Below are 68,148 nucleotides of genomic sequence, written 5' to 3'. Positions count from 1 at the left end.
TCGCAGTGAGAAGTGTGCCGCCGTGGTTCCAATTTCTTCCACCGGTGAGTGTAAGATATTCATTTTCTTTGTTAACTTCCTTCTTTTTCATCGCAATTTCCCTTTTTATTTTAATTTAAACATTAAAGCAAAGCTTTAATTTCTGAACTTGTTAGCTTAAAGGCAAAGTCGCTGTCTGGTGCTTCACTTTGAAGAAAGCTTGAAGCAAGACCGGTGACGCTACGTCGTACCATTCTTCTTCGACTGAGTTCAATTTAATTAGGTATTGTGGGGTTCAATTGGGTCTTTGAATAGGTGGGTTGATTGGTTGTAAAATGATTTGAAAATTGGAATCAAAATTCTCACCTAATGCTTGTGAAATTAAAATTACAAATTTTGCTCAAATCCGTAATTCTCAAGATTTGAAAGTTTTGATTTTGGAACATTGGAAGTTTAGGTATAGTATGTTTAAGGTTTACTTTTGTGAAGGTGGGGAATAGAATCAGTGGAGTCAAAGGTGAAAGGAATGGAATAGATGAACAGAAGTCCCAATTCACCTTTTTTCTTTTCCTTTTTGTTTTATATTGTTTATTAAGGGTTATTAGTTATTACAATATTTTTTTTTTCTGAATTTTTCTTGTACAATACTGAATAAACACAGGGAAAACTTATTGATTCCCCATAAAACATTTTCCTATTGTACTGAATAAAGCAGGAAGTGAAAATGCCCCAAGATATTTTGTGTTTCAACTTGTTTTGATATAGTGTTGGTTGCAGCAGTAAGAACCATAGTTCATTGATGATTTTAGAGGCAATCTGCACAATTAATGAGCAGGATTCTAAGAATGCTGTAAGAATTTGTTCTTTGAATTAGGATGTTATGGCTGAAAGGGGAAGGGTGGGTAAAAACTTAGGGTTATTGAAGCCAAGGATGGTTGTTAATTGCTTGCAGATAAATTTCTTCAAGAAAGGATCTGAATGTAGTTTGGGCACATTATGGGAAATTGATTGATTCTATGCAGTTTCAGAATTACTGTGAAGTCTGTTGCAACGTTATCTTTAATATATATGGTAGCTCTTGAGTTTCATGTTATTTTGATTCTCTATGAATTTAATGTCATTTAAATTTTTTGATTGGTTTTTTACATCATAAAGAAGAATGAGGCTTGCCTTTTGATTGATTATGTTAAAGTGCCTCCTCCAGCTTTGAAGGGTTATGTGGTTCTGGCAACTTCTCTTTCATCTATTTGTCTTGTTATTAGTAATTCACACCACACGAGATAATTGATTCAGTTTCTATCTGAAAGGCAGGCCACTCAAAATGCTCTTCTAATCCCCACTATTCTTGAAATTAGGGTATATATTTAAAAGCTCCCAGTTTTAGGGAGCTAGCGAGGCGGGACTAATGATGGCTGGCGAGGAGAGGAATCTCATCGAGATTTTAGAAGAGAATCACCCTATAGACTTCAACAAATATGTCAGTTACGTTCAGTCCCCACAGTGTGGTGCTATAGCCACTTTTGCTGGCACAACTCGGGATACATTTGATGGCAAACAAGTACTAGAGCTTAGATACGAGGCATACACTCCAATGGCAATACGGTGTATCCAGTCTATGTGCTCCTCTGCTCGATCAACCTGGAATCTCCACGCAATTGCCATTGCCCACTGCCTGGGGCCCGTTGCAGTCGGGGAGACCAGCGTATATGTTGCAACATCAGCTGTTCACCGAGCAGATGCGTTGGATGCGTGCAAATTCCTGATTGATGAGATCAAAGCTTCGGTTCCCATTTGGAAGAAGGAAGTGTATACTAATGGAGAGGTCTGGAAAGAAAACAAAGAGTTCCTGGAGAGAATGCTGGATGCTGAGAATTTGACAGAATCACAGGGCATTAAAGTTGAGGCTCATGATAAAAAGGGGTGTTGCTGTGGGACAAAGGTTAGAATTGATGATAAAACTGCTGATTCCTTCTAGGTGACCCCTACCCATCATATTTAAAAAGAATAAAGATAATAGTTTCTACAATTTCCTTTTATTCTGTTGCAGACTTGCAGGCATGTAAAAAAAAAAAAAAAAAAAAAAAAAAAAAAAATTAGTACTGTTCTATTAAATAAAATAAAAAATAAACTATTTTTACTCCTTATACGCCAGCCTCACCATACATAGCGAGATCTGTTTGGTCTTGTGTGAAACTGTCTCATATGAGTTTTTGTGTAGCAAGATATAGGATTGACAAATGTATTGATGGTCATCCATTCATGTCCAGATTTGTTGTCTTATGTAGAACTGTTTCATACGGGTTTTTGTGTAGCAAGATAGGATCGACAAATGTATTGGTGGTCATCAGATTTGTTGGTCTTGTGTGAAACTCTCTCACACAAGATAGGATCGACAAATGTATCGATGGTCTTCAGATCTGTTGGTCTTATGTGGAATTGTTTCATACGAGTTTTTGTGTAGCAAGATAGGATCGACAAACGTATTGATGGTCATCAGATTTGTTGGGCTTGTGTGAAACTGTCTCACACAAGATAGGATCGACAAATGTATTGATGGTCTTCAGATCTGTTGGTCTTATGTAGAACTGTTTCATACGAGTTTTTGTGTAGCAAACGTATTGACAAACGTATTGATGGTCATCAGATCTGTTGGTCTCGTGCGAAACTGTCTCATATGAATTTTTGTGTAGCAAGATATAATTGATGGCCATCAGATCTGTTGGTCTTGTGTGAAACTGTCTCATATGTGTTTTTGTATAGCAAGATATGATTGACAAAAGTATTGATGGTCGTCCATTCATGTCCCACCCCGTAAGGGAAGCAAGAATGCCCATTTCAATATAGCTTTATAGTAGTTGCAGATGTTGTTTTATTTATTATGTGCATTAATAACTTATGGAAGTGGTGACATTTTGAAACTTTTTGTGTTAGGTAAAAGTAATATTTTTGTACTATTATGGAAGTAAAGACAATCATCATATGGGAAGGATTGATTTTTTCCTTTGTTTGGTTGCTTTAGCGTGAAGGACTCACATGGGAACAGTGTGCAAAATACTGTCATTTTATTATTATTCTAAGTACCTAACAACCAATACTCTGCCATTTTCGTCTCACCCTCAAATTAGGACTCCTATGATGTCTTCAACTAACATAGTTTTCCAAGATTCCCTTCATTTTTATATTCTTTTATGCATTCTCTCGAGAATTAATTTTTTATTTTATAATAATATCATATTGTATTTTAAAAATGTTCTTTATACTGGTATAGGACTTTATACATTGAAACTAATTATGTTAGTGCTGTTTAGGATGAAATATAAAAGGGAAAATTGCACTATGGAGTAATTGTAGAATCCGTCTTTAATTGCTGGTTGTGTTCACTTTTATCTTAAATTATCATTGGTGTTACACTTTTCATCATTTTATTAACTTTAATACTTTATGACTCACTTTTCGTTCTTAAGCTATACTAACGTTGCAAATTTATGTTTTATGAAGTGACGAAAAGTGCAACCCCAATGATAATTTAGGAACGAAAAGTGAGAATGACAAACACTTAGGGACGAAAAGTATATTAAATATATAATTATACTTTAATTCAAGTAGTATTATCATGTAGTTTTGGTGGAGTATGATAGATTGAAATAGAGGATTGCCATAAAAGTACTTTATGTTTCAACCAGAATTCCCATATATTAACCAAATCTAAAGACTCCCACTTTAATTAGCCAATCAATCTGAGAGAGATTCCTTCCTCTCTCTCTCTCTCTCTCTCTCTCTGTTTCTCTCTCTAACATGTCATCGGATAGCTGCAACTCACGCCACTTCTCATGGCTCATGAAATCTTGTTTCCCCAACCCCCAACACCACCACCACCCCCATGGGCCCCATCCCCTTACCCCCACCTCCGCCGCCGCACTTCTCCGCCGGCAAACCACCATTTCTTCCCTTCCCGACGACCTCCTCCTCGAATGCCTCTCACGGGTTCCCCACTCTTTCCTTCCTTCCCTCCCCTTGGTGTGCCGTCGCTGGTCGGAGCTTCTCGACTCCCCCACCTTCCACTCCCTCCGCCGCCGCCACAACCTCCTCCGTGTCACCCTCTTTGCTATTTCCATTTCCGACCACTCTTCGCTCTCCACCGCTAGTCTCTGCTTGAACTATGAATCTGCCTGGAGAGTTTCTTCTTTTCTTCATCACGGCTCGTTTTTGTCTCTCTTCTCTCATTCCCGTTTGGTGGCCATTGGCCGGAGAATTTACGTTATTGGTCGGACGGCGATGCTCCGGTATGACACGTGGACTGGCGCCGCGGTCTCCCTACCCGGACCGGTTGCTTCGAGGAAGAAGTTCGCCACCGCGGTCGTCGCCGGGAAGATATATGTCGCCGGTGGCTGTGCGCGGTCGGAGGCGGTGGAGGAGTATGATCCGGAGAGCGAAACGTGGCGCGTGGTGTCCATGGCGCCGAGGAAACGGTACGGCTGCTTCGGCGCGTCGGTGGACGGAGTGTTTTACGTGATCGGCGGCTTGAGAATCGGCTCATTGGGAAATGAAGGCTTGGTCGTTCCGGGATCACGTGCCAAGGGGTCGGACGCCGCCGCGCACGTGTACGCCAGCTCGATGGATTTGTATGACGTGGCAGCGAGCCAGTGGCTCAGGAGCCGCACCGTCCCTGGCGGCGGCTGCGTGGTGGCGGCTTGCGCCGCAGCCGGCTTCGTTTTCGTGCTCTCGAGCCACGCCGTGGAGCTGTCGTTTTGGAAATTTAACGGCGCGCGTAAATCCAGCGGCTTCGGAGAATGGTACAGGATAAGGGCTCCGCCGCTACCGGCGCAGGTTAGACTTGACAGCACGGTGAGGTTCGGGTGCGTAGCGGTGGGGGAAAAGGTGGTGCTAATCCAAGTAACCGGCTGTATAGACGACCTGCTACGGCGGAGCGGGAGGACGGAGAGGGGATTAAAGGAAGGATTGGTGTTGGTGTACGACTGCGCCACCGGAGATTGGAGTAGAGGGGTGGATTTGCCGGAGGCGATTCGACACGCCGCCTGCGTGTCCGTTGAGTACTAACTTGCGCATGCCGTGACCCGATGCGCCTCTTAAGCCGTTTGGTTGTATGTGAAACTTTTGACCCGTTGATGCTTTTGAGGCATGGGAATTTGCTTAAAGATTAGGGCTATTTTGGGGAGCGAAATTCGGGTCAAGTAATTGGAGAAAATGAAGGTTCTGCCATTGGGGATCGAACCTATGAACTCCTATTTTTTAGAGTCATTTCACGTCTACTAGATTACAAAGTCATTCATAGCAAATATGAAATTTAATTGAGAAGGATAATGAAATATTACAATCTTATTTTATTTTTTAATTCAAAAATTTAATTTAATCTCTTTTCTTAGTAGAGAGGCAAAAAACTAAACCATTGATTGATTTCAAGTTGTATTTTTGGATGTATTTTGGTGACAAACATTTTGCTTAGTGATAATGATGTTTGTATTGATTTTTTAGGAAAACTTTAAAATTATTATAAAAAAAAAGTGATAAAATTTTTATATATAAAATAATTGTATTACTTTTAATATTTACAAACAAAAATGTCAATTTTTTTCTATTTATATTACTAGACATTTTTACTATTTGTCATTGTAAAACTTTCTCAATCTTTTCTACCACATTGTACTATCTTATTTATTTTTGTTGTTAGTTTGTCTTCTTTAGTTGTTACGTTGTTTTCATTCTATTCTGTTTTAGAAAAAAAAATGGTAAAGATTTAAAAAAAAAAAAACAAAAGAAAGTTAAATAGTGTGGATATACATGCTTTCCATTATTGTTTCCTCCATCTATGCTTTTTAATGTTGCCTTTTACTAGGATGGCAATGGGTCGAGATGGGTCAAGGAAAACTACATTTATTCCTGAAACTTATACGTGTTTTAAAACTTATACCTAGAGATGACCATGGTTCCGGTTCGAATCAGAACCGTGACTGTGCAAACCGGAACTGAATCGGAACCGTCCGTACGGTTCCGGTTCCGGTTAAGGTTTGTAAAATCTTGGAACCGAAACCGGCTGTTCCGGTTCCAAATCGAAAAAAATTAAATATTATAGTGTTATTTTTAATTTTTTTTTTTAATAATTCCAGTTAGAACTGGAACCGGAACCTTACTATAAGGTTCCGGTTCCGGTTTCGCCATCCACGGAACCGGAACCGAAACCATGGTCACCCCTACTTATACCCGACTCACTACGTACCATTTATTATCCTATTAAAAAATTAAAATGATATAAATAAAAGAAAAGGAAAAAGGAAAAAGGCTATCGGTGCGTAAAACCTGATTTATTTTTTTTTTTCTTGTGGAACCACTAAAGTCATAAAAAAAAAAAAAAAAACCCAACTTCTTGCCATTTTAATTTCTTTACTCTCTATTCAAACTCACCCCTTTGGTTAAAAACCAAACAACAACAAAAATGCATTGTTACACTTACTACAACACTCCATTTTTTTTAGTATTATTGACTTTATTACAATATAGTATGTGCCCATACATACTTTATCAATTTATTAAAGCACAAAGAGTCAATGTCTCACTGGGATTTGAACTATGACTACAACACTCCCTATTCACCATATTTCCTTTTGCATTTTGTTTCGTTGCCAAATTTGTCACCAATAGATTCCATCAAGGTTGCCTCTACAAAATGCGCTACTCTAAATATCACTGGTACAGGAAGATGATAAGTGTACTTTTAATATAATTTTTTTTTTTTTACGGAGTACTAGACAAAAAAAAATGAATATAATAAAAATTATATCACACCTTTTTAAAATCTAGAGTAGTATTTTTAATGTTTTTTTTCTTTTGAAATCAATCGAGTAGGTATTTGATAGAGATATATGTGCACAATAACTAGTCAATTAGGTATTCTTGTAATGCTATATTAGAAGAGAAAGAAAACATTGATGTTGAGAGTGGGATTTGAACCCACGCCCTTTCGGACCAGAACCTTAATCTGGCGCCTTAGACCAACTCGGCCATCTCAACTTTGTTTTCTAAAACCATAATTAAATTAAAAAAATGCTAATATTAAGACCTAGCCGAGAAAGATGATAAATCTGGCATGATAGGACGGTCAGTCATTAGGTGAAGCAGTTGAGCAGTTCGGTAGAGAAAGTGGAACTGTGGAAGTGCAAAATGGTTAGTCAAGAGAATATGAAGGCATTTATTTCTTTTTTTTTTTTTTTTTTTTTGAACCACTTTACATATACATTCACTTAATAATTTATGTACCTATTTTAAAAATATAAAATACATCATGGCCCTATTTGGTAAATGACTGTTAGCTAATTGTGTTAATGAGAAGGTATAACTAATTGATAACATTAACTGTTACAGCTCGTTTGGTTCGCTGGAAAATATTTGAAGGGAAATGGAATTGAAATTCCATGGAAAATAAATTCCAAGAAAATAGATTCCATTGTTTGGTTGGTGGAAAAGAAATTACTGGGAATATAAATTCCATTGTTTAGTTGAGTTTGGAATGGTAAGGAATAATGTGTTTGGTAAGGAATACTGGGAAAAGTGTTTGGTAAATTAGCTGTTAGCTGATAGCTATTTGGTATAATTTCTTTTCTGAAAAAAGCTGCTTGGAATAACTTTTTGAATTTAGCATTTTGGAGTTGCAAAAAACTAATTAACCAAACACTTATATTGATATTTTAACTAAATCAAACAATTAATAATGGTCAAATAAGCCAAAATTGACCTCTAGGCCAATTTTTAACCAAACAGGGCCAATATGTTAATGGCATGTATATAATAGGTTCATTGTAATAGATAAATAATTTATTGAAAATCTGAGAGGATCGGGTTTAGAACATTAATTGTGACAAAAGATTTTTAATGCAGTTCAAAAAAACCCCTAATTTGCGAAGCACTTCTTGTATGTGGGCTTACCAAGGCAACCCAGAGTCTCAACATAAAACCAAACACAAATCTTGGCTAGTTAAACAAGCCTGCTCAACATTAACTTGAATCTCTTATACAATTAAAAGACACACAAAACATCAAATCTTTGCATATTCAATTGTGTGTTTGCCCTCATGGCCCTTACTGAAGAAATAATTGAAGTAATCAGAGTAAACAACCTGTTTATATAGCGGCTTCTCTCCGCGCTCCACCACTTGTGGCAATGGACCGATAGCTGCATCAGGCGATGGATTGACAAATACGGGCACCGAGATCCTGTTCCTCTTCGAGTTCACAATCACTCGATGCTCAATGCTCTTGTACCTCCCGTTGCTCATTATCTGAAGGATATCCCCGATGTTGATCACGAGTGCCCCCTTCGTTGGTGGTACATGGATCCATCCATCGCCTTGCGGGGCTCGCACATAGAGGCCACCCACGTCGTCTTGTAAGAGGACGGTGATGGATGAGATATCGGCGTGTGGGCCCGCTCCGGCTGTGAGCTCGGGGTTAGGACATTTTGGGTAGTAGATGAGGTTAACCATCAATGTCCCCATTAGCGAAGATTTCTTTGCTTCATCCATTTCGTCTACGTTAAGCCCCTTGAGTAAAATGTCGAGGAGCTTTCTTATTACGGGTTGAACCCACTTCATGTACTCCAAAACTTGATCTCTATAGCAGAGTTGTGAAGTGAAATTAGGTTGCAGAAGTATAGATAGTATATGTTGATTGATGAACAGAAAGGAGCAGAATCATATGTTACAGATTAGAAAGCTATTGCATTATCACTCAATCTGCAGATGGCATACAATTCAACCCTATCCGTTGTTGTCAAGGCGGACATTTTGGGCGAGGTGCCACCCGCCCACCTAGTTGCCTAGGCGATGAGTATAACAAGCCACTAAGAAAGAAAGAAGAATGAAAAAGAAAAAAGAATGGCCACTTGGCCAATAAGAAAGAAGAAGGAAGAAATAAGAAAGAAGGGCAAAGCTGCAACGGTGGTAGAAGGGCGAGGCTGGGAGGAGGGAGAGTTAGCTGCGGTGGCAATTCAGTGGTGGAAGGGCAAGGCTGAGACTAGGGGCGGAGCCAGAATTTTTTTTCAGTGGGAGCAGAACATTACAACAAAAGAGATAGTTTGAAAAAAAATAAAACACTTAAAAGAAGTATAGTCATAAATATTATTGGATATGAGCTAAAAATAAAACATATCAAAACTTTATAAAAATATTCATAAACGCATACTCAGACAGCTGAACTAACTCATTTCTTGTTAACATTTATTTGTTTTATTATACTTATACTAAAACCTGTACTATATATATATATGAGGTAGGGGTAGGGGGAGGGGGGCAGCTGCCCCCATTGTAGCTCCGTCCCTGGCTGAGACGGCGGTGGAAAGGCGAGGCTGGGAGGGTTTTCACTTTTCAATCGACAATTTTTATATTTTTTTTAATAACTCGGGTTAGACTCGGGTTAAGCGTCCCGCCTCACCCATTTCAGGCGAGGCGAGCTCATTAGGCGTCAGCTCTCCACCGACCGTACGCTTTGACAACTATGACCCTATCCCATTGCCGAGGATATGATCAGGTATAGGATACCATTTTCTAAGTTCATACCTGTGCCAAGATGATTAAATCAACCGAACCCAAGTTTACCCTGCATTTCTACCCAAGTTCTGAACAAGCAAGCTACCATTAGTCTAAATCACAAGTAATAATGCTAGATCTCGATTTTGGCTTCAGTATAAAGATGTTTTTCCACCTTCAAAGCTTCGCTGTCTGGCAATCCCCTAACAACCCAAATATTACCCCACAATTAATGGTACTAGTATGTCATAATATTTCTCTCAAATCCTTATGAAGTTATGAAATACGGAGTACCATAATTGTGATCCTAACCAACATCTGCCCATTCCAGTCCAGCCATCTCTAATGAACATATTATGCAAATAATGTTGCTATATTGATTATTACTAGCACAGGACATACTAAATATCAGCAAACATTTCTACAAGTTCACAATAACAAAATTACAAGAAATTGACCAAAAAAACAGTAAAATGAAGAAAATGTACACACACTCCAGTAACAGATAGCAATAAACTAGTACTGTTTATAGGGTTCAAAACTCCCAAAGTCCCAAGTCAGTATTTTTACAAGATTCAAGAATGTAAACAGAAACAAAAAGGGCTTAAATAGATTATTAATCAGAAAATTGAGTGTAATAAGAGAAATGGGTTGCTTACTTGGATACAGAAGGCCATAACTGAGAACTCTCATCCTTGGAATTGTAAATGTGAAAAAGATAATCTTTCCACTCCAAAACCTTCACAGCCAGAGGGCTCAAACTGGTCATCAACTGGACAGTGTGGGTGGGCGAATTCTCCTTGATCCATTTCCTTCTCTCCTCAACTGGGAGCTCAAAGAACCTGTGCCCAGCCGCCTTCACGCCCTCGAGAACCTCAAAGGGGATTCCATGATTGATGATCTGAAAGAACCCCCAATTCTCTGCAGCCTCGCAGATTGATTTGCCGATATTTGGGTCGTCCCAATTGGAGGCATCAATGATGGGTATGGACTCCTCGGAGAGCAAATGGGTTGCGCTTAGCCTTCCTTCGGGGGGTTGAATGAAGGGTTGAGGAAGAGATGAAAGGCCCATTTGGGAGAGGCCTGTGACTCCATTGCCCTTGTTTACCAAGAAATCGATCAGTTCTTGTCGGTCGGAGAATGGAGCTGACATTTCACAACACCTCTATGGTGATTGGTGCCTCCTTGTTCACAATCTGTCTAATGGAATTAGTATAATTTTAATATTTAAAAAAAAATTCACTTTTTTGGTCTATTAACTATTCTACATATATCAAATATCAAATTTGGTTTTTTAATTATTAATAGTTTCAAATTTTAAGTGTATGACTATGTAATTTTTGTCACATTTTGTCATGCCGTTTAATTTTCTGGTCAAATTTCTAGCTAATTATTACCAAAATTTCAACAATAAAAATAATATATTCTAATTAAAATAATATTTTTGGCCAATTATTTCTGAAAAAAAAAATTATTTTTCTCGTTAAAATTTTGGTAATAGTTGGTAAGAAAATTGGACAATTAGACCAAATGTGATACAAGTTACAAAGTCATGCATCTAATTTGAAAATATTAATAGTTAATGACCAAATTTTATAATAATTACATAGTCATGTACTTAATTTAAAAATAGGGGAAATTTCAATTTTGGTCCTATAATTATAGGGGTTTTGTTAATTTCAGTATCTGACTTTTAAAAGTGTCAATTTAGTACATTAACTATGTAAGGTACTAAATTAACACTTTAAAAAGTCAAGGACTAAAATTAACAAGACTCATATAGTCATATGACCAAAATTGAAATTTCCTCTTTAAAAATATTAATAGTTAAATACACAATTTGATACATGAATAATCAAGCGGTCAAATATGAAATTTTTTTACTTTAATATTTTATCCATTTTTGTTCTAGGTGTGATCCAGGGATATTTTCATTTTGGTATTCGATTTTAAATTTGTTTTACTTTTACCTTTCAAATTTAAATAATTTCTTTTATATATAAAACATCGGTTAATTCCAGAAATGTCCATTGACTATCCATGGTCCCTTGACTATTGATATTTACCTGATAATGCTAATTGTCACGTAGAGCGGTAATTAAATAAATACGAGACCAATTAAAGCAAATAAATAACTTCTTATTGATCACGGTGAAGGCCCTAAGTACAATCTACTTGGTTGCTCTGAGTACCGACTGACTGCGGTCGGGATTCTCTAATAACAACCTATCGATCGTCCAAAAGTCCCCCACACTGTTGCTATCGCGGGTATTTATAGCCGCGGAGCCGGAGACATAAATCCGGCCGTCCGGCATGCTTCCCACGTAGCAACCACGTGTCGCCGTCCCGGGTGCCCTGCCTGTCAGTGCGTAGAGCCGCCACGTGTCCCTCGTCAGCTCTCTCACTAAAGGGCTACCGCTCGGTGATCGACACTGCCACTCGGGTAACTCCCGATTTTCACAAAAAACCCGACCTGCTACCTGCAAAGACAAGAAGAAAAAGGACGAAGGCACACCGGTCGGGGTAACGCTTATGATGGTCGGGGTATTCCCTACCAAGAGCCCCCCAGCCCGGGCCTTTTAGACCGTCCGGGAAAAAACGGGACGGGATGAAGAAGCCCAACCGTCAGCCACCAAACCGACCGGCCAGCTGTCATTCTCTCCCTCGCCACGTGTCGACGACTGCCGGCCTTTGCGACTGCAAGGGTCGCCTCGAAGTCAGCAACGGTCACATCGCGCAAGTGGGCTTGTTTCCCGCCTAAACGCTCTCCTATAAATAGGCCCTTGAGGCCCTCATTTGAACTTTCTCCAATCTACTGCATCGATCGGTACCCTCAGAGAGCCCCGAGCGAAGCACTTCAGTGGAGCAGTCGAGCAAAGAACTTCCGAACTTCCTTCGCCAAGCACCTTCAATCGGTAAGTTCTCAGTCCTTAGCTCTTACTTAGTGTTTACATTTGTGCGTAGAGTTGGTAGGTTATAACTAACTGTCCCGAATGTCCCGAGTCCCATACTAACCCCGACCGACCTTTAGGTAGATTGAAATGACAGATTCCGATAGCCAAAACGTCTCGATCGCGGATTACGACGAGGAAGTCGAGCATATCAGCGACGAGGAAGTGGACATCATGTCCTACTCCCCCGAGGTCGTCCAACGACTGGGAACAGCCCCCGAGCGGGCCCCTGAGAAAAGGGAATCATCGAGCTCGTCCGGGACATCGGGGTCCCGTTCAAGTGGGTCGGGGAGTTCAGGTGAAGAAGACGAGGTGACCTCGACGAGCGGACGAGGTTCCCCGACCGAGGGCGTTAGGGAAACGTTGACCGGGGTGATTGGGGAACACCCGGAAACCGACCCTCAAGGGAACGATCAAGAAAACGTTCCCGAGCCAACCGAGGGAGAGGCAGCTGAGCCGGCCGCACCAGCAAACAACGGGTTCGAGTTCTTGAACAGCGAGAACGTCGAACAGCAGATGAGCCGGCTGACCAAGGGAGAAGCAGCTAGGATTGCCGAGAAGCTCGGGGGTCGGGTGGAGTTTGACACAAGTCAGAAGCTCGGGAATGTCATCGACCGGCATCGGGGGAAATGGATCGGGATGCATTACGACTCCCTGATGGCCCCGATCGCGATTCCCTTTCCTCCTCTTCTGACGGCCTTCTTGGGGTACTACCAGGTCATCCCGGCCCAGATCTGCCCCAACTCGCACAGGATTATCGCCTGTTTTCCTCATATCTGCGCTCGACACGAAGTGTCTTGCACGATGGAGCTATTAAACTTCATCTATCAGGTCAAGACTCTCCCGGCCAGCTACGGAGGTGGCTTCCTGATGCTACAGTCCCGAGCAGACATGTGCGCGATCGAAGGGCTGCCCGGGAACAACAAGGGGTGGAAGAACCGAATTTTCTCAATCAAGTATGACCCTTGGATCCTCCCGGTTGAGCAAATTTGGAGCACTCATTACTGGAAACAAGTTCTGCCGGCCGAGACACAGCCGCTCAAGGACGCAGTCGCTCGGATCTCGAGCGAGATCCATGAGTACAATATTTTCCGGACGGCCGAAAGTCTCGAGGCGGCCAAGCTCCCACCCCCCGTGTACGACCTTACAGAGAAGTACTTGCCCGTGCCGATGGGCGTGACGGCCGCGAAAGCGTCCAAACGGAAGAAGAAAGGTCTAACATTAACTGACTTCTCCCGAACATAACTCCCCGAACGATGCCTTACTTCCCGATCTGACTAACCCCCTTCTTTTATTTGCAGCGATGGCAGATTTTGGAGATGATGAAGCCCCTCTTCCCCCGCCTGCCAAGATTTCACTCGGCAAGAAGAAGCCGAAGACCAAACCGGCCGGGCAGAAGGAGGTCCCCCTGGCCCGACCGATTGGCACCTCGACCATCACCACGGCCGAAGGCTTCGTGGTCAACGCGCCGGACGTCTTGATCACCCGGGTGGAGGTCGCCCAAGGGAAGGAGAAGGTTCCCGAGAAGGGCGTGACCGAGAGCGGCGGCCTCAAACGCAAGCGAGAGCAACGGAGCCCGAGTCCTTCGACCGGGCGGAACAAGGACGATTCGTCCATTCTGGCCCGTATTGGCAACGCCGGGCCAACCAAGGAAGATCTGGGGAAGCTAACCCCGGCCCAAGTGGCCGAGAAGATCGGCCACGACCTGGCCGAGGTAAACACTTTCTTCTGTTAAGCCTTTTTATGCAAGTATTCCCGATCGAGCTAACACAGTGGGTCTTGCAGATTTCCCGAGCGGCCCAGCTCCTTCAAGGTCGGGCCATGCTGGCCGACGAGGCCGACCAACACAAGAAGGCCGCCGCCCGACGACTCTAGGAAGTCAAGGACATCCAGGCGGAACTGGAGAAGGTCCAAAAGGACCTTAAGAAGAGCGGGGAGGGTCGGGTCCTGGCCGAGAAGGTCGCACAGCGGGCGATCGGGGAGGCCGCCGAATGGAAGACGGCGGCCGAGAAGGCGACTGGGGAGGTCACGGAGCTGAAGGCCCGGCTGGATAACCCGGACGAGCTAGCTCGGTTCATTTTTCAGGACAGCGAATCGGGCGCGGCATTCCTCAAGGCGGTCCGGAGAACGAAGATCGGGGAAGACCTGATGCTGTCGTTTGGTCAGTGGGCCTTCAAAGCCAGCCAAAGAAAGATGCTCGAGAAGGCCCAGAAGCGAATGGAACAGGCCCTCGAAGGAGACGATCTCCAGCTGGTCTTGTCCGCGCTCCCTCCGGATCTTTCTGACCCTGGTCCATCTCCGTTTGACCCGAAGGAAAGAGCAGCCGAGCCGAGCGGGTCTGCGGCGGCCACCTCGGGCGGGAAGGAGCCTTCCAAGAAAGGCGAGGCCGAGCAGGCGAAGAAGTAGAAGTAGGCTTTACTTCTTTTTGTAAGTGATATTGATCGGGAGCCCGGTCCCGAGTCTGTACTGGGCACTCTTTTGAATAATGAAACTTGTTTTTGCTTAACTTGTTCCACTCGTCTTTACTTGTATTTTCATTTTCAATCACACATACGCCGAACCCCTAATGCCCGACCTCATGGCCTTTTGGCCTAGTCATGCATTACTCGACTTGTTCGACACCCGACCTTGTGGCCTTACGGCCCGGTCGTGCATCCGAGATTTCGACGTCGAGCTGGCCTGCCCGATCAGGTTTACCCGATCTCCTGGCCTTGTCGAAATTTTGAAAATATGTAAGCCTCCACGATCGGGGGTTTTCCCGAGTGACGGACTAACAGCACTCCATCCCAGCCCCCACACTATTGTGCCCTCGAGGCACGATCGGGTGCGATAGTGGATAGAAGTTGGACGGATCGGGGAATTATGCTGGGAGCTCTGACTTTCCCGATCGGTGGCGTGACCCAAATGTCCGCCGAAGAGGAGTGCATTTGACCAGTCGATGGGGGGCCCGGTCGAGATAGCGTGGTGATGACTTGACCTACGTGCAATGAATGGTAAGGAAAATAACCGACCGGTCCGCCGTGTGCAAATGGTCGAGCAATCACCGATCGTATATACATTGAACCTTCCCGCTCGCAGGCGGTTGAATAAATATTTACAACTCAGAAATAAATGACGACTGAGGCCAACTCGCAGGTCGAGCCCCCACTTCGTCTAGAAATTACAAAAAATAGGCTAATGCCTAAACATAACGAGGTGCTCGGAATTCCAAGTCCCCTCGATTACCCGACCTGTTGTTGTCTCCAACCGGTATGTACCCGGCCGTATGACAACGCTGATGATGTACGGCCCTTCCCAATTATGAGCTAGCTTTTCACCTTCTAAAGGTTGACTGGCCTCCCGTCGTCGTAGAACGTAATCTCCCACCTGAAAATAAAGAGGGTTGACCCGGACGTCCTTTGAACTCTTGACTCTCGGCTAGCTCTCTTTTCTTCTCGACCCCATCGAGATCCACTACCATCGAGTGTTCATTGTCCTCCGCATTGTAAGTTCGTTCTCGGTCGGTCGGGATCCATTCCTCGATCGGGAGTCGGGCTTCTGCTCCATAGACAAGTGCGAATGGAGTCTCCAAAGTAGCCTCTCTCGGGGTCGTCCGATAAGTCCATAAAACATATGGCAACTCATCGGCCCAACTACGACCGGCCGAGTGTAGCTTCTTTTTCAGACCCTCCAGAATTGTCCGGTTGGCGTTCTCCACTTGTCCGTTTCCCTGCGGGTAAGCCACCGACGACCGGACGTGGGTAGTCCCGATCGTGGCCAAGAAATTCTGGAAATATTGGCTTACGAATTGGCGGCCGTTGTCACAGATGAGATGCACGGGCACGCCAAAGCGGGAAATCACATTTCGCCAGATGAACCGAGCACACTGCTGAGAGGTGATCGTGGCCAACGGCTCGGCTTCAATCTATTTGGAAAAGTAATCAATGGCGACAATGACAAACTTTATCCGACCGGAGAGCTGAGGGAAGGGTCCCAAGATGTCCACCCCCCACCTAGCGAAGGGAATGTCTAGCTGGAGGGACGGCCAATAATACCCGATCAGCATGATTCGACGAGCTAAGGATCGGCCTCCTTGATGTGAAGAACAAATGCCCGAGTGCAATTCCTTCATTACTAGATCGGCCTCAAATGCGGTCAAACAACGCATAAGAGGGCCTCCAAACGATCGCCTGTAAAGACGACCGTCCAAGACTTGGAACCTCGGGGCTCTAAGCTTGGCCTTCCGAGCACGCTGGGGGTCGTCTGGAAGTCGACCGTGCTCAAGGAACTCCTTTAGATCGGTGATCCAATTGTCTTCTACCGGTTGAATTGGATTGACCGGCAAGCGATGTATGCTGTGCCTCGGGATCACCAGAATCCGAGCGATCTTCGACATGTGTTCCGGGGCGTCTTGGGCCAATTTGGACAAGATGTCCGCATCAGCATTATCCAACCGGGGTATGTGCCGGACGGTATACCCCCGGAACTGGGTGAGCTTCTCCATGGCCAGGTCTCGGTATAGCTGTAATCGTTCTCCGTTCACTTCGTAATCCCCGAGAACCTGCCCGACCACGAGCGCGGAATCCGTTTGAGCTTGAATGTATTCAGCCCCCAAGTCCCGAGCACACTGTAAGCCGTTAATAAAGGCTTCGTATTCGGCTTCATTGTTGGTCGGATGGAACTGATACATAAGGGCAAAATATACCTTGAATCTCTCCGGGCTCGTGACAACCACTCCTCTTCCTGCCCCTTTCTTGCTACTCGACCCATCAGTAACCAGCGACCACCACTCAGCCTCGGGATCCGCAACCTCAGGGGGTCGGGTATCCCGGGAGGTGCACTCGACCAAGAAATCTGCAAGGGCTTGACCTTTGATGGCTGGTCTTGGTCGGTATTCGATCACATACTGGGTCAGCATTAACGCCCACTTGACTAGGCGACTGGACGATGAAGCAGTTCGGAGGACTGGCCCGATCGGCTGATCGGTCAAAACGCGAATCGCTCGACCTTGGAAGTAGGGAGCCAACTTCTTCGCGGTAATGTACAAGGCGTAGACGACCTTCTCTAACCGGGAATACCGGAGCTCGGGACCATGTAGCGCGTGGCTTACATAGTACACCGGTCACTGGACCCCTTCCGGATCGGTTCGGCACAATACTGCACAATACTGCGCTTGTACGATCGGACACGGCGAGGTACACGTCTAGCTCTTCTCCAAGCTCGGGCTTTGAGAGCACGATTGGTGACATGAGGTACTCCTTTAGCTCGTCAAATGCCACTCGGCATTTTTCGTCCCAGATGAACCCATTCACTTTACGCAATACCTTGAAGAAAGGCAAAGCGCGCTCGGCTAATTTAGAGAGGAACCGGCTGAGAGCTGCCAACTGACCGGTCAATTGCTAGACTTCCTGAGCGGTAGAAGGTGGTTGCATGTCCAGAATCACCTTAACTTTGGTCGGGTTGGGCTCGATTCCCCTCTTGGTCATCATGTAGCCGAGGAATTTCCCGGTCTGAACCGCAAATGTGCACTTGGTTGGGTTCAGCCGCAACTGGTACTTCCTCATGATCTGGAAGCACCCCCGGAGGTCCCGAGTGTGGTCGGATCGACCCCGACTCTTGACCAGCATGTCATCAATGTACGCCTCCATCGTTCGGCCTAGTAAATCGGCGAAGAGCATATTAAGCATCCTCTGATAGGTCGCTCCCGCGTTGCGGAGGCCGAACGGCATGACTCGGTAGCAATACAGCCCGTCCGGGGTCACGAAGGCTGTCTTGCTCTCATCTTCATGGTGCATCATTATTTGATGATATCTTTTAAATGCATCCATGAAGCTCATCAACTCGGCCCCGGCCGTCTCGTCGACCATCTGGTGAATACTCGGTAGAGGATACGGGTCGAGCGGACAGGCCTTATTAAGGTCGGTGAAGTCAATGCACATCCTCCAAGCTGGGGCCTTCGGAACAAGGACAATGTTGGCCACCCATTCGAGATAGATTACCGGCCGGATGTGCTCGATCGCCGCCATCTTCTTGACCTCTTCTCTGACAAATTCGCGGCGATCCGAAGAGAGGTGCCGGGTCTTTTGCACGACCGGCTTTGCTGCGGGATCCACTGCTAGCTTGTGACAGATGACCGTTCGGTCGATCCCAGGCATATCTTCGGGCCCCCATGCAAAGATGTCGGCAAACTCCCGGAGTATTGCCAAAACTTTCGCTCGGAGCTTGGGGGTGAGGGCTCGACCAATCCTGATCTTCCTGTCCGGTCGGTCCTCGGACAGGGGAACTTCCTCTATTTCCTCGGAAGGCTCGGGCTGTTCCTTCCGGTCTCTAGACTCCTCCTTGGCAATAGTGTTCACCCGGGAAGACTGACCGGAGTCACGTCTATTGACCGCTCGGGTGTAACACTTCCGGGCGGATTGGACATCCCCACGGACGGCGCCAAAATGAAAATGTTAATTGCCACGTAGAGCGGTAATTAAATAAATACGAGACCAATTAAAGCAAATAAATAACTTCTTATTGATCACGGTGAAGGCCGTAAGTACAATCTACTTGGTTGCTCTGAGTACCGACTAACTGCGGTCGGGATTCTCTAATAACAACCTATCGATCGTCCAAAAGCCCCCCACACTGTTGCTATCGCGGGTATTTATAGCCGCGGAGCCGGAGACATAAATGCGGCCGTCCGGCATGCTTCCCACGTAGCAACCACGTGTCGCCGTCCCGGGTGCCCTGCCTGTCACTGCGTAGAGCCGCCACGTGTCCCTCGTCAGCTCTCTCGCTAAAGGGCTACCGCTCGATGGTCGACACTGCCACTCGGGTAACTCCCGGTCGGACCCCGACCGGGTTCTTTACAAAAAACCCGACCTGCTACCTGCAAAGACAAGAAGAAAAAGGACGAAGGCACACCGGTCGGGGTAACGCTTATGTCGATCGGGGTATTCCCTACCATTACCAATTTCTATAAATGATTCTTTGACTTTGATTTTATTTCAAATTTCGTCATTCAATTAAATATCCATTTAATAAACATTAAAATAAATAATAATGTAAAAATTGGTTTATTGTTGAGATTGACAAATTGAGTTCATAAATTTAATATACTGAGTTCATCATTAGTGGAATGTAAAGAACTAAAAATTTTACACTATTACCCTTAAATTTAATATTTATTAAATTGATACTCCGTATTTAACTAGATGACTAAATTTGGAACAAAATTAATAGTCAAGGAACCATTTATGGTTAAGTTGAAAGTAGAGGATGAAAATTGATCAATAGTTAATGAATCATTTATGATACAGTTGAAAGTCGAAAATAAAAATTGATAAATGTCAATAGTCAATAGATCATTCTTGAAATTAACTCTTTATAAAATATCATCACTCCTAACTTGGGGCTATTTCGATGAAACCTTGATGAAAGTCCACGAAAGGACCAAAGCACAACAAGCCTACTCATCATCCGCCAACCCCCTCCCATGCAAAAGGATTAGGAAGAAAGTTGTGAAACGGTTCATTTAGGAGCATTGTTTTCATCCAACTCGCTTAGTATTCCTTTGTGTTAGAATTAGATAATTAGCGACTTATATAGACAGCTAGCTCAACTAGTTATAGAAGTAAAATTTATCACAAGAATTAAATAATTATTATTGAGTCCATTCTTCTTCAAATGTAGTAGTTGTTTCTCAAACTTTCTTTTTAGAATAAAATTTGAATTCTTTATGATCACTGTATACCACAGAGGCACGGACTATCCTATTATCAAAAGTTAATAAAAAAAAATTCAATAATGCAGCACATGTGTTATCAATTGTTGTTTTCAAAAAAATATGTTATCAATTGTTCAATAATTTTGTAAAAAATGAAAGTGTAATTACCAATTGTTGAAAATTATAACTTAATCTCGTGTAAATCATATGATGTTATATGTTAAAATCAATATAGAAAGGAAGAGAGGAAGAGTATATTGAACACATGAACTCATAATTACATTCTCATTATGTAACCGCTGATATATATACATGCATATTAAGAAAAAAACTGTAAATTAAAAATCATGAAAGCAGAAACCAGGATAATGGTCACAAAACACTTATATTTACAAAATACGATTTTAAAAGTCTTAAAAACACAAATTTATTTAAATGCGTGCATAGTCAATGGAGGCTTTTACGGAAGGACGAGTAGTCATGAAATAATCCCAGTAATCGGAAAACCGAAATGCCTTATATGCTGGCTTCTCTCCGGCATCTAGGGTTTCCGGCAAAGGTCCGACGACGGAATCGAAGCTCGGATTCAGGAACATCGGCACCGAAACCCTAGTCTTGCAGGAATCAATTGCTGCACAGTGCTCAACGCTCTTGTATCGACCATTGCTCATGAATTGAAGTGAGTTCCCTACATTAACCGCCAGTGCTCCTCTCACCGGCTCTACGTGGACCCACTTATCGGAATTCCTCCCTCGGACGTAAAGGCCGCCGGTGTCGTCTTGGAGGAGCATGGTAATGGTGCATATGTCGCAGTGGCGGCGGCAGCCGATGGTGAGATTAGGGTTGGGAGGGCATGGCGGGTAGTAATTCATGGTCACGGCTATCTTGCCCATCAAGACCGGCTCTAGTGTTTCATCTATTGCCTTCACACCCAATCCTCTCACAAGCATTTCTATCAGCCTTCTACCAATTGGTTTTGCCCATTTTGAGAACTCCAAAACTTCGTCCCTGCAAAAATTTCAATTTTAAAGAAAATTTTGGAAAAGTTTTCATGAGCTTCTAATGCGAGAACTTATTATAATAAGCTTTAGTATAAGTGATAAAATATTGAATCTCATAGTGATGGATAGTTATATGCTAGGGACATTATACACAATTTACATACGGAATGTTTACAATTCAAATTATGAACATTTATTATATAAAATTATGAAGATTTAATATGTAAATTGTGAACATTCAATATATAAATTATGTATTTCTGGACTTGGATCTACTTTGTAAGGTGAACCCAGGTCGACAGAATAATTTGCCCATAGGGATCCAATATTAAGAGTTAAACTCAAGTAAAACAAGTATAGCTAGGTATGCCACATGAGTACCTCAAATTAATTTTTGGATGACAAATTGTATAGCATGATCGAACCTATTAATTGCAGTGTGGGAATTACATCTAATGTGATGGGTTTCGATAGCTAGGATTATTTACTCTCTTAGATATTTTATTTATGGCATATTAAGCATTAAAACTATTAATTACCCAAAGTTAATTAAACCAGGATTGAGGGCAAAGTGAGAATTTATGATCCAATTTGAATAATTTTCAAAGGAGCTGAGATAGCTTATAGCTATATGATCAACGAATTGAATAGAATAGATTAATATGATGAAGGCAGCATTAGAGACTTGAAACTGACCTGGTTTCCGGAGGCCAAAACTTGCCATCATCATCACCAGGAATGCATTCATGGTGCACAGAGTCTCTCCACTCCAAAACCTTATTATCGTCATCTCCACCGCCAATGGCGCTGTGAAAAAGCTCCACGGCGCTAGAGGAACTGTTCCCTCTCAAGTATTTCATCTTCTCTACAGCCGGAAGCTCGAAGAAGGCGTGAGCTGCTTCGATGACCTTGTCTAGAACCTGCTGAGGGATTCCGTGATTGATCACCTGAAAGAATCCCCAATTCTTCGCAGCTTCCTGGATTTTCGCCTCTGCCGCCGCCGGATCGGAGAAATCGATGACCGGAATGGAGTCTTCCTCGCTCACTTGCTCGGCCCTGTCAATCCTTTCCTCGAGCGGCTGGACGCATTCGCGAGGCACCGTGGAGACGCCTTTGGCGAGGAGGCCCTTCACTCCGTTGCCGGACTTCATCACGAAATGGAAGACGTCGGATTGGGGTGAAGCCATTGTTTCTTATCCAGTGTTCTGTTTCAATTTGATTGCGTTTGATAGCCATGAACTTAATCACAATTTAAATAGAGATTTGCCATTAGCTCAATAGTATATTTAAGTAGACAATATTTGATAGAAGTGACTAATGTTTAAATTTTGACGACGAATTATACTTAAAATGGACAGATTTCTTGTGTTAACTTAGCTTGGTCTGTTAAATCATTAAGTCGCGGTGATTTACATCATTTTAAATGTTCTGTTAATTGAGGAGCAAGATTCTTTGGGGTTGGAGATTCAATTGTTTCCGGAGAAGAATTTAAATAGAGGAGAAATTATTTTTTATATTTTACTCTCAATGAATATATTCATATATTTATTTTTCTAAAAATTTAAGTGATTAGAAAGTAACAAATCTGTCTCTTAACGTGAAATTTGGGAATGAGTAGAGATGGAGTTAGGACGTGTCCAGAGCTTAACCAGTGGCGACTGTGAGGAGTATAATCCGCCACATCAATTGCCGCATGATGCCAACGATACAAATATGATACTACCGTTATACCGTGCACCAGGGTGCACATAGCAATGTGCACCAGGACGCACATAGCAATGTGCACCTCGCGCCTCCTAAAATGACGTCCTTTTGTTAATTTCAAGTATAAAATTTTGTATATTCTATTATATAATTCTGTACATTCGAAACATGAGAATTTTCAATTATAAAATTCTGTATAATTTGCCAATATGATAGGGATTTTGGCCCAAAGTAGTTGAAAGTGAAAGATCCAACTTGAGTAGGTGGGTTTTCTTGTCAGCAAATCACGGTCCACGTAGTTATCTACAGTCCAAAACAATCTCATTAGATTTTATAAGTTAGAATAATGTATTGTATGTGTTAAAATAATAAACATTATGTGTTAAAACAATGAAACTTTTGGGGTAAAATAATGTACTTTATGAGTTAGAAATTATAATCATATACATTATACTTTCGAATAATGTACATTATGAGTTATAAAAATATATGTTACAATGGATCGCGTGAAAAAAAAAAATTTATGCAAAAAGATGTCATTTTTTGAAAGTGGTTCATGCAATAACTATTGTATCTTGTCACTTATCAAGTGATAATTTCTTTTTGATACATTAAATTTGTTAGTTTACGCTAAATTAATCCTAAACATTTACAATTCATAGGGAATAGTTTAATTAATTACCGTTTCATATAACTGGAGTATAGGGGGATTACGACTTAGAACTCAATGATTGAGAAGTTCTTATGTCCCTCTCACATAGTCATAGTTAGTCCCCCAGATGGATGGCAATATGATATTTATATTGAATAAAGTCTACGAATTGAACGACATAACGGCAAATTATTCCTAGTCGATGCAATCCTTCAAAATGTTAATTATTTCTTAGCTTGACCCGCTGGGCATACAGTTTAGGTTTTTGTAACAAAATGGTTTTTATTCCTATTAATTTTGTAAGTTTTAACTCCAATGTCGTCATTTTTATAAATTTAGTTTTTATTTTATTTATAAAATATTCATTTAATTTAATTTTACCTTAATTAATATCTTTTTCTTCTTCTGGTAAAGTGAACACTAAAACCCATCATTAGAAAAAATATATTTCATAAAAGATGTGTACTCAAACAAATTAAGTAGTGTTTTATACTTAATGGAGTATGGACTCAATGGGCTTAGGGCTTGAGAGGGAAAAGAGAAGATGGGTTGAAGATTGAGCCCACAGAAATTGGCCTTGAAGAAGGAGTGAAGGGAATAAGCATCATGAGCCATGAGCAGGTCCAGAGAAGGATGCGGCCAAGCGAGGGGCCGAGTTCGAGGAGTCGGCGCGGGCAGACGGTCGGCATGGACAGGGATCGGCCCAGTAGGTGACCGTTATCATTAAAGGGTCGCCTTTAATGCATGGTCAACCAGGTCGTTGGAAAGGCCTAGTAACGGCAGCCCAACGACCCTTAGCCTTAATGGGCACCATTAAACCACTTTATTATCCATATTTAAACTAGTGAGGGAAGCTACTTATAAATAGGCCCCCTTTAAGAATGTAAGGGGCAAGCTTCCTGGCAAAGAGTCGCCCGAAAGTGTAAATAAAAGTACCAGATTCATAGTGATTATCTCTCTTTTAGTAGCTTTATATTTACGGTGAATCCACCAACTACGGTTGTGTTGGAACTCTTTGGGCCCAAAAATCCTAAAACCAACATTGGCACCGTCTGTGGGGACGTGACAAAAAGTCGCGTTTACCTCTTTGTCTGAGCGAATTCGGAAAGCGTCCAGTGGAGGAAATTCACAAAGGGACGGAAGGTCGGAAGACATGGCAGGAGAACAAAGTCATGCCTCTGGAAATCACAGTGCATGAAACGCAGGGGTGGATTTACGAGAACAGCTGAGTCAGCGGAGTTCGCGAGGGCAGGAGAATGACTCGGCGCCTCGACCGCCACCACCGCCCATGATGCCACTTACGCCCGCACAGATCGATGCCATCGCTCGGGAAGTAGTAGCACAGACACAAGGGAGAAGGGCCCCGTCAAGCTCTCAGTCGCCCCGCGCGCCACAGCAGGATCAAGTCCAACCTTCAGAACGCGATGGCAGAGGCTAAAGGCACGACAGTTGGCTGGTTCAGTCCGTGCATTCGAGGTTAGGCCCGGACGCCGCTCGACGCCCCGCGCGAGAGCGACTGGGTGAAAAAGCGCCCAGTCGACAGGACATGGGGGTCGCCAAAGAAAGGACAACACGTTCGAGGAAGACCAAGACTCAGAGTCGACGAACCAGGAAGCGGGCAATGGAGGAAGGACCGCAAGCCGAGTCTCAAGAGGGTGAAAGTACTGAGTCCACAAGTAATAAAAAAAAATACGCTATTTTTTAAAAAAATTGTCCAAAACGGACAACCGAGTCAAAAGTTATGCTTTCCCAAAAATTTCACACTTTACAACGCAAAAAAAAATAAAAAAAAATTGAACGCCGGTTTAGCCGGCCGACCGCGGAGGAGGCCGATTCCGGCCTTCCTCGCGGCGACCGGCGGGCGCCTGGGCGCGATTTTTACAACCATAGTGCCACAACATTTGACCCTGCCTGCTGAGTCACTAGATTACCATGATTTTTTCTTTTCATAAACTTTGTCGGCCCCGTGCATAGAGACCTTTGCGAGTTGAGAATTCAACATTTTAGGGGAAGAAGAAAACAAAAAGAATCCGAAATCGAATAAAGGGCAACCCGAAAGGCCGAAAATGTCAAGAAGAAGCGATTCCCCAAACGCGATGTTAACGCCCACTGGCCACGGGATTCGTCGCAGATTGCGATAAGCGAGTGCCCTACGTCCATTTCGCTATTTAACCCCATTCACACACTCTCTCTCTACTCCAGCTCCGACGCAGACACCGTAGAAAGCACACACTTCGCCGCGATTTTTCTTGCAAAGCTATGGCGATGACCGGAAGCGTTTCCGAAGTCAAGGGATTCCAAAACAGCATCGAATTTGATAATCTCGCTCGCTTCGCCATCTCTGAACATAATAAGAAAGCGGTCCGCTCTCTCTCTCTCTCTCTCTCTCTCTCTCTCTCTCAATTTTTAGCTAATTAATTGCGGTCTTCCCGTGAATCTGATGTATCAGTATGATTCTACGTTCGTTAACTCGTAATCATTCCATTTTAATTCATATCCTGAACCAGAGTAATCGTAAACCGAACTCCTGGATCGTTCGTTCAATCTATCTATTTACGGTTCTCTATACATGATTTTGGCGCTTGATTCAGCGTCTGAATCCATTGGATGCTCACTGCCCGTGTGTATAAAGCTATGAACATATGAATTTCTGCTTGAGAATTGAGATATCCCCTCGTTCATGTTAAAAGTCATTATTTCCCTTCTATCTAAGAACTGAAGTTAGAATATGGTGTGAACAGAATGCGAATTTGGAGTTTGGGAAGGTTGTGAATGTGAAACAGCAGGTGGTTGCTGGGACAATGCATTATATTACGCTGGAGGCAGCCCATGGGGGTCAGAAAAAGGTGTATGAAGCTAAGGTGTGGGAGAAGCCATGGGAGAACTTCAAGGAAGTGCAAGAGTTCAATCTCGTTGGTAATGCCTAAACCAATGCCACTGCTAATCAACTTCTCTGTAGTAGTACTTGCAAAAAATAAAGTCTGATCTACTGTTATACTCTCAACACATCCTAAAGCCTGTATGTATGTGCTATGATTATTAATGAATGTTAATTGTGTGTTTATCAAGTATGAGTCTCTTGTTTTCTTTGTGCTTGTATAAACTATCAAGTTGAGTAGGATTCATGGTAAGGTGCCCACACGGGCTTAGTTCAATGGCTCAGTATGCAATATTTGGAAGAAGAGGTTAGAACCTCGGGGTGGCCGTGTGAGGATTATGGTCAAAGTGGACAAATTCCTTGTGTGCATCGGTATTTGGCCCGGTTGGCTGTCTGCTAGTCATTGAGTCACCGTGATTTACATCCTCCCAAATGCTCTGTTGGGCCGGGGTGTGGGGGCCCTTGGGTTGGGGATTCAACCTTTTAGGAGAAGAATTCATGGTAAGGATCTCGGACAGTCCGAGACAAGACAAGTAGGATTTATGGTAGTTCCTTTTAGAGGAGGTATAAGCATACATTCTAAGTTCAAACTTGATGTGTATGAATTGAGGTAAATTCAAATATCACAATACCTAGATCGAGCTATTCACGACCATTTTGGATGAATTGATAATCAAAGTCCAAATTAACAATTATTGTATAGTTAATTTTGTGTGTACACTTAAAAATTAATTTCACATTTATCTACTAATCATGTTAAATATATCTGACTATATATCAGATTATCAAGTATGAGAGAAAGTTATTGTTAGTATGAAATTTATTTTGTAAATTGATGTATTCTTTTATTTTGTATATTGGCATATGCTGGATCACACTATTTTTGTATAAATAGAACTCTTAGAAGTTAGAATTATGGAGCAAAATTATAGGGTGATTGAATCCTTCACAAATAAGATGTCTGAACTAACAGTATTCTCTCAACAAACTTGTAGCAAAATATTCATCACATACATAAAGGAAGGAAGAAAGGAACATAGTGTCCAAATAGCTATATAAAGTGGTTGTGTAAGGTTATTCATACAAGAGTCAGAAAGGAGTATTACTCAGAGAAGTTGCTCCAGTCAAGTTTACAGTACAACCAGTCTTGAAAATTCAAGTTGCTATACAATTTGTGTAGTTGAAGAGATTAGCTCAAATTCTATCTTAGAGTTGTAAATTGTTTTAAAGAGTTGTTTTACAAGGTTAGTATTTAAATAGGTGGTAGACATAGTTTAGTAAATCATTTAACTTTGTAATAGTAAAAATAGAAGGTTGATATATAGTAAAAAGTTTTGGGCGTGGGGTGTTCTTCAACTACGATATCAATATTTTGTGTCTTTATTATTTGTTTGTCTTGAATTTAAATTAGAATAGTGATGGATTTAATTCACCCGGGATGGACCTGAATCAATAAATCCGGATAAGAATGTAATATAGATAATAAATAAATAAACGAAACGATGTCGCAAAGGTCGTGGAGACCGTGATCTGTATTAAATGCTGTGAATAGGCTATTATAATGATTTTTAGGACAAAGTGTATAGAATATATAAAATGTGTCTTAACAAAATGAGGTGGGGGGGGGGGGGGGGGGGTTTATATGAACAAACTCCCCAACCGCTCCCCCTAAACCGGGGGCGGTTAGATCACCACGTTGACCGGGCCCGAACAAGACCGGGTCGAGTCATGTCCATTGAGCTCGGGTAGTACTGAGCTCCCTTACCCGAGCTCATTATGGCCCGAGCTCGGGTAAGGTCGAGCTACCCGACTCGAGCCCACCACCACGTGGCTCGGGTCGGGGCACCTCCGAGGTGCCTTGGGTCAAGGTGTTTTGTGCTGAGGTGTCTCGGGCTCCACCTTGATGCTCCGGGTCCGCGCTGCTACCCCGGGTCGTGTCGTATGTATAATATATATATCCGTCATGAGTCCCCCACTCTCTTCGTTGCGAGAGGAAGTCAACGGTGAGAGTACCCGTACGTCGACCCGAATTCTAGGTGAAAATTTCCCGAGCTCAAAGATTTAGCCGACCTCTTCAAGAATTTTATCGCAAATAAAATTCTTTCCCGCAAAATTTTCTTCAGATGAACTAGAATCCCTACAAAAGTGCAACACTTCCCTATAAAAGCCTTGAAAATCCCCCCACATTAAATCCCACCAAATCAAATCCCAACAAATCTTCCTCACATCACCAAACTTTCTCTCTTCCCAACTCCCTCTTTGAATTTCAAATTTTGGTCAACCCTTTTCCCCCACTTCTTCTTCCCCCCCTCCCCCTCCCCCTCCCCAACACTCTATTTATTCCTCTCCCCCTCCGCAATTTCGGCCACCACCCTCACTCTCACCACCAAAAATCCTCTCAAATTTCTTCCAAGTCACAAGTGCTCTCCCGGGTTTCCAAATCAAGTTTCGGTTTTGTGGTCGATTTCGCGGTTGGTTAGTATTTCCTTGGTTAGTATTTCCTTCTCCTTCTCCTTCCCTTGCCCGATATATATATATATATATATATATATATATATATATATATATATATATATATATATATATATATATATATATTCTTTTTTTTTAAGATTCCGGCTGTGCTCCTCCATCCGCGACCGAGCTGCCGTCGTCGTCCGGCCAGTCGCCTTCGGCGACGGACCCGCCACCGTCCGACCGAGCTACTGCCCCCGTCCGGCCGACCTTACAGGGTGCACGCACGTCCCCCTGTTGTTGTCTTATTTTTCGCATGTCTATAAGCTTTAATCTCAACGTGCTAGATTCCATAAGTGACAGTGAGGTCGGTATAGGTGACCCCAACTCTGCCGACGAATTCCCTTCCCCCGGAAATGAGGATACTGAGCTCCATGCGCTTCCCGGGCCTGGCCATCCTCTCCGAATTGCCGACCCTGACCCGGTAGAGTATACCGACCTGGGGTAGGACACCCCTCGTACCACCTTCGCCGACCTCTCACCTCACCAGTGGGAGAAGGCTAGGAAAACTGTGGAGTCGGGTGCCGAGCTGGCGGAGCCTTTGCCTAGTGACAATGTCACGGAGCCCCCGAGTGGTCACCACTTTGGCATTCACGTCCTGTCTTTGTTGAATGGGTTCCGGTTTCTTCTCCATCCCTTCGTGGTGGACCTACTCAATTTTTATGAGATCGGTCCGGGTCAGTTGGTCCCAAACTCCCACTACGTGGTCTTGGTCTTCCTCCTTAGGTGCCAAGAGATCCATGTCGAGCCATACCTTGATTTGTTCAACTTCCTCTTCCACGTCACCGTCTTTTTTGGTTAAGCAAGTAAAGGCTGGGTGGCCTTCTCGGCTCGCCCACACATGAAAATCTTCCAAGACATTCAATCGTCTAACCACCAATGGAAGTCCTCGTTTGTCTATGACTCCGTGGGCCCCGAGCTACCCTTCGCGTTTTCGTGGAACACCCGGTTTCGGAAGCACGTGACCCCCGGGAAAGTGAGATTATGAGGAGGGATGTTTATGCTTTTCGCCACCCGGGCCCCCATATTTATATAGTACCCATGTTGACCGAGGAGAACATGGTACGTTTAGGCTTCACCCCGAGTACCTTGCTTCCACCCCCGCCCCCGAGCAGCCGTGATGACGCCCCCGACCCCGGCCCAGAGCCCATCTCGGTGGACACGAAGACCGAGGTCGAGGAGGACTCGGGGAGCTTGCTTTCGAGTTTCTTCGTGCTCCCGACCCCGAGGTCGACCCTCGTAGCTCGACCACGATCGCGCCTTCTCATGTGGATTCTCCGGCGTCTTTGTCCGAGAGCGAGCTAGCACTCTCCATCGCCGTTCCTGGAGGTCTATACTCGTCATTCCTTGTTTTTTTTTTTTTTTTTTTTTTTTTGGTTTGAGTAAAAGGTACCTCATATGACTATTTTGTGTGATTGTTGACAGGTGGAGCAGATACCATGGCCAGTCTGGGAGATTTGTTGGAGGAGCTGCGTGAGTCCAAGAGGCGCAGGACCACGGCCCGGGGTACGAGTTGTGCCACCCGAGCTTCCACAGTCGGGCAGCGTGCGAGTCGCGAAGCGGCCCCATCCGGCTCGGGTCCCGTTTCTCTTGGTGCCCCTCGGCCACCCCCACCTCCACCGCGCACGAGTCCCGCGCGCAGCTGCTTGGACGCCGCCCAAGCTCGCGCGGTGCTCCAGCCTGTGACCTTAGCTCCTGGCGCGGAGTTCTTTCGGGTGGAGGATGCTGCTACTCATGCCTTAGAGGTAGAGTCTCTTGTTTGAATTTTGTGTGCCGGGTTTGAGAATACTTGCCTCACCTCTTCCTTTTTCAGGCTGTTCAGCGCTGGGTTGCTCTCGCCGATACTTACGACGCTACCAGGGCGCAGGTGGGCGCGCTTACCCAGGCACTGGAGGCGTCGAGGCGGTCCCACCGCCTCGAGCTAGAGAAAATGCGTGGGGAGCTGGAGAAGACGCGTGGGGAGCTCTCCCGTGTCGTCCTTACTTTTCTGGAGTCCGATGATTTCAAGATCAAGGCGATGTCCTATGCTCGTGATCACAAGGCGGAGCTGGTGGAGGAGTGGCTTGCCTCGGACGAGGGTCGTCACCGGGTGGCCGTCGAGAGCTTGGCGGCTTATGAGATGGGCCGGTTCCGTATGCAAGACAAGATATACACCATCCTTCGTCAGCAGGACAGCTCTTTTGACCCGGTGAATAGAGGTCTGCCGGAGATGGAGTCCAACCCCGAGCTGGCCGCCCTTGACTCCCATGTGTCGTCGGGCGGTAACAACACGCGAGAGGAGCCCTTAGACTTGGCCGCCTTTGATCGGTCCGTTACGGCGAACCCCCTTCCCGCCGGCTCTATCTCTCCCACCTTGGCGGATCTTCAGTTTCCCGGGACATTGGAGGAGTACGCTGCGGAGGTCACTGCTCACGATGTTGCCACTGACGGCCCAGACTTGAATGCCTAGACTTGCTTTGATCTCCTGTTTTGTTCTTCTTTTTGCTATGCGCCGACTTGATGTTTTGATTGCTTAGGTAGCAAAACTTGTTCCTACTTTTGCTATGTACTAAACTCGAATGCTTTTTGGATATTTTGAATGAATAATTGGCTATTTTGTTTTGATAGCTTGGTGTTTCACACCTTTCCTTGTCATGTAATTTTTTTTTTAAGCCCTTGGCGATCGCCGAGGTACTAGGCCTCGGCAGTTGCCGAGGTGCCACTGCGATGCACCTCGGCAGCGTGCCGAGGTGCAAAAAGATAGACCTCGGCACACTGTCGAGGTAATGCTCGGCAGCGTGCCGAGGTGCACAATGATGGGCCTCGGCACATTGCCGAGGTACCACCATGATCCACCTCGGCAATGTGCCGAGGTGCCTAAAACGGGCCTCCATCGGCAGCGTGCCGAGGTGGTACTATGGTGCACCTCGGTATTGTGTCGAGGTACGTTAGGCCTCACTTTTTTTTTTTTTTTTTTTTATTGCCTTGTGTTAGCCTCCTTAGTCAAGTCCCATGAGACTATGCATTCGGGCTCTTCCGTCGGGGTTGGTACGCGAGGTCGGACCTCGTGCCCCTTAGGGTGCGCTAGCCGCTTGAGCCAAGTCCTGTCGGACCAAGCCACCGGGCTCCTCCGTCGGGGTTGGTACGCGAGGTTGGACCTCGTGCCCCCTTAGGGTGCGCGTTAGCCGCTTGGGCATAGTCCTCCTGGACTATGCCACCGAGCTCCTCCGTCGGGTTTGGTATGCGTCGGACCTCGTGCCCCTTAGGGTGTGTTTGGGGAATAAATGGGAAATAAATGGAAACCATACTTTGTAACAAGAAATTTATTTTGCTCTTTGCCATCAATAGATATTATTGGGTGAAGGGAACGGTCTTCCTCCTAAAACAGCAACGTCAAGGCCCACCTCTCACGTGATGGGGCTACTAGTAATATTTCAGCAAATGCTCTGAGTTTCACACTCTAGCTATCATCTACCCTTTGGGGGTCTTGAGCTTGTAGCTACCTGAGCGGATTACAGCTACCACAATGTATAGATCCTCCCAGTTCGCTGCAAGCTTTCCTCCGTATTAGGACTGGCTCGCCTCTCTCCTCCTGAGCACATAATCTCCCACTTGAAAATAGCGGGGTCGGACCCGCCTATCATGGTATGTCTTGGTCTGTCTTTGGTAATTTTCAGCTCGAATCGCTGCCGCCTCACGCCGATCGTCGACCAGGTGAAGGTCGGCTCTATTGTGCTCCTCGTTCGTGTCGGGGTCGTAGTCCTCCTCTAGTCGGGAAGGTATGGCCACCTCTGCTGGAGCTCGAGCTTCGAAACCATAAGCTAAGGAAAAGGGTGTTTCTCCTGTGGCTCTCCGAGGGTGGTGCGATAGCCCATAGGATGGCATCAAGCTCTTCTACCTAGGCTCCCCTCGTTGACTCGAGCTTCTTCTTCAGGCCATCCACTATGGTGCGGTTAACGTTCTCTACCTGCCCATTTGCTTGCGGGTAGCACATGGCCACTCAGCTATGGGTAATGTGCCACTCTGCACAAAACCTCTCGAATTCTTGCCCCTCAAACTGGTGTCCGTTGTCAGTGATGAGCTGCATTGGGACCCCAAAGCGGCACAAAATATTTGTATATACGAACTGCTTGCAACAGGCGCTTGTTATGGTTGCTAGCGGCTCTGCCTCCACACATTTGGTAAAGTAGTCAACCGCAACTATGATGTACTTCCTTTTTCCCAACCCCATGGGCAGAGCTCCGACTAGGTCCACCCCCCCACCTGGAGAAGGGGATGATCGAGCTAATGGAGGTGTAACTCGTGGCGGGTCGGCCAGGACCGACCTGGAAGTGTTGGCAGATCTCGCAGCTCCTGGCGTAGTCGGTGCATTCCTTGGCCATTTTGGGCCAAAAGTACCCCTGCAAGATGGCTGTCCAGGACATGGTGAAGGCCCCCTGATGGGCGGAACAGGTCCCTTCGTGGATCTCCTCCATGACTGACCTGGCCTCGTCTGGGTACAGGCAGCGCAGCAAGGCGCCGTTGTAGGACCTCTTGTAAAGTGTGTCCCCCATGATCACGTACGTGGGGGCTCGTCGTTTCACCAGTTTGGCGTCGACCTCATCGGGAGGTAGTGCACCTGTCTTCTTGTACTCCTTGAGGTGATCCAACCAACAGGGATGTCGGGTCTGTACAGGTAGGACCGGGTAGGCGTCCAGGCTCGACCTCTTGAAATCTTCAATTCGGGCTATTTTTGAAATATGCTCCGGGGACCCTTGGGTGAGCTTGGACAACATGTCGGCATTCGTGTTCTGGTCTCAGGGCACCTGTAGGACCTCGTAATTGATCAACTGCCCCAACAGTTGGAGCACCACGTCCCTGTACCTCCTCATTCTTTCATCACTTGCTTCAAACTCACCTGTGACCTGTCCCACCACGAGCCTAGAGTCACATCGGATTTTGAGCTTCTCGACCCTCAAGTTTAGCGCGAGACGGGGCCCTCCCAGGAGCGCCTCATACTCGGCTTCGTTATTGGATAATTTGAATGCGAAGCGGAGGGCGTAGTAAGCCCGGAACCCTTCGGGGGCTATGAGGACGACTCCTACCCTGAAGCCTTTGGTGCTGGAGAACCCGTCCGTTGAAAGGTTCCACCACTCCTCATCTTCGTCTCGGACTCGCTTCGTGGCTTTCCCGGCGGTACACTCAACTATAAAGTCAACCAGTGCTTGCCCCTTGATAGTGGGTCTGGGCTTGAATTGGATGTCGAACTGGATTAGCCGCATGACTCACCTAACCAACCTGCTGGCCGACCCCGAGGCCCTCAGCACTGCGTGTAACAACCCAACATTTTTTTTTTTATATAAATCCAATTTTAAGAAATTTCAAAATAGCCATTTTCACTCCATTAAAAATTTTTGCGATCAATTGGTGTTTGAATAAATTATTTTGGACTCATTTTAAATTAATACAACACCAAAACTTATTTTATTCCAAAAATCCTAAATTTTCGAGTACTTCGCGTACCAAGTTTTAAATCGAGAAATCAATCTGAGTGAAACCGGGAGAATTCAAAGAAGCTTTAAACAAGTGTTCATCTAGCAAACTTTTTGAGAAATTTCATTTTCAACCCCAAAGTATTTAAAATAGCATTTCTAGCCCTTGGTCCATGATGCTAGGTGGACCATACCACTCCAAGAAACATTGCCTGAGAACATATTCTAGCCAAGTTTTTTACCATTTTGCCCTCAACCAATCATTGGCATTTTTACCTAGGGTTTTGCACCCTATATAAACAACACTATCCATTTGTTATTCCTTGATCTCCATCCTTGCCTCTCCCAAGCTCTTGTATGATAGAAGAAAGAAACATTGCAGTAAGTTTTCAACATTCATTTCCTCCATCCATTTTCCATCCTATCTTAAGGTTTCCTCTTCTCTTAGGCTTCAATCTCTGAGGTTTCTTAGTCTTATCTTGTGTTTGTTGTTTGAGATGTTTATGTGGTGAAGGAGGTAGTGTTTGACTAGAGAGGAGGTAGAAATCCATACAACAAGAAGAGGCAACACGAGGTATAACCCCATGGACTCCCTCTTTGATTTTGGCTCTGTGAAGCCTATTTTATTGAGTAGAAATGATGAGATTTTGTTGTGTTTAAGCTTGGAAGTGATATAGTATTTGTATTTGAAGCGTTGAGAATGTTTTGGATGTTTTGGACATGCTTGGATCAAATTTTTCATATGAAAATATTGTGTGCACCAGATTAGAGCAACGGCCTTAGCCGCGGCCCATCAGGAGGGCTGCCGGGTAGAGCCGGGGCCAACCGGGCCTAGGGCACGGCCCTAGGAGAGGGCCGTTGCCTAGGCCCGGCCAAGTGACAGCTTACTTGGGGCGGCTCATGAGGAGTCCCGCCTCAGGTCCCTGAGTTTCATTCTGCGAGGATTTTGTGCAGTGGTCGGGCCCTTGTGGCTCAGCTACGTGTCGTTTCAGACCAGGTGTCACAGGCCCTTGTGGCTCGGTACCTCGGGACGTCTCGACGCACGTTTTGGTTTTGATTTTGTTGAATTTGGATAAAAATGAGTATGTTATGATGGATTTATTGAAGAAATTGTTACACAGTATAAATTGTTAAGTTCACTCTGTATGAGAAATGCTTGGCTCTGTGATCTGATGTTATTTTTGTATTGAGTAGAGAAGCATGATCACTTGAGAATATGATTTATTATGAAAGCATGACTAAAATGTGATATTTGATCAATGAGATTTGAAGCATATTTTGGTGATAGAAATGTATAGAATTTGCTATGTTGCAAACCGAGTATGATGTGGTATCCTTGAGAATTTTATGGATTTTATACATGGTTTAGAAGCATGTTGTAGAGTATTTTTCATCTCACATATATCATATTTCAAAAATGCATAAGGGGCCAACGTGAGCCCAAGTATTACTTTCAAAAAGCCATAAGCATGTGGTATATCATTCTTTGATGCATTGAGAAGTTGTAGAGTTGTTGCATGCATGAGACTGATGCATGAGAGATATATTTATGTATTATCCAAATCGGTGAGGTTTTGGAGGACCCCGTTTGGACTATGTCATCTCGGATGATTTTATGGACATTGTCATCCCTACCTGGAAGTAGTGGTTCAGCTTCTTTGCCGTGACATCTACTGCGAAGATGGCCTTTTCAACGGGTGTGTACCTGATTTCCGCCCCCCATAGAGCACGGCTCGTGTAGTAGACGGGCCGCTGGACCCCTTCGTCGTCCGGGACCAGCACGGAGTTGACCGCGGCCTGCGAGATGCCCAGATACCTTTGGTCTTCTTGAGGACTCCAAAAAATGGTAGAGATTTTTCGGCCGACTTCGAAAGGAAACGGCCCAGGGCCGCCAACCGCCTATTGAGGCGCTGGACCTCCCGGAGGGACCTCGGAGGTTCCATGTCCAGGATGGCCTTGATCTTGTCGGGGTTGGGCTCAATGCCTCTCTTTGAGACCATGTACCCCAAGAATTCCCCCCCGTGCACCCCGAAGGTGCACTTTTTGGGGTTCAATCGCAAATTGAAACGCGTCATTATTGAAAATACCTCGGTCAGGTTGTCCGTGTGGAGGTCAGCCTCGGTGCTCTTAACAATCATGCCGTCGACGTATGCCTGCAGGTTGCGGCCGAGGACCTGTTTGAACACCTTGGCCACCATCCGGGTGTAGGTGGCACCTAAATTTTTTAGCCCGAAGACCATGACTTTGTAGCAGTAGACCCCCCTCTGGTGTGGTGAAGGCTGTCTTCTCCTCGTCGGCCTCCTCCATGAAAATCTGGTAGTACCCCCTGAACGTATCTAGGAAGCTCATGAGGGCACAACATGCGGTCTCGTCCACCAATTGGTCGATGTTCGGGAAAGAAAATGGGTCCATAGGACAGGCCTTGTTAAGGTCGATGTAGTCCACGCACATCCTCCAGGTGGGTGGCTTTGGGGCGAGGACCACGTTTGATAGTCAAGTGGGGTATAGGACCTCCCTGACATGACCGATCTCCAGAAGGGTGTCGACCTCCTTTTTGACGAACTCCCTCCTCTCGACGGAGAGGTACCTCATTCATATATATATATATATATATATATATATATATATATATATATAATTACAATCATATAAGAACCAATGTTTAGGTAGGAACCTAGGAACTAATCTGAGTTTTTTATTTTATTTAATTAACGGTTCATGTTTAATCTTTTCTAAATGGGTTTTTTCGTTGTTCTGGTTATATTTTAGGCAAACAAGGGTATTTTAGGTTTTTGGGTGGTGTACGTAGATGGAAGGTGCGTTCTTCTCGCTTATCCTTCGCAGTCTGAAGTTGTGAGTCGTAGGTTGGACTATGTTCCCGTCCCAAAGCTTGGTATATCTTTTCTCTTGCGATTCCTCTTCTGAGAGTTGAAAGCAATGACGGCGAAGTTGACGGCGACGGCGAGAGGAGCAGCGGCGCCGGTGATAGCAATGAGCTTTTGCTTCTCCCTTTTTTGCTTTGCCTCCATTCTCACTGTGCTTCGTCTTCCTCAAGCTGCCAAAATCTCAAACCATCTTCCAAAAAAAAAAAAAAAAAAAAAAAAAAAAAAAACGAGCATCTTTGCATGCATCTTTGCATTTCGGTCTTTTTTTTTTTTTTTTTTTTTTTTTTTTTATCTCATTCTAATTTGAAATTTCTAGAATTCAGTGATATGGATTGTGGAACTTAATGTGTGAACTAGACTAATTTTAAATTGTGTATAATTTATGTTTATCTTGGCAGTGAAGAATTCCGTAAAGTGAACCTTCGTTTTTCAATGCATGCTGGATAACTTAGTCTATGAAGAATAATAGTACCTTTGTTATCGATCTCTGTGATTTCAATATCCGGAGTTGTGATTTTTCTCTGAGCATTGGTTTAGTTGTTTGATCCCTAATCATAAGATAGTTTTTTGCAACAGGTTTAGGGAATTCCCCACACCTTTCTGGTAATACAAAACTGAAACTTCAAGAATTTAATCTCTTCGACAATCCAAATCTCCTTCATTATTCTTATTACTTCAAAAAATAATTAAATATGCATAGCTAAAACAAAATTTGCATATATTATCACTAGTGAAAGTTAGTATAGCAATATATCTGTTACGTAGTAATATGTAGCTTTTTAGGTTGGCTAGTGTTAGGGGTGTGCAGTTGTGCACATTTGTGTGTGCGTATATCTGTGATTTGTTGTGTTTTTTCTCTGTTTTGTTATGCATATATGCACATTTGTGTGTGCATATATGTCCTTTGTTTTTTTATATTTTTTGTGTATTCATTCACACAGTTCATCCCAAGTGCACACCAACTTATTTTACGTTTTTTTGAACATGCATTAATTCTGCACGTTATAGCACACACAATTATACCAAAGTGCACACTATAGACTATCACGTCAACCTGATTCTTGTTTATTCATTCAGGCAGTATTATTGGACATTTTGGCACACACAATTCTATGTAGGAGCACAACAAGTTGTGTTCCATCTTTTCATACATTTTTTCCGTTGTGTTTGATTTTGGTGTTCATTCAATTCCAAATATTTTCCATCGGTGTACGCCCTTTGGCAAAAGATTTGTTATATGTGTTCCTTGATGACGTGGTTGTTAATTAGTGTGGGGCTATCGTACCAAAGCTTGTTCTTAGAAGGATGCAGATGCGTTGACACGATGCACGTATCAAAGAGGATTGTGGCGTCTTTGCGATGCGGCACATGGAGACCTTAGCTTCTTCAGGCAGTCTGTGAATGAATGGGACTGTGGGCTGCAAAAGGGTGATAGTAGGGGTCTTAATTTGTTGAGGATGACTTATATGCGTCAGATTTTGTCGGTTGAGTTTAACATTGCATGCACCATTCGAAGATCATCCATAGCGCAGTTGAATACCATGACGCTGTTGGACAATGCTAGCTACCTGTGCTCATTGGATCAAGTTATTCAGTGCTTCTGTTTAGTTCATTAGGAACATTTCTGTATTATATTTATGATGTTTGACATTTATTCCTCAGGTGTTCCATGAATACAGTGAGATACATCGCAATTTAACAATTTTTCGTATATTAGTTTTTTTTTAATCATCCTGGCACCCACTCGTAAACCCAAGTGCTCAACCTAATTTATCACATCAACCTGACTTTCGTTGTTCATGCTGTTAGTATTATTGCACAATATGGCACACACATGTCAACCCAAGTGCACACCAACTTGTTGTATGTCTTTCATACACACACTCACTTTGCACATTATAGTACATCCAATTTAAACCAAGTGCACAACGTAGTGTATAACATCAACTTGGTTCCTGTCAATTTATTCTGTCTGTAGTTTTGTATATTAGTGCACACACAGTTCAACCCAAGTGCCACTAACCTGTTTTATGGTTTTTCATAGACACACTCATTCTGCACATTATAGCACACGCGGTGTAACATAGGTGCACACACTAGTCTATCACATCATCTTGATTTTCGTGAATTCTTTTTGTCAATATTATTACAAATTTTGGCACACACAATTCAAGCCATGTGCACACTGGTAGGGTATTGGTAGCATTGGTGCAATGCACATTCGTATACGTGTACATGCACACATTCCGTTCAGTGTATCGGTGTGTACTCTATGTGGTACTGTATGGTGTATTGTTTGCTAGACGCTTTCGATGTGCACATTGTGAAATACAGTGTGGCACATCGTAAGCTCGTGATATTTCGTATATAAATTTTTTAACAACGCAATGACACACACTCGTTAACCCAAGTGCACATCCTAAATTATCACATCGTCTTGGTTTTCGTGTATTCATAATGACAGTGTTATTGCACAATATGACAAACACAGTTCAAGCTAAGTGCACACCAAATTGCTTTACTCCTTCTCATGCACACACTTATTCTGCACATTGAGGCACACCCAGTTTAACCAAAATGCACACCATAGTCTATAATATCACGAGGGTTTTTGTGAAGTCAATATGTCAGTATTTTTGCACATTATGGCACACACAGTTCAACCTAAGTGCACACCAACTTGTTTATTGTCTTTTCATAGACACATTCATTCTGCACATTATGGCACACACGGTGTAACCCAAGTATACATACTAGTCTATCACATCATCCTGATTTTCGTGAACTAATTCTGTCAATTTATTGCACATATTGGCACACACAATTTAACCCAAGTGCATAGCGACCTGCTTTACGTCTTCATACGTACATCTATTCTACACATCATGCCACACACAGTTTAACTCATACACACATTACCTTCTTAAATCAAGTTGTTTTATGTTTATTCAGTGATTTACTGTACTATTCATCGTGAACAAACTTGACACATAAATTGAGTTACCAATGATTGGGTGGCACACGGCAGTATGGATCGATGCATTAAAATGAATGTTCTTCAAATTGAATGTTATTCAAATTGAATAAAACATATTCAATGTTATTTAAATTGAATAGCACGGGCTTTTAGGGATACAAAAGAATGTTACCAAGTACTATACACACATGCTTGTAGGGATAAAAATAAATGCTACCGCTATCCTTCGTCGCATACCGTATTCTCCAGATCGTCGGACGACAGTCTTTCTCTCCATGCCTTAGATGAGTCGATCACAGAATCTTAGTCCAATTAGTCTCCTTCTTTATCTTGTCATCCTAAAATCTCGAAAAGAATCAAAATATAATATTAATTTATAATTGGTACCTGGATAAAATTACACTAATATCCTTTTTAATTAATTAAGTTTAAGATCCACATATAAATGATTACTTATCTAAACCATTGATTGAGCAAATTTAAATGGCTTGGATTAGTTCTTAGGTTCTTACCTAATAAAGGGTTCTTACTTGAAGGTCTCCCTATATATGGGAGAGATCAGGTGTGAAGGAGCTCTTAGGTGAATGACACACCTTCAGTTTTTAAAATGATGCACCTTAAGTGTTAAAATGACGCACTTTAAGTGTATAACTTATGCATCTTAAGTATATAAATGACGTACCTTAGATGTTAAAATGACACATCTTAAGTGTTAAAATAACGCACCTTAAGCTTTGAAACGACGCACCTTAAGTTTCAACAAAAAAAAAAAATGCACCTTAAGTTTGAATAATATGCAAAATTACCAAATTGTCACTGCATTTTTTAAAATTTGTGTTCAATTTGGACAATTGATTTTGACGAGATCAATCCTATCATTCAGCCTCATGTTTTACCTGGACACATCAACCGCATTTGATCACACACACACACACACACACACACACACACACACACACACACACACACACACACACACACACACACACACACACACACACACACATATATATATATATATATATATATATATATATATATATATATATATATATTTCTATTCAGGTGAGAACATGTCTTTAAGTGTGAACGTGTGGTTTACTTGTGACTGTTGATTTTGTGAGATCTGATGGTGATTATTTTTTGGATGGTATATTTTTTTTAGCAATTTTTGTGGCAGTTTTTAAAATCTAAATCCAATGATTTTAGGAACCAAATTCAGATCGTGCAAATTTCTAATTGGATGGTGTGGATTAGACCACACATCCTCACCTAAAGCCTTGTTTTCATGGAATTAAGGATTTATATTCATTGAGGATTATTTGTTTAGGTGTGGACGTGAGGACAAATTATGGCTGTTGATTTTGTTAGATCTAATGGTTATTATTTGTTTTGGTATATTTATTATTAGCTGTTAATCAAACACTTATATTGGTTGTTTAACCAAGTCAAACACCTAATAGTGGTCAAACACGCAAAATTAACTGATAGGCTAACTATTTTATCAAACAAGACCATAGACAATTTCTATAGCCTTCATTTTTTCTAAACTATTTTATCAAACAAGGTCATAGACAATTTCTATAGCCTTCGTTTTTTCTAAACCTAGAGGCAAGGAATGAACTTCTTCGTCAAATTGGAGATAAAGAAAGAGGGAAAGAATGCAGTCATAACTCATAACATACCACCATAGTTGTTGTTGTTGTTGTTATTATTATTATTATTATTATTATTATTATTACTATTACTATTACTATTACTATTACTATTACTATTACTACTATTATTATTATTACTATTATTGATGGATTTATTATACCCACGATCCGATCTGGGGTAGCAACGCGGACCCGGAGCATCACATTGGAGCCCAAAAGCACCCAGCCCCACGGCACCTTGGAGGTACCCCGACCCGAGCCGAGTGACGTGGGGCTTGGGTCGGGTAGCACGACCCTACCCGAGCTCGGCCCATAGCGAGATCGGGTAGGGGAGCTCGGCACCACACGAGCTCGGGACCCGACCCGACCGGGTCTGCCTGGGTCCCCGGTCAAAGGGTGATCTAACCACCCCTTTTTTGGGGGAGCGGTTGGGGGTTTGTTGCATATAAAAACCCCGCACCTTACCTTGTTAGGACAACTTAATTCATATTCTGGGTACTTTGTCTTACCAAATCTTTGTAATAGCCAATTCTACGGCATTTAATATAATATACGGTCTCACGGCTTTTACGACATCGTTCTATATTATTTATTTATGAGTAAATACTCAAAATGGTCCCTCAACTATAGCTAAATTCACAAATTGGTCCTCGACTTTCAATTTCAACCAATTAAGTCCTTAACTTTGTAATTTTAACACAATTTGGTCCTCTGTCTATTTGAGCGTTTGTTGACTGTGATTTTTGAGGATATATATGTACTTTCATGATCCATAGTCGGTTTTTTAAGATTCCGGTTGCATTTCTAGACCGCACTGTTACATTCGAATCCACTGCCGAAAGCAATCTACCAAATCCGGTTGCCTTTTTTAATCCTCCCTTTGGATTCAATGTAGTTGAGTTCATACCAGATCGAAGAAGACGACGTGTTTCCGAACCGGTGCAACGTCATCCTGGAGGCCTCCACGTGCTCTGACGAGAGCTAAAGGTTCTTCTGGAGATCGTCGATCACGGTCAACAAACGGTCAAATATATGGAGGACCAAATCGTGTCAAAATTGCAAAGTTAAGGACTTAATTGGTTGAAATTGAAAGTCAAGGACCAATTTGTGAATTTAGCTATAGTCGAGAGACCATTTTTGGTATTTACTCTTTATTTATTATTCGTGTTACGTTCTTATCCGGATTTATTGATTCGGGTCCATCCCGGGTTAATTAAATCCATCATTATTATTGTTTTTGTTTATTTAACTTGTTAACTATTATGTATTATGTAATGTGATGACATTTCTTACCATTCTAAATGGGTAGTTATAGAATCAAACCTCAGTAGTAAAATATTAATTATTTGGACTAAAAAAATTAAAAAAGTATAAAATATATATTAACTTATAAAGAAGAAGGTAACTATAGATTCTCTCCGTTGGTTTAAAGAAGAAAATAATTAAAGTGATACATAAATAACTTGCTAAAAATTTTAATAACAAATTTCTTTAAATTTGAGTATGTAATTGAAACTTTCACCATTTCCATTTTCACCACCAAGCTACAGTCACTCATTTTTTTAAAAAATTTGTAAAGATCTTTTGGTTCCAATATGGCTAGTCCGTAGTATTTTGCTCCGGTCAATCAATCCAACACACACATACACACATATAAAATCAAAATAGAAAATCCCCCACACATCTAAATAGACATAGAACCCTAATTTCGTCGATTCGGTTTTATTTCAGCCTCTCTCTCTCTCTCGCTCTCGCTCGCTCGCTTTCTCTCTCTATCTATCCAATACAATCTCTCCCTCCACTCCCTCACCCTCTCTCAATCTCTCCCGCATACAACCGTTACATTTCTCCACCGCACCGATTCGGCGATTCCCCTCGGCCGATCCGCCCCTTTCTCTTCTGTTGAAGGTACGTATGCCACCCTCCCATCTGTTTGTGTTCTGTATCTGGTTGCCGGTTGATTGAAATTTTCCGTCTGTGTTTATGTTTGGATTGAAATGTGTGTGTGTGTGTGTTGAGCTTGAGGTTGGAATCGGGTTACGGATGGGGAATTGGAGGATTATTGATGGGCGGATTGGTGTTTCGTGATCTGCGTCGGGGCGTGTAATTGAGCTCCTGATGATTAGTGATAATTGCTGCGTATATGTGTTTGCATCACAGGATTGGTGTTTGGTCAAATGCTGGGCGTTTGTGTTTTAGTTATGTGAACGGATCGATGTAGAATAGTCGTAATTACTCGCAAGCTTACTCTAGGATCGTTGACTAGTGTGAATATATGTTTAATTGTATCGAATTTTTTTGCGATTTGCATTTCTGAGGAGAGGGCATTCAAATTACATTTGGACGGGTTGGGCTGTGGCTGCATTTGTTGAAAATTGGTGGAGCTTTCTGGAGATGTTTTTGTCTTTCAAGTATTTTTTTTCATGTTCTGTATTCTCTGTGAGTTTAAATATGTGGAGGAAAGAGGAGAGTGGAAAAGATCTGTAATCTCTGGAGATGTGTGAATTATTAAGATATTGATTCTGCCCTGTATTTTTCGTATCTCATTCTTCCTCTTGTGTGAATTAAGCTATTCATTCAACCCTGTATTTCCTAGCTCTTTCATTCCTCATCTTGGTTTTGGTTCCTTCTTGTGGAATTGGTATACATATTAATATTTCTAATTAGAGATGGATTTAGAATGTGGGTCTTTCCCCATGATGGGCAGAGGTGCTGGGAAATACTATGTTTTGAATTTCTTTGGTCTATTGACTTGAGAATGTGTAAACATTTGTATTAACCTTTTCAGCATTTGATTGCATTCATCGTCTAAACTTATTTACATTCCTGATTGTAGGTTTTGAAATTAGAAAAACAAATATGTCTCCTGCATCTAGATCTAAGTCCAAGGACAAAAAGGTTGGGAAGGAACCTCCAAAGGCATCCTCAAAGACTTCAAGCCATGCCAATGTAAGTGCTGGGGTCGCAACTAGTGGGTACAATCCTATCTTGGGAACATTCCATGCGCTGGACCCAGCTCCTGTGACTGTTGCTGCTGCTGCCCCGATTCATGTTAATGGCCGCTTCAAAAACATAGACGAGACTGATGATCAGAATAGCAACTCATTTGGCACAGGTGTGGAGTATGATTCCGTCTCAAACAATGGCAGTTGGTCTGGTGAGTCAGAAGACCACAAAGAGAAAATGGCACATCTCCCTCTCAAGCAAGAGATAGTACCTGGTGCTGATAGTGACAAGCGGGAAAAAATCCGTCAAAAGAATGAAAGGAAGCACCAGCGCCAAAAGGAGAGGCGAGCACAAGAACTGCATGAAAAGTGCAGCAGCTATCTCATGTCAAGGAAGTTGGAAGCACTTGCTCAACAGCTCGTTGCAATGGGATTCTCTCAAGAACGAGCAACAATGGCTCTTATTCAGAATGAAGGCAGAGTAGAAGAATCAGTGGCATGGCTGTTTGAAGGAGGTGAAGAAGCGGATGAGCACAAAGAACATGATATTGATGGTGGTGGTAATTTGAAAATTGATATATCAGAAGAAATCAATCGCATTTCAGACATGGAAAATAGGTACAAGTGCTCCAAGCAGGAGGTTGAAAGAGTTGTGGTTGCCTGTGAAGGCGATATTGAGAAGGCTGAAGAAACTATGAAGGCACAAAAGCTGGAAACTACTTCTGTGCCATCAAAGACAGAAGAAACTGGTGATCCTCCTACTGTGGGCAGTGGTAAGTTCCCAAACACTGCTAGTCAAAACTCAATAAGTGCTGCTGTAAAACACACATCTCCTGCTGCTATACTACAGCAGAAGAGGGATGAAAAGGACTTCAATTATACAAAAGTCACAGCAACAGCAAATTCTTCTATAGATCCTGCGAGCAAAAGTATACAATCATTAAAAAGAGTTCAACCAAAAATGGAGTGGGCCAAGCCACCACAAGTAATTGTGTCTTCTGATAAAAGGTGGCAGGGTGCACTATCAAATCCATCTGCTTATTCTTTTACTTCTTCACAAGCATCCCCTTCTCCAGCTAAGACTGAAGCTCAGTATGTGGCTGTTGAGAATGAACTGAAGAACTTACAGCTAGGAAGCATAAGAGAACCAGTTATAGTCATGCAACGGCCCCAATCCATCAATGCAAAGCAGCTTCCACCATCAACCATGAGTTCATCACCACCTGGGACTGCTGGAGGATGGTACCCAAATGGTGTAGAAACTATGAAGTCCACTGGGATGGTGCCACATGTTCCAGGCGTAAGGAACCTTAGCAGCCCAAATACAAACCAATTATATAACCAGCTTCATTATCAGCAGCAACAACAACAATATGTATCAACCAATGGCGGCTCACATGAACCGCCAGGGACAAGCAGGGGAAACGGTATGTGGAGTAGAACAGGTACATCTCAGCCTCTGACACTTGCTGCAGCTTCCTCGCTTGGACTCTTCTCTGGGTTAGGTACCAATGGGCCATCAGGCTCATCATCTCCTGTGGACTGGAACAGTGGTTATTCAATGCCACAGCTAGATTACAACAACATAGACTGGAGTCTGGATCGTAGGTCGTCTTCACCAATATCAGGAGGGCTATGGCCAACAACGATGAACTCACTTATGCAAAACAACCACCATACATTCAATTCATTTACAAATGGACTTGGGGCCAGGGTTGCTATGAAACCTACTTTGTCGGGTGGGGATGGTATTTCAATTCCTAGGTTGCAGGATGGAATAGCTCCCGTGGAAACATCTGCTGGTGGGTCGCGCGAATGGACTTCTCCTTTCGAAGAGAAAGATCTTTTTAGTTTACCCAGGCAATTTGTTTCCTCTCCTACACTGTAGGGTGGGATGGATGGGGATAACTTTGATTGAATAAAAGGAGAAAGAAAAAGACAGTAGATGTGCTTGGATTTGATGTTGGTGTTGTTTAATATGATATGCTTTTGCCCCTGTTTATGATCGTCTGATCAAATCCCAGTTGAAAAAGAGTTAAAGCCTGCAATGCTCTTTCAATTTTTTTCTTTATGTCTCATGATAATTCGTCTTCTAAGGCTCTAACTCCCCTGCTCTATCAAACTGTTGCCTCTTCAAAATAAGAATTGAAAATGTCTCTCATCTAAAAGACAAGAAAGCAAGATGAACACAATAGAGCTAATTATGACACTTGAAATTATTATTATTATTATCATTTATCAACTCACATACAACAAAGGGTGTGGAAAAACACACCAAACATTAAGAAAATTCTGTAGGAGAGTCGCAGGGATTGACTGAAACCGATTCTGTATACCACTGATTAGGTGCACGTGTGATGAAGCTGGCTTCTGCATTCAGAAAGGTATAAAGGGGTCATCACTAATGCTCAGGGAATAAAGATTCTTAAACAATCTTCATTTGTAACAGCCGAATGAAGCCCATGCATAACATACTAATATTTAGCAACTACATACAATCTTTAAAGTGTAGGAACCTTAACTTTAATGCCTTACTTAACTTAGAGATGTCAATTCAATACTAAGAGTCCATTTGGAAAATCGAAACATGACCTTCCGATTTTACGGATTTTCTTGTGTTTGTGTATTTCAGGATTATTTATTTTCATGTCTCTCTCATCTCTCTTCAAGATAATTTCTGGATTATTACCACCCCACCACTACCACCACCTCCTCCACTTACCAAATGAAAAAAAAAAAAATCCAAACAGAAAAAGATAGTTTTCTGACCTTCAACCAAATTAATTTTTTGGAAAATGACTCGTTTTTTGAAAAACATTTTCCAAGTTTCCAAAAGGATCCTAATTGGAGGATTAAATATTAACACATTTTCCAAGTTTCCAAAAGGATCCTAATTGGAGGATTAAATATTAACTAAGGAAATTCATAAACCAAGGAAAATAAGGCCAGTCTCACAAACATGGAGTCATTCGATATTGATATTGGACATACAGCAAGCAGATGAAAAGTGTATTGGTGCCTCACCTGACAAGAAGACCTCCTTATACTCTTCTTCATCATACAGAAACTGTGGGGGATCTGGTGAACCAATCCCCACTATAGTACTTCCACTGCATCATGATTTGTGAATTTAATTACAAAACCAGGTAGGGAAGAATGCACGAAGCTCAAGAAATTACAGAAGATAATATGGAATTAACATATAAAACACGTGCAATGATGAGTGTACCTTCCGGACATGAAAATGGCATCATATTGCCCTCGGCTTGCAGCAGCTATACGCTGTTTTAATCTTCTCAGAGACGGAAGGACCTCAAATGCAGGAGGCTCTACAATAATCATAAGAAGTAATTCAAAAGAACGGTCGGGAAAATTATTTCAACTAGACAACTGGTACTGACTACACTGTAAAGCTAAAAGTTTAACGTCTATATCAAATCATAGACATTACGGTTTTGTATCAAAGTTAATACTCCATATTTATTTTCATTCGGTTTTGTCTTCTTTGGCTTCTTGATGTTTAAACTACTTCACTTCCTTCCAAGTCAGAAGAGCTATTAAACATTTTTTACCTAAATCATTGACACAAACATCTTGAGAAACTCCATTCTTCAAAATCTTCTCGAGCAGGATTGAGGGGTCAACCTTACTACTTTTATCTAATTGAAGATGCTGCAAAATCAGACCTCATTTTAGATCTTCAAATAGAAATTTCATATATAGCCACTCCGAAGTAGTTTAGTCAATTCATTAGCATCACCTTGTAAACTTCAGCCGTAGGGCATGCTTCTGGCGGTTTAATGAGAACCATTGGAATGTCAAAGGGCGTCGGGAATGAGATATCTTGAACAACCTGGACAAGTCAAATAACTTTCGATTTGTAAATTTTGAGTAGTAATTTGACTAACAAATGTACACTCTAATTACAATATATTTTGTAGTCCGAATACATACCTCGCCTCTACCAGTACAGTAGGCTGCTCCATGAGAGAAAAAAAACGGTACATCAGAACCAATCTCACTCGACCATTCTTGCAGATCCTTTTCAGTGGCAAGACCGTCACTAAATTGATTTGCTGCCCATAAGGCTGTTGCAGCATTGCTGCTCCCACCACCAAGACCAGCCCCAGTAGGTACCTTCTTATCAAGATGAATCTGCCGATTTAACATCTCAAAATCAGAAAAAAAGATAAATTGGAAACATCGTTATATTGTCTGTACACTTTCAAAATTTTTACCCAAAAGTGCTTGTCTGTTCCAGTCTTTTTCCTGTAAAGATTAAGCGCCTTTATTATCTGCAAAAGAAAGTGGCAATAATCAATATGTGATAACATAATGATTATCTTTAGAGACCAACAGTAAGCATAAATAATTCCTGTACCAAATTTCTTTCATCAAGAGGAACACCAGGAGCATTAGTTGATAAAGAGTCCTTTGACTTTGATGGTGATAGAGAGAACTTTATTTTATCTCCTAGACTAATTACCTGAAAGGACAAAAGGGCTTATCATGATTCATAATACCATTCTTGCAATATATTACCAAAACAAAGACAATATTAATATACCAAATATTCAACTCAACTAGTTATTCCCTAATCTCATTATCTTCTGAAATGCTTACATGAAACAGAGATGCCAAATCATGAAACCCATCTTCTCTTCTGCCTGTAATTCTCAAGAAAATATTTACCTGCACTACAAAACAGACCAGATTATATATGCATGTATGTATGTATTGATTCTCAATGTTAATTGCCTTACCTTGCAAGGAGAAAACAAAGTTAGCCTTGAAATGCCAGCCTGCCTATCCACTTCATCGGCTAATTTATTAAACTTTTCTTCAAGATCATATACTACCTAACAGAACCACCAAGAACAACAGAAATGACTTTAGACCCAATTATCCTGAAACATTGAAAGATTGAAAAATCAAGAAAACCAACAGACGGCAATTACCTCTACTTGTTTCCGGGTAGCTCTAGAATCAGGAGCTGTGGCTCGGACAACAAGGGTTTTTCGAAATTGGGATTTCTTGTGGAAATTTGACGAAGTCGCAGGTTGGGGTCTGGTTAAGAATCGATTTTTGGTATTGGCATTGAAGGGAGTATAGAGCTGGTAAGTGCAGAGGGATGCTGGGGAGGAAGACATGGCTTGCAGGCTTAGTGTCCAGTGCGTGTTTTACCAGACTCTATGCATGCGATGAAAAAGCAGAATTTTAGTCCAATTCAAAAACCAGGGAGAGGAGTATCTTTCTCTTCCAACCACTTTTGTCTTTTCTTTTCATTTATCTAGGGTTTACATATATCAATTTAAAGCACATGTCGATAATGGAAAAAACGATTCAGTATCCTTCTTCCTAATCTTTTATTTCTTGGCATTAATTATGTGCCTCCCTCCTCTCTTATTTTTAAGAAACTTGCAACCATTATTTTTGTTACTAGATTTTATTACATTATAGTATTTATTTTAATATATTGTTTTAACTTATGAAATTTCATTTAGAAGGGTCACTTCATACTGCTCGATCACAAAATCATTGAACATAACCATTATTTAATAGTGTGCACATGATAAATAAACTATAACAACACAAAAAAAAAAAAAAAAAAAAAAACACATTTAGTTCTTCAACAACATATTTGATTCAAGAAACTAAAAAAAATCAAATTCATGTAACAAGAAGTTCTTACATCATTTACTTTTGATTTGCGGGAAACTCACTATTGATACTTGGAGTTGCATTATCCGTGATCCTTGTAATCCTAACTTCTAAAAGATCAATTTAAGTTAAACTAATCTAAATCGTCTATAATTAGCATATTTAAACTAACAAAACTAATAGACACAGGGCCGGCCCTGGAGCAAGGGCAGGCTGGGCCCTTGCCCAGGACCCATGCTTGGGGGAGGGCCCCATCCTATCTCTTATACATAGTATATATGTATTGAGTATAAGTAATTTATATACATATATTTTATAGTAAGGTGAATTAGTTTGGCTGGTAAGACATTTGAATTTTAATCTCATTTAATCAAAGGCCGGTGATCCAATCCTTCCCTTTACATTTTAGAATTCCTCAACTTAAAAAATAATTTTTATTGATTTTATATGTTTAATACAGAGTTATATTTTAAAGGTAGTTTTTAAATATATAAATTTTCATAAATTTATACTAAACATAATATGAAAAAATTTTATATTAAATATATAAATTTTTATATTAAATTTTTAATGCAGTTTCTAAATTTTTAAATTTATATATACTTTGTTGGAGATAATGAACCACAATCGATTTAATATCCGTAAAATAATATTTATATATATACACACGAAATATATATAAAATATTATTGGATATATACTCGAAATATATATATACACACAAATATATATAAACGGATCCAAAGGTTATATATACATATATATCTACGAAAAAGATATACCAATATATATTAACCAAAATTGAAACTAATAATCCTCAGATTATAATTCCAAAACAACAAGAAAGAACGGATTTTTGCTTAGAGCATAATCCAAAACAAGAAAGAAGGAGAAGGAAGAAAGATTCGTACGAGTTAGGCAAAGTGCATGTCTTTCCTTAAAACCTTATTTGCCACCTCCCAAAAGTGCTAGGAGCGTTGTGGCCTAAGTTTCCCATGATAAAACATACAACGGTTCGACGTTTGAGCACCCAAACGAACGAACCCGGCGAACTAGAGCACGGGCAAAACACAATAGCAAGAAAGGAGTAGGAGCAGAGTTTTTGAGAAGAAAAAGTGCTTATCTTTGTGTGTTGTGTACTCTCGTGTTCTTCCCTCACTTGTTGTCTCTCACTATATAGTTCAAAGGCCTCTACTCCCACTACACTCTTATATAGGAGGTTGGTACTTAATAGCATTATTATGACACATTAACCAACATAAATTCAATTTAAAAATTGAATTATAACGTTTGAAACGGTCGTACTTATTATCGAAATAATATCAACGGTCACGAACTTAATATCCGATTAATTCGTATCGACCATAACAACCTGGTTCAAAATATCTGAGTGACCGAGAAGTTCGTACAAACCCGAAAATTTAACGAATTGGGACCGAAAACCACACCCGAGTGATCCGCAAGCACCGAAACGGTACAGCACGAATCCACAACACGAATTGAGCTGCTTTGGAATCCAAAGCTTAAGCACAACTTTCGTCCATGCATGAGAGCATAGCACGAAAGTATAAGATATTAAGCTAAGCCTTCAAGCTTAGCTTAATCATCCTTCAACTTTCGTCCAATGCATGAGAGCATAGGACGAAAGTAAGATATCAAGCTTAGCTTAATCATTCTTCAAGTTTCGTCCAATTCACTAATTAAACCTTTCAAGCTTAATCATCACCACATTTAAGCTTAACACAAACTTTCGTGCAATGTAACGAAAGATACTGAAATGCTAATTTTTAATTAGCATCTTAAGTTTTTGACTTCTCTCAAATAGGTCCACTTTGAGAATTAATTTCTCATTCACCTATTACTCATTTTGAGCGTACATTATATCAAATTCTTCGTCTCACTACGAAGAACCCGAATCCACATTGACCCGACCCAAATCGGGAGTGGATCCCACATATATTTGTACCACAAAATAATCACTCAAAATATCATTTTGATGCTATTTTTCCAACATACTTATACTAAACATATTATGAAAAATTGAATTAAAAAAACTTCAATCAACCCATGCTAACCAAACAAGACACATAAAAATAGGACGGAGGGGGTTATATGATATATTTTGAGATTGAATTATGAAAAAAATTAAAAGATAATTTACTCCGCACCTTTTTATGAATATCTAATCAATGTAATATAGAAGTTTCTATCATGTCTCGTTGTATTCAAATTATTCTAAAAAAGTTTGAAATTTATCTAGTTAAAAGAAAAAGTATTTATAAGAATCATATAAATATAGAAGATATGTGTTTTAAAATATGCTTTATATTCAAACTATTTTATCTAGATAATTACGTTTCATATCTTTTTGAATTTTTTTATTGCGTTTTGAAATATTTTAATTTCTTGCTCCTAGTAAAAAAAAAAAAAGATTTTTAGCTTCACATATGTTTGTAATTATTGTTTTATAAATTTTTAATAATAATTAATTTATTATTTATTATAATAACAATGCTATTGTTTATAAGTTGACTCGATTTTAAATTATTTATTCATTTTTATAAACTATAATAATTATTTATTTATGAAGGCACTTATACGATTATTTATTATTTTGCATTAAGGAAAGCACCTAGAATTTTTTTCATTATTATTATTGTCGCTATAAAATTGTTAAAAACTTGTTAATTGGGGCCCGTTTTTTTTTTCTTGCCCCGGGCCTATAAAATGGTAGGCCCGGCCCTGAATAGACAGCTTTCACCAATAGTCAAATTTAATTTTTTGTGGTTAATATCATTCAATAAGATTCATGTAGTAGATCAACTACATAATTTTGTTATGTTGAATTTGTTGTAGCAGTGCTGTATCACCTTTGGCACGCGCAAAACCGTGCGGTGTGGGATGCGATACTGCCGACGCCGTGTGTGAACTGGAGAGCAAGCGCTCAGTGTTGTCCAGAACTGGAAGCAGGTCCATGGTCGGAGCTCGACACTAGCACAGGTTGTTGCTTCAGTGGCTGCTTCTCCCCATCTGCACTGCTACTTCGACGCAAGCTTCCTACCAGTGACGGGTAAGGCGTCTTTTGAGGCAGTCCTCTTAGCTCACGACGGGAGATTCCTGGCTGCATGCAATGGTCCCTTACCGAATTGCTTATCTCCTCTCATGGCCGAATTGGTAGCTTACAAGGAGGTGATCTCGTGGCTCAACAATCAGAATGTTTTATCTATTAACATGTTCACTAATTGCTCCTAGTTGCGAGGAAGTCTATTGTCCGCTCACTCGCCTATTTTGTCTTACGTTGGGATTCCCATTGATCACTATAGGGCTTTTAGGGCTACGTTTACATACTGTTCTATTAATCTAGGCTCTAGATCTTTAAATTTACATGCTCATACTCTTGCTTCAGCTGCCTATGCACAGGCTGGCTCGTTGTTTTGGAACTCTGTTCCCCTGTCTCTATTGTTGATTTGATTCATTAATATACCGCTAAGTGGTTTCCTTAAAAAAAAAAAAGAATAAAAAAGGGCCCGCATGGGTAGCTCAACTGATCATAGAGGTGAAATTTTGGAAGAATAACCAGGGATCGAGTCTCACCACGATTTACATCCTCCCAAATGCTCTGTCGCGGCAAAAAGATCAACCCTTCATGTATTTAAGGAGGTGTTTGATTAGTTGAAAAAATATTTTTTAAAAGTTAAGGAAAATATAGTTTTATGTTATTTGGTTCATGAAATTCATTTTTCATTGAAAATGAATTCTTCAAAGTTGAGAAAAATAAAATTGTATAAAAGGGTATTTTCTGTAAGACTTGAAAAAAAATAATGGACCATTTTTTATCTTTATAACAATTTCTTAATTACATACGTATCTATTTATTTATTGATCTTTTAAAGAACATATTAATTTTTATATTTATTATTCTTTACTTTTCTAAATCTAATCAAATAATAAAATTTATATTCACAACAATTTCTTTTTACTTACTAAATAATGAAATCATTTTTTAAAAAATTTATTTTTCATGAAATTTCAATTCCATTTATTTTTAAATATTTTGCAGATAACCAAACCAACTGAAAAGAGTATTATGTGACCCTACAGATATCTTAGTTTTCTTGGTCGTTCAATTTCACCCACAAGCAGACATCGCAACCCAGAAGAATTGAAGACCCAATACACGCAAGAAACATAGCAGAGCAGTATGATAATGGCAGCCTCATCTTTATCCTCTTCTGCAAAATTCCTTTGTCGTCCCAAGGCTGCACTTCACAATCACAGAAGCAATGCAGCAAACCCATTTCATAAATTTACTTCCAATTGGAATTCCAAGAACCATTCTTTAATGCTGCCAACTTGGATTTCATCTGATGGACGACGCCGTCTTGATGCTTTCAAGTCATTATCTGGAAAACCGTCGTCAGCATCCTCTGGACAACAGGAAGATGAACAAGTGTATGAATTTGAGAGGTTGTTTTCTAACCTCAATCAAGCTACTTTGAAGAGAGAACCAGGTAATCACTAGTATTATGCAAAGTTTTTTATATTATTTTTTGAGTTAATACACACTCGGAGTATAGTTATTTTATGATGTTTAGCCCTAAACATTCAAATTGACCGTCCTTTGACTTTTAAATTTAACCATTCATGTCCTTCAAGTTTTGAAATTTAACCAGTCGTGGTCCTCTTGATAGGATCATGAGTGGTTAAAATTTAATAGTTGAAGGACCATAGGTGGTTCACTTGGAGGTTAAATTTAAAAGTCGAAGGATTAGATGGTCAATTTGAAAGTTTAGGACTAAACGTGCAAAACCACTATACTCGGAGGACCTCGAATAGTATTAACTCATTATTTTTTGCATTCTTTATAATGATTTTCCTCTTACTTTGATGTAGGAAGCCTTAGCAGTGCCATTTTTCTTGTTGCTGGCACCACAGTATGTTATAATTGTTGTTGTTGGATATTATTATCTCATTTCTGGAATATGGTTTTTACTGTTCTTTGAGATATGCACTGAATACTTCCATTCCAATGAATTCTTCATGAAAAGATAGGTGCAGGGATACTTGCAATTCCTGCAGTGACACAAGAATCTGGGTTTCTTGCCTCTGCAGTGACCTGCATTGGCTGTTGGATTTTTATGGTAAATGAGTCTCCAGTTCCTCAACTTGTCCTCTGCTATATATTTGTCATTCTTCTTGTTATAAATGTTTCCTTAATAAAAAAGAAGATTCTTTAAAATTCAAGGGGTGCCTGGTTAATTTAATTTTACTCATAATTTGTCAGAATCTTGACAAGGTTCCCGATTATTTTTTTTAAACGCATTTCTTTTCTGCTCTTATCCCTCCTGAACTCACGTATTGTTCTGCTTTCTTTGCATTTTAGAAATTATGCTTTGAAATCTGAAATTGTGCAGGTCATAACTGGGCTACTAATTGCTGAAGTGAATGTGAACACTATGTGTGAGCTGGGTTCTGGTGGTGTGTCCTTGGTAATTTACCTTGAAAAATGAAGTTTATGTTTCAGCTCAATGCTACCTCCTCAGTATCTATCTATAAATAATAATGAAAGTCAATTTCAGTAAAATAAAAATTTCCAATAACAATTTTTATGTGATATACTGTGCAGCAGCAATCTTCAAGTATTTTAAAGATAAAATTACTATTAAGCTTCATGAGTTGAGAATTAAGAATGTGCATGTGTTAGCTCAAGTATTATTGAATCCACCCCATTTTTCTTAATCTGAAATTGGATTTACATATTTCTTTTATCAGTAGTCGATATCTTATAAATGTGTACTTACAAACATACTCGCTCTTGATGATTTCAGGTGTCAATGGCCAGGAGAACCCTTGGTAATACAGGAGTTCAAATTGCTTGGTATGTTGTTGAAACCCTTTTTTGAGTACTGTTGACTCTGTTACAATGCAGTATCTGTTCATAACTACTTTCTCAACAAGCACAAAGAGTCAATACTGCCTCCACTGAGGCTCGAACCCACAACCTCCCAAAAGGGAAAAGATGACTAATCACCTCTTGTTTCCCGATCTTTCCCTGCGCATCAATATTAATTTGAGCCAAAAACTACCATGTATTAAATGCCTCTTAAATTCTAGGTTGCATTGACACTGTTTGGCTGGTGCAAATGTCCTATTAGATATGAAGTTTCCATCATACTATTGTAGTTTCTTATACAATAAGATCAGATGTTATAGTCCTTTATTAGCAGCATCTGAGTATCTGACTAACTAATTTTTGACATGATTTGCATTGTTGTTTATATTATTGCAGCTGGTCATACATTTTCATTCATTATGCTCTTCTTGTTGCTTACGTGGCTCGATCTTCAGATATATTAACAAGCTTCCTTGGCATTCCATTGTACGCCCAGTTTTCTTTCATAGTTATGAGAAGATAATGTGTGGTCTTGTTGTACTTGTAATATTTCCATTGTATACGAGTCTGAAATTATGCATCAATGGATTCATATGCTGCACTGAGCTTTCTGTCAAATTGCTCGTGCCAAAGTTGTCTTCTCTTGAAAAGAAAAAAGTAGTCTCACAAACACTTTCATCTCACAATCATTTACTATTGTAATGATTCAGAAAATCAGGAGATTAATTGATTCTAAAATATCTTTGCTATTTGAATTGATTTATTTTCTTTATAGATATCAAAGCTCCTTACCACAATTATTCGATATTTATAAAGGAAACAAATCAATTCAAATGGCAAAGATATTTTAGAATCAATCTCTTGATTTCTTGCCCTGATTTTCTAAATCATAACAACTCTATAACTTGTTATCCATTTATACTCTTTGTTTGTTATTACCAATAACTCTTTAATAGTACAATACCGTAAGACGTAAGTACTTTCATATTTTTGTTAGGTGTTGATGGGCAGCATTATCATTGCAGATGGGAAACTGCAACACTGTTTTCACTGCTTCTGGGAGGCCTTTGCTTATTTGGAAGGTTTGGTGAATTTGGTTCCATTTCCTCTTTGTATCTGTGACCTTCTTGATTTTTCTCCTCAAATTTGGTCAATAATATCTTGAGAAGATCTAGAATAATAGCCTCTTAAGCTATCCATGTAGAGAAAAAATGCCTCTTAAAGAATAGCACTAAGAGAAGGCTCTAAATTATCACACTATGTTCTTCCCTATGATTAATGAAGGAGAAATTTGAACTATATGCGGTTATTGCTTCCTCTTTTGTTTCTATGTTGTCAGGATGGGGACTTGTTATTAATGTTAATTTCTTTCTGTCTTCACCCTCCCGATATTAGGGCACCATTTTTAGAAAACATTGCTAAGCATTAGTGTGAGTTTAATATGAAATCTTTACTATTATGTCTTTTTAAGAAGTTATTGTCTGGTTTCAGTTGCATTAAGAGTTAAAAATGGATATTGATGTAAAGTAACTTGCTATTTCAATTTCTTATTAGCCAGAGAATCATTGGAGCAGTTAATGGTGCCCTAGTCCTTGGAATCATTGCCTCCTTCACAGCTCTTGTGGTAATTCCAATATTTGATTGACAAAATTCCTCATATAATTTTGGACACTTTTTTTTTTTTGGGAACATATGCAGAGTGAATGTTTTTGAGTACTATTGACTCTGTTACAATGTAGTATCTGTTCATAACTACTTTCTCAACCTACTGAAGCACAAAGAGTCAATATCGCCCCCACTGAGGCTCGAACACATGACCTCCCATATGGGAGAGCCGTGCCACTAGACCACAAGGTCATTGGCATAGTGAATGTTGTGAATGTTTTATTACATGTAAATCAAATCCAAAATTTTGCTTGTTATTAGTTATTACATACCAGATATTTACAAGAGGGTTCTTATAGATGAACAGTAATACATGAGACAATAGTTCATCTTTTATTAATTGATGCACAGAACATTCCCCCGATGGTATAGAGAGAAATTTGATTGGCTGTGATATCCCTTAGGTTGTTGCTAGTGGAGACTTGCACTGGGAGGCTCTTCTGAAAGCTAACTTTGAAGCTGCACCTCAAAGCATACCCATAATAGCGCTTTCCTTTGTTTATCAGGTGAGAAAGCTAAACTAAGGAAGTGGACATTTTGTTACAGTTTATCCCCGGCCCGTTTTCATGTGTAATCAATTACCTACTTGTTGGTTTCAGAATGTAGTCCCTGTTCTCTGTACGAATCTCGAAGGAGACCTGTCAAAAGTAAGGTGATAAATCCAATGATCACCTTTTCTCTTTGTTATGGAATTTGTAGCATTTTGCTGATTTTCTTTTCTCATAATCTGTTTATAAATTATACCCAGTATTAATTTAGAAATTATAATTGCCTTTGTCGGGAACATCACTTACTTTTATAGCCCTGCAGGAGTGCAATTATTCTGGGAACTGCTATCCCGCTTGCTCTCTTTCTTGTTTGGAACGGTGTTATTCTTGGAACAATTGGTGCTCCCGAAACAGGCTTGGACAAGATTGTTGACCCACTGCAGCAGTTGCGATCTGCAAATGGAGTTGGGGTCTGGAATTTGATTCACCATTGCTTAATATATTTTTCTTTGGCTTCTTGCTTTCTCGTCTTCTTGATTTTTATTTAATTATTTATGTTTTGAATTTGTTAGGCTTCGTGATTATATGCCATGATCACAGTCAAGTTTTTGGTAAATTTACGTAAAGATCACTAAAGTGGCTTCTTTTTGTTTGAATGTGATGATTTGCAGCCAATAGTTGATGTCTTCTCACTTTTTGCAATCGCTACTTCTTACATTGGATTTATCTTGGGCCTCTCGGACTTCCTTGCGGACTGTGAGTGCATTACTTCACTGATGACCTGCAATATTCATCATAGATCTACTAGTAACTTACTGCTTACTTGTCGGTTTACAGTGCTGAAACTCCCCTCGGGCCAAAACACACTGCCGTACCTGCTTACTGTGGTTCCTCCATTGATACTATCGTTGTTGGATCCAGAGATCTTCTTCAAGGCATTGGATTTTGCCGGGACATATGGAGGTAAGGGCATGCCTTATGTGAAGCACACTAAATCTTCTTGTTGAGTGGAGGCCGGTGAAGGGCTAAGTCCATCGATTGGTGGCTAGGGAGATTGTTGGGCGAAGGCAGGTGGGCCAAGTCCAACACCCTGCCTCTCGAAAATGTGATGGAAGTCTGTAAGGAAATAAAGTTGCGCCTTTGCTGTGAGCTATAGCTTTTGGCGTTGTAGTAAGTGTTTGATCCTAACAAGTGGTATCAGAACTGTGCAGTTAAGACTGGCAGGTGCTGGTCTGCTGGGATCCATCACTTGGTGGCTAGGGGGATCTGCCTCTCGAAAATGTGATGGCAGTCTATAAGGAAATAAAGTTGCGCCTTCGCTGTGAGCTATAGCTTTTGGTGTTGTAGTAAACGTTTGATCCTAACAAGTGGTATCAGAACTGTGCAGTTAAGACTGACATGTGGTAGTCTGCTGGGATCCATCAATTGGTGGCTAGGGGGATCTGCCTCTCGAAAATGTGATGGCGGTTTATTTCACAACGATAGCTTTTGGCGTAGTGGTAAGCGTTTGATCCTAACACTTCTCTAATTATTGTTTTATTGTTGTGGTTTTGTAGTTTTGGTACTGTTTGGACTCTTGCCTGCTGCAATGTCCTGGTCTGATAGATATGCAGAATCGTCGAAATCTCCGAGATTACCGTCTTTAGTTCCCTGGGGAAGGCTGACACTATCGCTCGTGCTTGGAGGTTCAGCGTTCGTCATCCTTTCCGAAATACTCGAGAACTTTGCTCATGCATGAATGGATGTGTGACCATCCATCTGCAACCCTCATTTCTTCACTTCTCAGTTCCCTACTGCACTGTTACAAAGTGAATTGGCAAATTGAAGAGTTGAAGAGATTGTTTAGGCTATATTTCATCAGATGCATATTTGAACTTGTTGCTGTAACAGAAAGGAGATTCAGATGTTATATTTGAAAACTGAATATCATCTTCTGAACAACAGAAATTCACCGATATCTGAAAGTGCGTTGTAGGTGAAATCTGTGTCTTGCGATCCTAGTCGGCAAAGGACAGCTCTTACCAAAAGTCAAACTTAGCCAATGGTTTGTTGGTCTATTATGAATCCTTGCATAGTTAGCATGATTTCAAATATACTCTTCATTGAATGAAGTGGCCTTGTGTATTTTGAAGCGTTGATACATTAAAATTTTCATTTTTATTTATATAATCAAAATCACCCGCATATAAATTTAGTTCATTCTTTGCAATCATATTGTGAATGATTATACATACTCTCATAATTTGTTAAAGTGTTTCCTTGCACCCCATGCAAATCATGCTTGGAGTACTCCAAATGCTCTTCTTTCCTTGCACTTTTTTTTTTCTTTTCTTTTTTTTTTTTGCAAATAATTTGCGTTTTACACTTTGAGGTAATGAGATTTACTTCACAAAGATTGTCCAACTTGGATATATTATATATGCCAAGCAATAACCCAAATTATAATGATTACTATTAACAAAGAAGTTTATTTGAGGTGCTTTACCTTCCATGGAGGACTTGGGAGCTGTCAACACATTGATATCGTTTAATGTACTTGTAAAATCGAAAAAAACATATCATACTCACAAATTTGCAAAAGCAATAGTTTCAAGTTATCGGGCTAGCCCATTAAATTTTAGGCTAGCCCTGTCGGGCATTGGGCTTATCAGTTTCGGGCTCATCGGACTAGTGTTTTTATTGAGCTATACCCCGTTCTAGCCATAACCCGGCAAATTATGTTGTGCATACGGATGCAAAAACGACGTCGTTTTATTAAAAACGCGCATCTCCCCTTAAAAAAAAATTCAGGTTCGATTCCCAGCAACAACATAAGAACTAAAATTTCAGAATCGATGAACTATAATTCCATAATCGATGAACTAAAATTTCAGAATCTAATCTATGAACTAAAAATTCCAGAATGAATGAACTAAAATTCCAAAATCTATGAACTAAAATTTCATAATCGATGAACTACAATTCCAGAATTGATGAACTATAATTCTAGAATCAATGAACTAAAATTCCATAATCTATGAACTAAAATTCCATAATCTATGAACTAAAATTTCAGAATGAATGAACAACATAATGCTGTTACTGGGAATCGAACCTGAATTTTTTTTTAAGGGGAGACGCGCGTTTTTAATAAAATGACATCGTTTTTGCATCCGTATGCACCATGCATGGTGCATACGGATGCACAGCATAACTACTCCCATAACCCTGTCAGTTTCGATTTTATCAGGCCAGCCCATCATGTTCGGACTAAGATTGACATCCCTAATTATAATCATTCATTGAGTTCCCCTTATTCATTGACATACAATGACTAATGAGATGTGTAAGAAAGAGTAATGGAATTGATAGAAGTAGCGTGATGATATATAACATTGATAGAGAATATTATTATTTTATCTAAAAAATTCTTGTAAGGAATATCATCATTTTGCTTAAAAAATTCTTGTAAAAAATATCATCATTTGACCTAATAAATTCACAAGAATCTATAAGCAAACATAATTTCTTTGTCAAAGAAATTCTTGTAGGAAACCTACAAGAATCTACCTATAAATATTGGATTGTTCATGCATATCCCTACAAGCATTTTACTATAAATAATAGATCATTCATGCATATCACTTCATTCATTCTTCAACTTCTCTTTCACAAAATGATACTAATAAAGTCAATCAAAACCCAAACCACCGATCAATCCATTGTCATTTCTTTTAATTATTATCAGTATTTATCCGGTATTGTAATCCTCATGTATGTCAAGCATTCTAAATTAAAAATATAAAGGAAAAATTATATCATTAAAAGAGAAAAAGGACAAAATGTTAAATAAGCAGTCAGACTATATATTTAAAAAAATCAATTACTCTTTCTTTCTTTTTTTTTGAAATAAAAATTACTCTTAATTTTTAAAAGAATCATATAAACACCCAAATTCAAAAAAAAAAGGACTCTTACATGACTTCCCCTAAAACATTTCTTTCTAAACAGATGCCAAATATCTTATTCATATGAAGCTTTTTTCAGATCAAGAATGAACTAAACTTTTCTAAATAATTTAAAGACTTTATTTGGTCCTTTTTAAGCTGAATGCAATTACACTGAAAGAGGAGAGAATGGGTACATCGCAATGCTACCATGAGAACCAAAGATGTAGAAGATGCAGCTGAGGAACTTCAAAGGTTGGGTCCCTACATACTTAAAAACAACACATTTCTAGTGACAACTCATTCTATCATTCGTTTAGAGACAAAAGTATACCACAGGTTTACAAACTCATTGTGAAGAGCAACTATTCTCAACAGTCATTTTCTAGCAAAAGCAGCATTCAAGAGCTAGTTATGCGCCGCAGGTAGACGCCACAATTGCATCTTTGGAGAAGGTTTGCGCTCCCTTTTATGCCAACTGCACCAATGAAACCATATTCGGTAAATTGAGATGCATAGGCAAAGAATGTTTACACTTTATGCAGAAAACATCTACAGTGACACTATCTACAGGTTGGAGAGTAGATATTTGATGTGAATGTGTAAAGACAGCTAAAACATCTAGAAACATAAGAAAATGACTGATGATGGAATAAGAGTAGCTGTCATGTGCTCCCTCATACCTGAAAATTGCTCACCAAACACATTCTACATGCAACCAGATTTATGCGGTTATATATGCTAAATTTCTTGTATTGTACATTCGTACTTGATCATTTAATCACACAACCAATTAAAAAAACACTGGTATGTATCATGTCATGGTTTAATGGCAAAAGGCCAAATGATGAGGGGTGGCCACTTCATATAATGATCCCAAATCACCAGGAATACCCATGGAAAATCTAGTTTGTATGGGACCTGAAACAAGCTGGAATTATAAGAGATTGTACCACGTCCCCATAAAAATTAAAGCAAGCTCAACAGATAGTTCTCACAAATATAAATGGAAGGAAAATGTGGCCATAAATCGGTTTTATAGAAATCAAACAGTGCATCAAGTGTGCTATTACAGACATCACACAGCATGTAAATACCATGGGTCTAGCACCACAGTCTTTGAATCCAATGACGCCTTTCAAACTACTTTGTTTCCCTGAATGTCATCGGGAAAATATAAGAAATTCAGTCTTCAGCTCTCGCTAAATACCTTTAGATACATTTTCTAGCTCAAAGATGGATATTCAGTGCTCCCCTTTTCAGATCAACCAGTAAAACATTTGCATATCAACAAAGGGGGGAAAGGGACCAAGACCGCTAACTCCTTTTTTTTTTTTCAAAAAAGTATTTAAATATTATTGCCACAATTTGTGGAATTCTACTATGGTTGTACCTGCATACTTATGCTATGAAGCTTTTGTTGCACCTTACTCCTTAATCTACAGCCATTGCTTCTGGAACTGCACCAGTATCCTCCACCCCATTCTTATGATCATCCATTGCTGCCCTCATCTCCTCAACCAAACTCCTTTGCTCTTCCTCGATTGTGTTTTGCAGCTCATCAACCTGAAGGAAAAATGGTTTAGCCATTATCAAAGCATAAATCTAATTATCAGAAGAAAGAAATTTCACCTACTGGATGGAGACATAAATAAAAGGATTTGTAGGCACTAATTTTATTGCTTTGAAGGGACATAAAAATAATTACTCAAACAAGAGAATAGTTTATTAGTTAAGAGTCTATCAAGAGTTGAAAATCTAATGGTTATTAAATTATTTCCTCTAAAATAATAACAATCAGAATTTCTAAGACATATATAAAGCTTGCTACTTAGAGTACATTCATCATGTATGGAACAATATGGAGTCAACAGAATCCTATCTTTGGTAAATAGTATTATGCAATACCAGATATGCTAATAGGACTCAGAAGCCCATAAATCTTGAACCTCTGTGAAATCCACAGAGTAATTCAACTTTGACCTCCCCACTTCTTAAAAACAACCAGAAAAAGGAACTACATAATTTTGCCTTTTCTCCTCTTATTTTTTATGGCAAAAAATTCCTACAATATTATTCTTATGATCATTTCAAGTGTTAGCTTGCTATATTTCTATTGGAAGGTGTACCAATAGTCATTTTCCCTTTACCCTAACAACTTCTGACGAGTAGTTTTCAGTTCTTGTGTAAGATAATTTATCAACAATCTTCCTAGTTCATTTCTAGCCACAGAATGGTTTATGGACAATGAATTAATCAAAACTTGTAAGCTGAAACTTTTAGAAGTTTTGAAAATTAGAATTGAAAATAACCCATTTAATAGAGGAAAGGAACAAGAGTGGCAAATCTTTTTATCAAACAAATGAATCACTTCTGACAAGTAATTTTCACTAGCAGCTTTATGTTTTCTAAATGGTTTTTTTCCTAGATCATTTCTAGTCATAGAATGGTGTATGAGCAATGAATAAATATAAAGTCGTAACCTAAAACCTTAGAAGTTTCTGAACAGTAAGATTTGATATCACCCATTTAATAGAGAAAAGCAATGACAAGAGTGTACTTTAGCCCTTATCTAATCACCCTTTGTTGGTCATCTTCGTGTAACTTCAACTATCAATGTCTACTTCAAGCACCAAAAGCACAATGTAAAACTAATGTAAATTCCATTTGCACTTGGTGATACATACCACATGTAACAAAAGAGCAAACTGCTTTTTGCGCAGCTCCAATGTTCTTGAACTAGCAGTGTTCTCTGCCTCTAAATTTGCAATCTCCTTCTCTAGATCTGTGATAACTTTTTGGGTTTCTGATCTGGGTGGCTGCATTGCGATCAACTTCCTAATTGCCTCACACTCCTCTTTGTGCTGCCTCTCTATCTTGCTCTCTTCAAGTTGTTTCTTCAGATCTTCTATATCAGCTTGGGCCTGTAAAATCTGCCTGTTAATTTCACTGTTCAGGTCATTGAAATTCTCCTTCTCCCTAACATTTGAATCAATGACTGCTTTGCTTTTTAGGAGTGGAATCTCGAAAGTGTTTAGCTCCTGCAAGAAAGCCTTGGAAAGTCTTTCACAGTCACCAAAGTTATCAGCTTCCTTCTCTACCTCCACAGCAAAAGCAGTGAACTTCTTTTGAAGTTTCTTTAGTGGCGGTTCACCCCTAGTGGTTGTTGTGCGAGTTAGAAGTCTGTGCTTTATGATCACATCATCTTCAAACTGGCCAAAAGCATAATGTGCAGCCACTGTCTCCCCCTTGCCAGCAACTTTCCTACCTTTGACCAGCATTTTATATTTATTTTTCTATCCTGCAAGAGAGCAACTGACTAGACATCAGGACGCATTACCACTTCAACCCTATCATTAGATGATCCCATGGAAGGTCAGCACATGCATACACCATTAATTTCAGAGACTAAATCTACATTCTACATTTGGTTAAAGAAATGTGTAAGGTATAAGGCAAAGATTATCCTAAAATAGCAAAAAGCAAACAGAACTTACAAACAAAATCCAAATTTGTTTGACTCCTGAACTCATAATGGATTACTAGGGGAAAAAAATCACTCGAACCTCAATTTTTACCTACAATAAGTGATTTTAAAATTAAAAATAAAATTGTATGCAGTTTTTCACTACAGAGAAAACAATTTTTAAGCACATCGAATACATTTTCCAGTAGCAAACCAAAACACGCACAAATGAAAACCTTTTTTAGGAAAGCATTTCACGTTTAAAAATCAGGTAGAAGTTTCCACATAATTACCACAGCTCTAAGTACAAAAGAGAAGTAATTTTGCTGTTTACGTGAACTAATTTAGTCAAAACACCAAGAGTGGAAGAGAAATTTATGAGAATCAGAAAGATAGAGATGTCACCTGCGGAGAAACGGAGACGCAAACAATGGAGGGGTGGTCGGAAAATGGTAGGGTTTCGGATCTGGCTGCCCGGTCAAAAAGGAGCTAAACCGTTAACACTGGTTCCACACTTCCACAAGGGACTTCTAACGAAAAATAGGATTTCCCAAATTCTTGCTTGGTTTGCTATAGGGATGTATGGTAGATGAATCCGGATTGGTTGGTAAAAAATAATTGAAATTGGATTGAATTTAATAATTTTACTAAAAAAAATGGAAATATTCATTTTATTATTTGGTTTGTGATTATAAATAATCCTTTATATAATAAAGCTATATGGTTTGGGAAATAATTAATGTTATAATTAATGTCACAACATCTTTTATTATTAAAAAAAAAAGCACAACATTTAAAAAATAAAATAGCTATATATTATATAATCATATAAAAAATATATTTTTGAAAAATAAAACAGTTATATATTATATAATCATATAAAAAATGTATTCAATTAGAGTTTAAATTTACACATACAAAATTTAAAATTTGCTTTCCAAATGTAATTATCTTAGTTATTATTCGTATTGTGAAAATTATAATATAGATGAAATACAATTAAAAACAAATCAATGTAATTATGTAAATTCTCTCTATAAGTTTATTTGAATATGCACATAATTAGAGATTATATTAACCATACAAAATTATAATTATAATTTTAATTGTAATTTTGTATTCTATAAAAATAATAAATACTTGACCTCAAAAATATTATTATATTAAATAATTTAAAATATTTTAGTTTTTCTATTTTTTATTTATATTTATAATAACATAATATTTTTCCCGTGCATCGCACGGGTGAATTACTAGTTAATATAACTACTCAAATGTAATATGTGAGAGTAATGTAAGATTTTATGTTGTAATTTTTCTTCAAAAATTGTAAAAATCAAAGGAAAAAGTGTCAAATTGACCCCCTAAGTCAAGTGGATAGTGCAATTGGGTCCCCTAAGTAAAAAAAGCTTCATTTAAGTCTTTTAAATCGGTAAAATTATTCAATTAAGTCCAAATTGACTTGTTTATCAGGTTAAATGCATACAGTGTTGACACGTGTTCTTATTTTATTTTATTTTTTGTTAAAAATATTATTTATTATAAATTAATTAAAATAATAATAATAATTAACAATTAAAAAAAAAAAGAATAGTCGTAGCCGGTAAGGAAGATAGTAACACCCTCTTTTTCTAAGAGCATCCTTATCAGTTGGAGATATTAGGGGGAGAATGTAAGAGTGAGTAGGAAAGAGAATAATGTGGGAGGAGAGGGGAAAGAAAATCAAAACTGATTTTATAATATATATATATATATATATATATATATATATATATATATATATATATATATATAAAATAAACATGTCATTTCTCTATTGGTTCTCTCTCCTCCATCATTAATTCTTTTTCTTGGTCAGAGTAATATCCAACATTTGCATATGCTCCCCACCCCTTCTCTCTCTTGATTCTCTCTCTGCCACCATGACATTTTGACCTCAAAAGTAGTGAATTCCCCTCTATTTTTTCTCTGATGTAGATGCTCTAAAATCTAAATCCCAAATAATTAAACTTAAACAAGGTATAAGCAAGGTTTAAATAACTAAAAGTCTTAAAACTATTCAAGAGATCACTAAGGGTGCTACTGTTGCAACCACCACTCACGATGATTGCACAGGCTACAAAAACAATTAACCAACTAGAGTCAAGCTCTACTAACATCATAAACTTGGGAAACAAACACTGGCGTCCACGCACCGCAAAAGATCAGTTTAAACATCAACTAACAACA

General features: G+C 40.5%; 11 protein-coding genes, 1 long non-coding RNA gene and 1 other non-coding gene across 22 annotated transcripts in view; 7 read left to right on the top strand and 6 right to left on the bottom strand.

The window, feature by feature from the left end:
* Positions 1–2,267, top strand: part of LOC109192941 (molybdopterin synthase catalytic subunit) — a 10,070-nt gene extending 7,803 nt beyond the window's left edge. Inside the window, exons 1-4 of one of the 8 annotated variants that reach the window (XM_019343658.1) lie at positions 1–44; positions 156–262; positions 1,242–1,312; positions 1,352–2,267. The exon at positions 1–44 is cut by the window's left edge and continues 44 nt beyond it. In XM_019343658.1, the coding sequence (XP_019199203.1) occupies positions 1,385–1,954 (570 nt within the window). In that variant the 5' untranslated portion in view covers positions 1–44; positions 156–262; positions 1,242–1,312; positions 1,352–1,384 and the 3' untranslated portion in view covers positions 1,955–2,267. Of the gene's footprint in view, positions 51–155; positions 295–1,241; positions 1,313–1,334 lie in introns of all 8 variants that reach the window. The other 7 variants (XM_019343654.1, XM_019343653.1, XM_019343660.1 and 4 more) reach the window with 7 other exon arrangements.
* A 1,453-nt stretch (positions 2,268–3,720) lies between these two features.
* Positions 3,721–5,324, top strand: LOC109192937 (F-box/kelch-repeat protein At5g26960). Its single transcript, XM_019343650.1, has one exon. The coding sequence runs from the start codon at positions 3,775–3,777 to the stop codon at positions 5,035–5,037; it is 1,263 nt and encodes a 420-aa protein (XP_019199195.1). The 5' UTR covers positions 3,721–3,774; the 3' UTR covers positions 5,038–5,324.
* Positions 5,325–6,924: 1,600 nt separating this feature from the next.
* On the bottom strand, positions 6,925–7,005 carry TRNAL-AAG. Its single transcript has one exon. It is a non-coding gene; the product is annotated as a tRNA-Leu (tRNA).
* A 935-nt stretch (positions 7,006–7,940) lies between these two features.
* Positions 7,941–10,720, bottom strand: LOC109192940 (feruloyl CoA ortho-hydroxylase 1-like). The gene is made up of 2 exons (XM_019343652.1): positions 10,175–10,720; positions 7,941–8,601 (listed from the first exon to the last, which is right to left on the bottom strand). Exons 1-2 carry the CDS (start codon positions 10,666–10,668, stop codon positions 8,028–8,030), a joined length of 1,068 nt encoding a protein of 355 aa, XP_019199197.1. The 5' UTR covers positions 10,669–10,720; the 3' UTR covers positions 7,941–8,027.
* Positions 10,721–20,524: 9,804 nt separating this feature from the next.
* Positions 20,525–22,398, bottom strand: LOC109192759 (feruloyl CoA ortho-hydroxylase 1-like). The gene is made up of 2 exons (XM_019343460.1): positions 21,854–22,398; positions 20,525–21,164 (listed from the first exon to the last, which is right to left on the bottom strand). The coding sequence occupies exons 1-2, from the start codon at positions 22,342–22,344 to the stop codon at positions 20,588–20,590; spliced, it is 1,068 nt and encodes a 355-aa protein (XP_019199005.1). The 5' UTR covers positions 22,345–22,398; the 3' UTR covers positions 20,525–20,587.
* Positions 22,399–25,565: 3,167 nt separating this feature from the next.
* On the top strand, positions 25,566–26,584 carry LOC109192760 (cysteine proteinase inhibitor A-like). Its single transcript, XM_019343461.1, has 2 exons — positions 25,566–25,874; positions 26,255–26,584. The coding sequence occupies exons 1-2, from the start codon at positions 25,773–25,775 to the stop codon at positions 26,438–26,440; spliced, it is 288 nt and encodes a 95-aa protein (XP_019199006.1). The 5' UTR covers positions 25,566–25,772; the 3' UTR covers positions 26,441–26,584.
* A 2,480-nt stretch (positions 26,585–29,064) lies between these two features.
* Positions 29,065–31,509, top strand: LOC109193051. The gene is made up of 3 exons (XM_019343840.1): positions 29,065–30,234; positions 30,331–30,650; positions 30,719–31,509. Exons 2-3 carry the CDS (start codon positions 30,345–30,347, stop codon positions 31,352–31,354), a joined length of 942 nt encoding a protein of 313 aa, XP_019199385.1. The 5' UTR covers positions 29,065–30,234; positions 30,331–30,344; the 3' UTR covers positions 31,355–31,509.
* Positions 31,510–32,884: 1,375 nt separating this feature from the next.
* Positions 32,885–33,659, bottom strand: LOC109192808. Its single transcript, XM_019343515.1, has 2 exons — positions 33,210–33,659; positions 32,885–32,965 (listed from the first exon to the last, which is right to left on the bottom strand). Exons 1-2 carry the CDS (start codon positions 33,657–33,659, stop codon positions 32,885–32,887), a joined length of 531 nt encoding a protein of 176 aa, XP_019199060.1.
* A 7,600-nt stretch (positions 33,660–41,259) lies between these two features.
* Positions 41,260–41,626, top strand: LOC109193053. Its single transcript, XR_002056191.1, has 2 exons — positions 41,260–41,300; positions 41,548–41,626. It is a non-coding gene; the product is annotated as an uncharacterized LOC109193053 (long non-coding RNA).
* A 1,878-nt stretch (positions 41,627–43,504) lies between these two features.
* Positions 43,505–46,896, top strand: LOC109193049. The gene is made up of 2 exons (XM_019343838.1): positions 43,505–43,783; positions 44,712–46,896. Exon 2 carries the CDS (start codon positions 44,735–44,737, stop codon positions 46,706–46,708), a length of 1,974 nt encoding a protein of 657 aa, XP_019199383.1. The 5' UTR covers positions 43,505–43,783; positions 44,712–44,734; the 3' UTR covers positions 46,709–46,896.
* Positions 46,897–47,003: 107 nt separating this feature from the next.
* Positions 47,004–50,140, bottom strand: LOC109193050 (4-diphosphocytidyl-2-C-methyl-D-erythritol kinase, chloroplastic/chromoplastic). The gene is made up of 11 exons (XM_019343839.1): positions 49,779–50,140; positions 49,584–49,679; positions 49,444–49,512; positions 49,202–49,306; positions 49,059–49,115; positions 48,775–48,975; positions 48,581–48,673; positions 48,393–48,492; positions 48,050–48,149; positions 47,845–47,930; positions 47,004–47,190 (listed from the first exon to the last, which is right to left on the bottom strand). The coding sequence occupies exons 1-11, from the start codon at positions 49,968–49,970 to the stop codon at positions 47,102–47,104; spliced, it is 1,188 nt and encodes a 395-aa protein (XP_019199384.1). The 5' UTR covers positions 49,971–50,140; the 3' UTR covers positions 47,004–47,101.
* Positions 50,141–54,580: 4,440 nt separating this feature from the next.
* On the top strand, positions 54,581–60,593 carry LOC109193135 (tyrosine-specific transport protein-like). The gene is made up of 14 exons (XM_019343964.1): positions 54,581–54,992; positions 55,375–55,415; positions 55,530–55,622; positions 55,896–55,970; positions 56,310–56,359; positions 56,771–56,860; positions 57,400–57,456; positions 57,929–57,998; positions 58,444–58,545; positions 58,639–58,691; positions 58,850–58,997; positions 59,199–59,283; positions 59,365–59,490; positions 60,084–60,593. The coding sequence occupies exons 1-14, from the start codon at positions 54,683–54,685 to the stop codon at positions 60,263–60,265; spliced, it is 1,482 nt and encodes a 493-aa protein (XP_019199509.1). The 5' UTR covers positions 54,581–54,682; the 3' UTR covers positions 60,266–60,593.
* Positions 60,594–62,633: 2,040 nt separating this feature from the next.
* On the bottom strand, positions 62,634–66,504 carry LOC109193136 (THO complex subunit 7A-like). 3 transcript variants are annotated; one of them, XM_019343966.1, is made up of 4 exons: positions 66,325–66,504; positions 65,141–65,768; positions 63,847–64,019; positions 62,634–62,931 (listed from the first exon to the last, which is right to left on the bottom strand). In XM_019343966.1, the coding sequence occupies exons 2-3, from the start codon at positions 65,732–65,734 to the stop codon at positions 63,888–63,890; spliced, it is 726 nt and encodes a 241-aa protein (XP_019199511.1). In that variant the 5' UTR covers positions 65,735–65,768; positions 66,325–66,504; the 3' UTR covers positions 62,634–62,931; positions 63,847–63,887. The 3 variants fall into 3 exon arrangements, with proteins under 3 accessions (XP_019199511.1, XP_019199512.1, XP_019199510.1); XM_019343967.1 differs by having other exon boundaries at positions 62,634–62,932; positions 63,860–64,019; positions 65,141–65,754; XM_019343965.1 differs by having other exon boundaries at positions 65,141–65,754; positions 66,325–66,503.
* Between the last annotated feature and the right edge of the window lie 1,644 nt (positions 66,505–68,148).

The sequence above is a fragment of the Ipomoea nil genome, unplaced genomic scaffold (assembly GCF_001879475.1).
Source record: "Ipomoea nil cultivar Tokyo-kokei standard unplaced genomic scaffold, Asagao_1.1 scaffold1834, whole genome shotgun sequence".
In the NCBI taxonomy this organism is placed as follows: Eukaryota; Viridiplantae; Streptophyta; class Magnoliopsida; order Solanales; family Convolvulaceae; genus Ipomoea; species Ipomoea nil.
This window is presented reverse-complemented; position numbering and strand designations above follow the sequence as displayed.

What these genes read in the sequence shown, in the direction of transcription:
- LOC109192937 (XM_019343650.1), top strand. Translation starts at nt 3,775, where the DNA reads ATGTCATCGGATAGCTGCAACTCACGCCACTTCTCATGGCTCATGAAA.
- LOC109192940 (XM_019343652.1), bottom strand. Translation starts at nt 10,668, where the DNA reads ATGTCAGCTCCATTCTCCGACCGACAAGAACTGATCGATTTCTTGGTA. An exon ending in TTATGGCCTTCTGTATCCAA is followed by an intron (nt 8,602 to 10,174) that starts GTAAGCAACCCA and finishes ACTCTGCTATAG; the next exon opens with AGATCAAGTTTTGGAGTACA.
- LOC109192759 (XM_019343460.1), bottom strand. Translation starts at nt 22,344, where the DNA reads ATGGCTTCACCCCAATCCGACGTCTTCCATTTCGTGATGAAGTCCGGC. An exon ending in TTTTGGCCTCCGGAAACCAG is followed by an intron (nt 21,165 to 21,853) that starts GTCAGTTTCAAG and finishes AAATTTTTGCAG; the next exon opens with GGACGAAGTTTTGGAGTTCT.
- LOC109192760 (XM_019343461.1), top strand. Translation starts at nt 25,773, where the DNA reads ATGGCGATGACCGGAAGCGTTTCCGAAGTCAAGGGATTCCAAAACAGC. An exon ending in CTGAACATAATAAGAAAGCG is followed by an intron (nt 25,875 to 26,254) that starts GTCCGCTCTCTC and finishes TGGTGTGAACAG; the next exon opens with AATGCGAATTTGGAGTTTGG.
- LOC109193051 (XM_019343840.1), top strand. Translation starts at nt 30,345, where the DNA reads ATGGCCAGTCTGGGAGATTTGTTGGAGGAGCTGCGTGAGTCCAAGAGG. An exon ending in CTGCTACTCATGCCTTAGAG is followed by an intron (nt 30,651 to 30,718) that starts GTAGAGTCTCTT and finishes TTCCTTTTTCAG; the next exon opens with GCTGTTCAGCGCTGGGTTGC.
- LOC109192808 (XM_019343515.1), bottom strand. Translation starts at nt 33,659, where the DNA reads ATGTTGTCCAAGCTCACCCAAGGGTCCCCGGAGCATATTTCAAAAATA. An exon ending in AGATCTGCCAACACTTCCAG is followed by an intron (nt 32,966 to 33,209) that starts GTCGGTCCTGGC and finishes GTCCCAATGCAG; the next exon opens with CTCATCACTGACAACGGACA.
- LOC109193049 (XM_019343838.1), top strand. Translation starts at nt 44,735, where the DNA reads ATGTCTCCTGCATCTAGATCTAAGTCCAAGGACAAAAAGGTTGGGAAG.
- LOC109193050 (XM_019343839.1), bottom strand. Translation starts at nt 49,970, where the DNA reads ATGTCTTCCTCCCCAGCATCCCTCTGCACTTACCAGCTCTATACTCCC. An exon ending in CTTTGTTTTCTCCTTGCAAG is followed by an intron (nt 49,513 to 49,583) that starts GTAAGGCAATTA and finishes TTTGTAGTGCAG; the next exon opens with GTAAATATTTTCTTGAGAAT. An exon ending in ACTGTACTGGTAGAGGCGAG is followed by an intron (nt 48,674 to 48,774) that starts GTATGTATTCGG and finishes TGACTTGTCCAG; the next exon opens with GTTGTTCAAGATATCTCATT.
- LOC109193135 (XM_019343964.1), top strand. Translation starts at nt 54,683, where the DNA reads ATGATAATGGCAGCCTCATCTTTATCCTCTTCTGCAAAATTCCTTTGT. An exon ending in AGCTTCCTTGGCATTCCATT is followed by an intron (nt 56,861 to 57,399) that starts GTACGCCCAGTT and finishes TTATCATTGCAG; the next exon opens with ATGGGAAACTGCAACACTGT. An exon ending in GGCCTTTGCTTATTTGGAAG is followed by an intron (nt 57,457 to 57,928) that starts GTTTGGTGAATT and finishes ATTTCTTATTAG; the next exon opens with CCAGAGAATCATTGGAGCAG.
- LOC109193136 (XM_019343966.1), bottom strand. Translation starts at nt 65,734, where the DNA reads ATGCTGGTCAAAGGTAGGAAAGTTGCTGGCAAGGGGGAGACAGTGGCT. An exon ending in TTGCTCTTTTGTTACATGTG is followed by an intron (nt 64,020 to 65,140) that starts GTATGTATCACC and finishes TTTTTCCTTCAG; the next exon opens with GTTGATGAGCTGCAAAACAC.